This window comes from Hibiscus syriacus, unplaced genomic scaffold (assembly GCF_006381635.1).
Source record: "Hibiscus syriacus cultivar Baekdansim isolate YM2019G1 unplaced genomic scaffold, ASM638163v2 tig00111064_pilon, whole genome shotgun sequence".
In the NCBI taxonomy this organism is placed as follows: Eukaryota; Viridiplantae; Streptophyta; class Magnoliopsida; order Malvales; family Malvaceae; genus Hibiscus; species Hibiscus syriacus.
In genome coordinates this window covers 119,851-191,939 of record NW_024062968.1, presented here as the reverse complement: position 1 = coordinate 191,939, position 72,089 = coordinate 119,851, and the positions used below count along the sequence as shown (strand labels likewise).

Genomic DNA, 72,089 nt, shown 5'->3' with positions numbered 1-72,089 from the left:
TTATCATACTCGTCATCAATTTGGAGATGTTCACTCTTCACTCTTCTATTGCCAATATATATTATTTTAAACATAAATTTCTAAAAAATTAAAGTTACAAAATATAATTACAAAAGTTTTAGACATATTATTTATATTTAATAAAGCACAAATATTAACGTTCAAGATTCAGTGACGGAACAAAATGTTGAAAAATTTTGATAATTTTATTGAGAAATTGATTCAAACGTTATTGAGGAAAATGTGGAATTAATTGTTGGTTCGTAAATATGCAGACGTGCACGATGTGGGTAACGTGAATGTCTAAACCGACCTAACTATTTGTGGGTTTACGAATATTTTAACGCAAATGTGAGATATTTTCTCAAATAGAGAATATATTTTCAAAATTTGTTTTGGAATTAAAAGGATAAATATTAAAATGTTCATTTAACCAAAATTGTAAATTTGGAAATTGCTTAATTGTTTGATTCTCATTAATGCTTCATTAGGTCAAAAATTTACAATTGTTCACAATGTGAACTCCCTATAAATACCGTGTTAACCTATTAGGTTAAAAACAACTCAAAAACCAATTCAAATGAATTATTTTATCTAGTTTTTGGTGATAGGCGAAGACAATAAATAGTTAATGATCTCGACAGTTGTGCTACTGTGCGCTGGTCATCTTGTTGTTGTATCCTGGGAGACATACGACCAAAGATCTCTAACACCAAGGAGTAGCAAAAAATTTGTCTTAAGGAAACTGCGTAATTGCAAGTCTCAACTTATTTCTATTCATATATTTATGGGTTTCTATTCATATTATTTAATCGAATATTTTATATGTTATTTGTGTTTTTTATTCTTGATTTACGTACATGAATTTTACAGCGAGATCCTGTCGAGGAATTGAATGTTGTTTGTCGCGACTTGTATGAATCACCATAGAAGTAAATTGTGGATCTATAAAATATTTGATTTTTTTTTAATTTTTTTTCTTGAATTGTTATACATCTAACACAAAAATCTCACCGAATTCAAAAATTATATTTTATATTCTAATATAATATAATATAATATTCATAATTTTATTTTAATTCAATTAATTATAAGCTATATATATATATATATATATATATATATATATATATATATATATATATATATATATATATATATATATATATAAATTAAGGGTAAACTACTTATTTAGCGAGACAACTATTATTTTGGTTTTATTAGTCATTTGATTATTTTTTAAAATCATCATTGACGTTATATTTTAATTTTATTTTAGTCATATACTATTAAAAAACTAATAAAATTACTGACATGGTATTTTTATTATTTTTTCAATTATGACATGTAATTATCATATGATGACATGTCAACATCATCGTTAATTTTTTAATGATAGGTGATCAAAATGAAACTAAAACGTAATATCAATGATGGGTTTATAGAAAAATAATTGGATTACCGAAATAAAATCAAAATTATAGTTAGATTACACATAATTTACCCTGAAAGTAATGATTTCTGTCCAAATGTCAAAAGATTGGAAGCAACAAAATCAGTTGCATGGTACTAGGAATAGGAAAGAGATTTTTCAGCTAAATCATCCTCTATATAATGGACAAAATAAAGCCACCCAAAAGCACCATAAACATCATATATCATTCAAGGAGAAACAAAAATGGTACTGCTAGAGAAGCTGTGGGATGACGTAGTGGCCGGCCCTCAACCGGAGCGTGGCCTTGGCCGGCTTAGGAAGATCACCACCACCACTCAGCCCTCGTCGACCAAAGGTTAAAACGAAAACCTAAACAATTTTGGTTTTCATCGTTTGATGATATTAAGTCTAAGTTTTGTCACTCTTGGAATATTTATGAATCAATTTTCGTCAGATGAAGCTTCGAATCCTGGGACTCCGACGACACCGACGACGCCGGTGTCGGTGCGTAGGGAGAACGTGTGGAGGAGCGTGTTCAACCCGGGTAGCAACCTTGCTACCAAAGGTATCGGTGCTGAAGTCTTCGACAAGCCTCAACCAAACTCTCCTACTGTTTATGATTGGTCTGTAAAGATTCTTTATTTTTTCCATTTTTCCCAGCCATGTATAGGTAATTTCCGTGGCAGATCCATGCATTCAGTAATGATTTTAAAAATATTTTAAAATAAATATATATATTAATTACACAAAATTTATATATGAAGTGAACATAAATACAATTTTAATGTAAACATAATCAATAAAATAAATTATTAATTAAAAAATTAAATTTCAGGGTAGTTATCGTCACGTGTCATTCCCTTTTGATAACATAATTAAAATCTCATAAACGTTACGTTTTGATTTCATTTTGATTATTCGTGTTAAAAATTAACAAAATTATTACCGTGATAATTTTTTTTATTTTTTAAACGATAACATGAAATTATCTCTTGATGTAATGTCAATATTATCGTTAATTTTTTAACAACGACTGATAAAAATAAAACTAAAACGTAATATTAATGATGATTTTAAAAATATAAATGATTAAAATAAAATGATATTTGAATGACTAAATACATAGTAAAAACTAGTTGGATGAAAGTTCGATTTTGATGGGATCCTTTGTGATTGACAGGCTTTACAGTGGGGAGACCCGGAGCAAGCACCACCGCTGAAGGCGGCGGGAGAACCTCTAGAAGAAGGTTGCATTTCACTGAACCGAGTTTAGCAGTAAGATCCCGGCCGTGGACGGCGGCTGTTATATTAAATAAATGAATAAATGGAAGGGGTATTTTGAGTTGTTTTTAATTTAATGGAATTAATTAATTTTTATTTTGTGGTTAAGGATTGAATTATTGAGTTTTCATTTTTCAAATATCAGAAAATATCATAGCTGACTAGTAGTAAGTCCTTTTCTTTTATTTTTTTAGCTTTTTAAAATTAAACAAATTAATATTAGAATCGATTTCCGTTAATTTTTAAAGCTAGTAATAAAAAGGATAAAATATATAAATAGTCACTAAAGTTTAAGTAAGTTTTCGTTTTCTCCACTGAACTTTAAAAAGTTACAAATTTATCACTAATATTATCGATTTGTAACAAAATGGTCACTCCGCCATTTATCTCGTTAAAACCGATGACGTGATAACGTTAACAAAAACGTTAACAAATTACATTCTGTATTCGGATCATTCGGTTCGACAAAGTGTTTTCATGGCTTGTTTTCGTTCAATGTTTCTTATCTTGGTTACAGCTGTTTGTTCATTTTAAGCCAAAGGCCACCTCTCCCCTGGTTATTACTCACCCACCTGCCCACAAGCTTTATATATTGTTGAGGTTGGAGTCGCCGCTGCTATAAAGAACGAAACGCTCGTCGGAGCTTCGTTGGTGAGATTACATTTTCACGACTGTTTCGTTAATGTGAGTGCTCTTTGTTTTCTTTCTTTCTAGAAATACTCTTGAACAGTAATGTCAAATGCGTTTTTGGACACAAGTCTGAGTAACATAGTGTTCGATATTTTCGTTTATTTAAGTGTATGTGGATCCTCGTGGTGAATAGGGTAAGGGAGGATTACAATGGTAGTGGTGGGTATTTATAAAAGAACTGGAAATTTAAAATTATCGGGATAAATTAGATATAAATCATTATTTAAGGACTTATTTGATATTTTAGCAACAGTTTAGGGATAAAACTAAATATCAACCTTTTTATTAATATTGCCACATCATCAGTTTTAACGAGATTAATGGTGGAGTGATCATTTTGTTACAAATTGATAACGTTAGTGATCAATTTGTAACTTTTGAAAGTTTACTTATGTATGCGAAGAAGTCGTATAACTTTGAGTTAAATATGACATGACTGAGTATTTATCAAGTGGTGCCAATAGTTACTGAGAATATTATTTTTAAAGGTCTTGAATTCGAAAAGTTATATATATGTAGAATGCGTATATGTTGTCAATTAATTAAAAAAAATTCTGAACATATACTATCTTATAATCATCCTAAATTATTTTTAAAAAACGACATGTTCGTTAGTTAAAGAGTCGTTATTACATTTAATCAATTTAGAGTTTACAACAACGCTACAAAAGATTTTTATAAAATTATTAATTAAAATAAAAATACCAAAAATAAAAGTGATCTCCAATATAATTTATCCTACATAATTTTTCAGATTATTTTTTTTTTCATATTTCGAGTAACTCTCAGTGAAATTTTATTTCGTACAGTACTCTGCATACATATAAAATAAAATTGGGTAAACAATGCATTTAATTATCTATCTATTTTTGCGGTTTTATTTTGATTATTCAATTATTTTTTAAATTATTTTTAACATTATATTTTAATTTCGTTTGTCATACGATATTAAAAAATAAACATAATTACTAACGTTTCACTTTTTTTATAATTTTTTCAATGGTAATATAATATTATCTTATGACGACACATCAAGATCACCATTAATTTTTTTTAACCACGGTAACCGAAATAGAACAGTATGTATAATTTTGAAGAAAAAAATAGTTTAGTGACCAAAACAAAACCACAAAATAGGTGGGTGATTAAATACATAGTTTACCCAATAAAACTTTTTATTGCCTTTTTCTTCTTCTTAATTTCCTAATTAAGCCAATAGAATCCTATATTAAATTTCAACATACATATAAAATAAAATATATAAATGTTATTTAACAGGAAAATATTTTTTTATTAAATATCATTCAAATTTATCAAAATTTTTTATTTATACATATCGCTTCCAAAAATGCTTGCTAATACTTGCTCTACTACTCCTAAACTAAACTCCTTGTGTAACAGTTGAGACCAAATATATTTTTCAGATTCAATATATTTCTCCTATACGGTATGTCCATACTTGCATATGTGAAACATCTTGTGTTCTACTCTAACAAAGCTGGCACTAAACTTGACATTCTCCATCTGTATTCTCCCGTTTCTTCTGATATGCAAGAATCTGAAAAAGTTAACACGGATCAAATGTGTAAAATTCTGTAACCGATGTAGGGCGGCTTATGTATGCGCATGTGTTTGCGTACTTTTGCATGCAAACACAGTATCGACACTTACTCTGAGAGGAGGAGCTTACCAAATGACCATGACTGGTATTTTGTAGTCCGAGTCCCGCCAAAGTTTCTTCTTCTTTCAAAACTTGCAGCTTATCTCTGACTGATTCCGTAAAACCGGGCTTTGTGATAGTAAGGGTTGACATGTTGACAATTGAATATAACTCTTTTACAATGTAGATTTCGATCTCGCTGGCTTGCAAAGAAGTTTGCATAGCTACGTACTAGGTAAGAGGTCAATTAAGTATTAGTTTCCCGTTCGTCCGGTGTTTTGAAGTTTACGGACTGCTAGTAAATGAGCAATGAGGTTTTTGATGGATGAATAGTTACCTGGCAAAGATGTCTAACCAGCAAAGTAGGCCTGCAGCAGAGGTAAGGCCGTTGTAAATGGGGTATTCTTTGTTCATCAACCGATACAAGCATTAGGTGGATATCGAGCTGAAAGAAAGTAGAGAAAATCAGTAATCCAAAAATTTCAGCAAGTTCAAAATAACAATTTAAACCCAGTGATAATCCAGGATAACATTTGCACGGTGGTTAAATTGATATTTTGGACTTGATAAGTTGCGCAATTTGATTAATTGAACCAAAAAATGAAGTTGCTGATTCTTTACCATGACAGACTACCATATACGATCGCCACCGAAAATTCAACTTTACCTTATCATCTTTTTCCTCTAGGCTACGAAGACAATCCGCCAACTTAGAGAGGCGGCTGTTTCGAGTGTTCTTTCCATTTCCACTGCTCAAACCGCCATGTCTTGTGTGACTACGCATGCCGCCTGCTCCCCAATGAAGTCTTTCTGAGATGCCACTAAAGGAAGCATACAAGCCCAGTGGTTCTTTATAAACTTCAGAATCATTTTCATCACCACTCACACCGCCAGGTTCTGTGTAACTGCGGATGCTGCCTGCTCCCAACTGAACCCTTTCCGAGGCACCAAGTGCAGTAGATACACCCAAGGATTCTCTGTTCCCTTCAGAATCATTTTCGTCACCAACCCCATCTGCACTAGTAGCTGAAGAAGGTTGAGTAAACCGACCCTCCCATCTCTTCAATCTCTTTGGTATGACCTCAGTAAGATCCTCATCGGCCAAAGATGAACCTGTGCTTCCATTTTCGTTTGCATCCTCATTATTATCAGTAGACACTTGATGTTCAGAAGTTTGATATTTTCTCCTCCCTTGATAGCGACCGTTTGATCTCCTTATAGTTGCAGATGAAATGACTTTAACTGTCCGTTTCCTACCCATAACTTCTGATTGCCGGTGCAAAGTCTGGGCAATGGAAGCTTGGATCTGATGCAGATTATCTCAGTTTATTAATGTAACTAATTGATTTTATTTATTTTTAAGAAATGGAGTACAGGATAAATGAATGCATTTTGACTGCAAACAATACTTTAAATTAGCATATGGTTAAATGGACAAAGAAAACTAGGAATCTGGGCCTCACCTGCTTATTCCGAGCTTTCTCCTCCTCATGCAAAATGAATTCCTAAATCACAAAGTGATGAATTGTTGAGCTTCAATATTAGCAGAGAAAATCAGATTTCAATGCAGACTTAGAGATCAACCTAATTATACCTCTTCCTCGTGTTTGTCGATATCTGGATATAAGGCTGCAATGAGGGCATCATAGTTAGGATCATCTCTCAGAGACCGACGACTAGCACAATGAGTGCGGCAAGCAGGGCATTCATTGTTCCTGCCATTAGACTCGAGACACATTATCAAGAAGAAAAAGCATTTCAGATCACAAGTCACTCTTAAAATCCTAAACCAAACCAGGTCAGGAAAATCTATATCTGATCCACATTTCGGTGAACTAGTGAAGAGAATGGAATGGTTTGAACGTACCCCATCCGCATTGATTTGTCAATGCATTCTCTACAGAAGCGGTGTAAGCATTCCATTACGGTTCTTGTTTTGCGAATGATACCTTAGTTAAGAAAAAGAAATTGTTTTTTCTCAGCAAAAGTTGATGTTTATGTGCTATGCAGCACTATTATTTAAACAACAAAAAATGCAAAATTGAAGCATACTCCCTATTCTAATTGATTTCTTAGTATAAATTCATTCCATTTTTTCAGAAATGTTGTGCAATCTCATATCATGAACACCTTATGATATACATGCAAAGTGTTAAAAACAAAGTACAACCATGAGATGGTTATCTTACAAGATGAACTATAAGAGTTCAAAAAAGGGTTTCTAATAAGTCCATTACGACAAAAAAATGTAGCAAGCACCGCAAAATCAAACAAAAAAACCTCAAAGAACATACCCAGGCAGATTGGGCATTGTACTTCTTTGCGTATGTCGGATAATTTTATTACAACATAACTGCGATGAAACACAAGGGTAAAACAGTTAGCATACTGATATATAGGCCACCACACTATTTTGCCTTTCGTATTCAGTTATAACTGTAAAAACATTTTGCCAGGTATGGAACTTTAAATACACTGGACATTGGACAAATCGTAAAACAGGCTTCTCTTCAGAATTAACCCTTAAAAGTTAAATCAATAATTGTCCTTTAAACTAATTAAGTCATCCTTAAACCTGTTTAAGGTTTAACTTGAATTCTACTTCAGAGGCTATGTATTTAGAAAGTACTTAGACACGAGTCATAAACCACATGATTACTGCACCAGTACTACTGCTTGGCAAATTCAAATGATTATCAATGCAACCGGTTTAACTTGAATTCTACTTGAGAGGGAAATTTATGCATGCAATAATTAAACACGAGTCATAAACCACATGTTTACTGCACTATTGCAAGGCAAATTCAAATGATCATCAATGATCTTGTCAAAACTTCAAGCAATAAGGTACTGCAGAATCAAGGAGAACTATGGGGAAAAAGGGAGAAGAGTAGCATATAGAAAATAAAGGAAAACTATGGGGAAAAGGTGAGAACAGCATATAGAAAAATAATCCTTTCTCAAGTGAATCGTTACTTTTGAATAGAAACAGCTGCCTACTACAAAAATAAGCTAGAGGGAAGTCAATAATGTTATTCGAGCTCTTCATTTACTTTGGGGTACGTGGTACCTGTGTCTAACACATAGATATAGGGATAGGACTTCCAACTATCCTCTAAATACATGGAAAACATCGAAAATCTAACCATACCCGTATTGGGTATATATCTATATTCCACACTCACACCCAAATCCAAGTAACATCGGTATAGCTTTGTCAAAATCATCATCCAAGGATTAGGTTCTTACATCCAGTCTAACCAATTAAGGGTATTCCAGAATGAGGAGCTTTCAACAAGCACAATAAATTAAATAAAATTCGTCGACATTTGAAATTCAAAGACAGGCACTATCAAGAAGGTTAGTTTTTACCACTGTTATTCAAAAAGGATGCAAATATGAAAAGCTTATCAATGGGATAACTTGGACTTGGACAAGTGGATATCTTATGGTAAATCTGAGAAACTTCACCAACAATGACCTATACATGAGAACTTCCAACTATTTTAAGAAACAAATTGAATTCAACACTAAAGCATATTGGCTGGTGGCTATAGTTTAGAAATAATCGAGAGTATTCAATATATTGAACAATGACAGCATTTTGCCAAGATGACCAACAAAGAACCATCCTTGTAACATATTTGCAAATGTAAAGTCCTCTCCAGTGTATAGTATTATCATGCACTGATCATATAGACCAAGAGAAACGTGGGAGCCAAGCAGGGACAGATTGACCAAGAGTAAACAGACAACTAATTTAAAGCTGGTAAAGCCTACCTTTTCCTAACTAAATTAGAGCCTCCAAAGAGCCAAGCAGGGACAGATTGACCAAGAGTAAACAGACAACTAATTTAAAGCTGGTAAAGCCTACCTTTTCCTAACTAAATTAGAGCCTCCAAAGTCCTAAAGTTGGTCAACAACCCTTAAAATGCCTGATAATTACTAACGGAGAAGAAGTTCAAAGTCATGGAGAAACCAAAAACCCAGTCCTCATACATAGATAAATACACGAATGTAATTGCGCGGAGGAGCAAATCTAAGTCAGTTAGAGCTTAAGAATAACCATGTCGAGGAAGTATGAATGTCAGCAGCAAGTAAACCCAGAAAGGACTATGTCTGTGTTTCCTTCTAAAGAACAAAACCCGCCATTAACGCATTAAAGTTTAAACAGTTAAAAAAATAAAAGAATTAACGAACAAACCATAGCACATCCAAACAGTAGATAAAAAAGAAACTTACTCATCTTTATCTTCCTTACTAGGAGAAGGACTGCGATCAGATTCTGTTAGAAAAAAAAAACAAATCAATTCTACTTGAAAAAAAAAAAACTGGGTCGTACTCGTTATCGAAATTCGAAAACCACAAGAGTTGGTCAGGTGTACGTACCATCAGCAACAGCAGCATCCTCGGATTCCATGGGATCTGGTTCATGGCCGTCCACACTCTGATCCATAACCAAAAGATCGCCGTCCTCCGGCGTTGAAACGGCTTCGGGAGAACGCTTCTGAGCCGGCATTCCTTCCTTCTTCTTCTTTCAATTGGAAACGAGAGAAACGACAAGGGAAAGAACAATTCAAAGAGAAAAAAGGGACTGGAAACGGAATTGTTGGAGTAAAGAAGAAAAGGTTGAATAAAAACGGTGAAGAAACGATGAATCTGTGCTTGATTATTCTTCCCTTTGGCCTTTTGCTTTGGGATTTTTTTTTTTGGTTGTGTAATGTTTGACGAGCAGCGAACGGATGGGAAGAGAGAAAGAAAGGTTTATATGCTTGTAACTGATTTTATTACTATTTTATACTTTATTTATTAATTTTATAAATACGTACTTGCTTTGTATAATCATTGTATTCATACATGTATTTTATATTTGGAAAAACTATTTCAGATACTACTAAATTTTGCCAGTTAAGTCCTTAATACTACTTAACTTTTAATTTTATCAATAATGACATTAAATTCTTCTTTTACATTCAATTATGCCACCATGTCTTTAAGTCACTAACGAGACAATGATATGACTAACAGTTGTTGACGTATGATGCAACACCAAAACATTGTCGTTATGGTGCGGCTTTTCTGATGCTTAAAACGACATTGTTTTAGACACTAAACTTCTGGAATATATCAATTTTGCCATTGAACATTTGAACAAATTACTTTTTTAGCATTACACTTTCCAGTCGCTGCCAACAACCAATCATCACCTGTCGCCGGTCGTCTTTCGTTGCAAAATCAGTATCAAAATGTTCACATTTTACTCCTCATTATTCTCATATGATTAGGTTCCCATGAAATTCACTCAAAATCAACGAAATTAAACAAAAAATAACCATTTTTTAGATGTTTGAAGACTTAATTAGATTTATGAGATTTGAGGTGTTTTGTTCGAAAATCTAAATGGTGAAAAATATTATTTTCAGAAGACGAACAATATACCTCAAAACTAGTCTTATCGGACGATCATTAAAAGAGGTCAGGGTATTGATGCATTAAACTTTAAAATAGATTTTTGTCAATTTGATTAAGTTTATGGAAAATCATTCCTAGGTGAAGAGAGGAGTGAAATATGAACTATTTTGATACTGATCTTACTGCGAAATGTGATTGATAATGGGCAGTGTTTGGTTGTTGGCGGCGTTTGGAAAATGCAATGCTAAAAAGAAAATTGTTTAAAAGTTTATTCGCAAAAGCGAAACATTCATAAAGTTGAGTGTCTAAAACAACTTCGTTTTAAGCATTAGAACAATCACATTAAAACGATATCGTTTTAGTGTGGTAGGTCATGTTAGCAACTGTTGGTAATGTCATCATCCTATTACTGATTTAAAGACGGAATGATATAATTGAATGTAAAACTAAAATTCATTACTATAATTGATAAAATTGAAAATTTAATTATATAAATAAATCAATGAACAAAGTTCAACAATATAAGTTTCCCTTTATATTTAAATGATAAATATCTTATTTAATTTAATTACTAGGGTTTATCATTTGAATATCTCTAGCATATTTATTAGATAAGGAATAAATAAGATGTTTACTATTAGATTTTAATTAAATTAATCGGTTGAATTAAAATTTAATTTAATTAATAGTTAATTTTTTAAATATTGATTTATCGTTAATTCAATTTAAAAATAAATAAATAATTAAAAATATTTAATATATATATATTAATTCCATACATGTTGAAAATCAAGATCCAACTAATATTTAACCATATATTAAACCCATTAAATTTTTTAAGACCCAGTCAAATTGTAAGTCCAAAGAAAATATACCTCTATTAAATTTAAATTAATCCAATTAAAAAAAATCGTAACAAATTTCAGTTAGTTCAAAAATTGACCAAATTAATCAAAATTTATTCGATTCGATTAATAATTTTAAAAAAATCAATATGATTAAAGATTGAAAATTTTATGTTAATTCAATTTTGACCGATTTGATTCAACCACAAATTGAATTAATCAATTTAAAATTCATATGAATAATAAATTTTCATTTAATTGTACATAGTGCATCATACCATTATTTCAAAAAATATTTTTAAAAAGAATAATATATTTAAATTCATAAATAGAATAATTATGCAATATCATAAATTTATATCTCATACTGTTTACAGCATAATCAATAATATATATATATATATATATATATTGTGCTCCTTTTAAAAGTAGATAAACATAATTTTGTTAAACACCCTCATACTTAAATCCTTTTAAAAGTAGACAAACACATTTTTGTTAAACGCCCTCGTACTTTTAAGTATTGCATATTAAGGACATAACCTTTTCATAATTCACAACTTCCACTTACATAATGTTAAATAAACTAGAACTTAAAAAAGTAAGATATTCATAATCATAATCTTCTTTGAAGTTCTATTCTTTATTTCAGTTATGTCATTTTACTATGAAAAATATTGGAAAATTCGTATATTATATTATATTATATTATATTTCTCATACTTTTATGAAAATTAGAGTGTGTATTATCGTTTGTGTCTAATTTAATTCATTTTATTCTTTTATCAAGTTGATTTTTTACTTCTTTGTTATAAAAAATAAATATTTTTTTAATTTCATCTTTTTGATCTTAGGAAATAAACTTTTATGCATCCATAATAATCAGATAAAACAATAGCGTTTTCCTCTCATACTTTCTATGTTTCTAAAGTTTGTGTAACACCCAAATTTGATTAAGCCATAAATCATACTAAAGGTGCTTTAATTTATTAAAATTAGGACCAAATTGATAGAAAATATAAGTAATGGTGACTAAATATGTAATTATACCAAATATTTTAACTGCCACATCAACTCCTTCGTTTAATATTAACGGCAAGTGACTTAATTGAATGCATTTAAATAGTTGAGTGATATGATTGATAAAATTTAAAAAATAATGGTCAAAATGAAAAGGGACAATAGTTAAGTGATCACCGTTATAGCTTACTCTTTATTTTAAATAATTTACTTTTAATTTTTAATTAATTTATAGTCGTACGTTGAGACCTTTAAAATTTTAAATTTTATAAATTAAATTAATGATATTCATTATTAACGGTGTTGATAAGTCTTTACCGAAAGGAAAATAACTAACAAGGCCAGGAAAAAATCCAAAACTTAGTTTGTATTAAACTCAATTCAATAGCAAATGGAATGTTAAGTCTCTAACCCATTAATCACGGTAACAAATATGTGAAGACAAATCAAATATCAACCATTGCACTTTCATTTAATGGTTAATTTTCTCCAGAAAATTAATTTAAAGGGGAAATTAGACAACATTCTTTATGATATTATTCTACGTTCGACGAGTAGCGATGAACACCACTAACGAAGAATACTATTAATTTTAATTTATAAAAAAATAAATTCTAAAAGACTCAATATATAATTATAAATTAGTTAAAAATTTAAAGATAAATTATTTAAAATAAAGGGTAAACTATAATAGTGACCACTTAACTATTGCCCCTTTTCATTTTGACCAATATTTTTGAAATTTTGTCAATAAAGTCACTCAACTATTTAAATGCATTAAATTAAGTCACTTTCCGTTAATATTTAACGGAGAAGCTGATGTGGCAGTTAAAATAATTGGTATAATTACACATTTGGACATTGTTACTTATATTTTCTATCAATTTGGTCCTAATTTTAATAAATTAAAATAAGCTTAACCCTCAAATCAAATGGTGCCATGTATAATGACCCAAAATTCAACAATTTATTTTTAATCTATTTTAATTTTAAAAGTTACGACATATTCTATATTTACAACAAAACGTTTTTCTAAAAAATTGAATAACTCAAGCAATAGTTTATGATATTAAATTTAAAGCAAACTAAATTTATCACCCTTTTGATATAGGTCAATCTCTTAGTGCATAATTTTCCATGTTAAGTCAGCGTAGAATCTTATCAGTATAATCTTTTATTAAAAATTGATATAAATTTTATGATAGGAGATGATTTTTTAAAATTTTAAAGAAAAACTGTGTCAAACGTGAATGAAATATATGTAACATATTTCTATTAGAAATTTACTGGATAAATATTTCTTAGTTTTACAAGTTAGGCTATATCATCTTTTTTCTAGTAGAATAATTTACAAATAGTAATAGAATAAAAATTTTGTCCGGCGAATTTTATATGCATGGGCTAATCAACTACACTTTCCTTAAAACCAAAAGATGTTATAATACCATTGACGAGATGCTTTTGAGAACTATAAATGGAATTTATAGTAAAAAAATATTTTGTTATAAATATAGAATATGTCGTAACTTTTAAAATCTTTTAAAATTAAAGATTTGATGGTTAAGTTTATTTTAATTTATTAGAATTAGTACCAAATTGATAGAATATATAAGTAACAATGACCAAATGTACAATTATACCAAATATTTTAACTGCCACATCAGCTTCTCCGTTAAATATTAACGAAAAGTGACTTAATTTAATGCATTTAAATAGCTGAGTGACTTTATTGACAAAATTTCAAAAATATTGGTCAAAATGAAAAGGGGTAATAGTTAAGTGGTCACTAGTATAGTTTACCATTTATTTTAAATAATTTATTTTTAAAATTTTAACTAATTTATAATTAATTATATATTGAGTGTTTTAAAATTTAAATTTTTATAAATTAAATTAATAATATTCGTCGTTAATGGTATTGATTGTTGCTGGTGTAATACCGTAGAATTTTCCTATTCTTTATTTGCTTGTCGGACTATTGCCTATCGTCTTTATGGTGACGGGTTTTGTAATCCCGATCCCAGGACAAAACCTATTATAAATATTGAAATTTAAGTATAAACTTATTAGATAAAATTTGATGTATTAACTAAATTAAATTTCAGAAACTTAATGTTCTTTAGCTGTCTATGAACCTTTTTATTTTGTAAAGTAAAAGACAGTATTATTTTGAGTTAATATCATTGCTAAGAAAGCTCTCACAAGTATATTCAACATTAACCAAAAGAATTGTTATTATTTCTTGAGGTCATGAGTTTGAGCATCTTGAATGCTAAAGATATGAGCGATCAATTTCAAATGACGGGTAATAAAAACGGAACAAAAATGAAAATTAAATATGATTTTGAAAAAAAATAGTCTGGTGACTAAAACTAAACCGCGGGAATAGTTGAGTGATTGAATATGTAGTTTACCCTAAATAATTTAAGTTTTATGCCTAAATTTATCATCCTTTGCACAGAAATTGTTTCAACTTGTTTACCCAGTAGTTAATTATCCTGTGTTTTTCCCCGGGAAAACATGTTTTAAGTTAATTATATGGTTTTAACTTAATCATCTACTGTTTTTTTTATGTATAATTGTTGCTAATCCAATTCATCTTTCAAACTCAAAACCTGCCATTTTCATTATCCTTTGATTGCCAACACTTTCTCCCTCAAATCTCTCCTGGATTTTTTGAATCTATAATTTCTTTCTCCACTTGATGTTCCTATATTGTATATATTAAATCCCACCTTAATCTCTTGCCTGCATAGATATTTTCTTTTTAAGACCAATCTCTAATGGTGGAAGATGATTCAAGCATCGTTTCGGACACTAAATTGACTGTTTCGGCATCGGAAACCTCTGATTCCGGCAACGGCAACTACAAGTATTGCCGCAGCAAACGTGCCAGACATGATCACGGCGCGTTGTTGGCAAGGTTCAAAGTTGTTGTCCCGCAGCAAAACGGCCATTGGGGTGCACAGATATACGCCAATCATCACCGGATATTGCTCGGTACGTTCAAGTCCGAGAGAGAAGCCGCGATGGCTTACGATAGCACTGCCATCAAGCTACGCAGCGGCGGTGGCGACATGCATAGGAATCTCCCGTGGACCTATCTCAACGTCCGAGAACCGGACTTTCAACGCCTTTATTCGACCGAGGATGTATTGAACATGATCAGGGATGGTTCGTATCAAGCCAAACTGGAACATTTCGTCAAGACCATGTCTAGAAAAGATGGGGATTTGATCACTAACGTTAACAAAAAACTTGTGCATGGTGATACACATTTCTCATGTATGCAACTTTTTCAAAAGGAATTAACACCGAGCGATGTTGGAAAGCTTAACAGGCTCGTGATCCCTAAAAAATATGCCGTCAAACACTTCCCTCCGGTAGGCGGTGTGGTCGAAGACATTGAGCTTGTCTTCTACGACAAGTTAATGGTGCGATGGAAATTTCGTTACTGGTATTGGAGGAGTAGCCAAAGCTTTGTTTTCACTAGGGGATGGAGACGTTTCGTGAAGGAGAAGAAACTTGGTGAGAAAGATACCGTGACATTTTACACCTGTGAGTGCCCTGATGGGAATCAAAATGGCAGAAATTTCTTCCTCATCGATGTGAATTACAGAGGTGAAAGCTGTTGCATTGATGAGGGCGATAAGAAAGGGGCTAATATGTCGGAATCATCGGCCGGTGATGGTCGTGGAGCGGATGATTTGGAGGTGGAGTTGGAACTGAGTTTGAGGGGGAAGAATTACTCTAAGACTAGTAGTGAGTTGAATGAAGATAATGAAGTAGATGGATTCGAATCAGGTCGTAATGTAAAGCAGAAAAGTGCCACACTTTTCGGAGTACAGATCAACTGATGAATATCTATATATACAAGTCTAACAAGTGAGTTTCAGGCTGCTTTTTTGCTTCAAGTTGCTTTTTAGAATCTCTGTTTTTCTTAGAGATGCAAAGTTTAGAATTTTGGGTTCTGCTAAGGTGAAAAGACGGAGTCTCTAATTAGTTATTTTCAGTTTAATTTGTATTTTAGAGGTTTTTTTCATATTTTTACTGGTTTAGCTAATTGGGTATTCTTTATTAATGTGAAATAAGTTAGTTATGCCGATGGTTGAGTGAAATTTTCAGTTTTCTTGATTAGTATGTCTACAATAGGACAGCCAGATAAGACACAATGTGCGCAATTATGCATGCCATGTATGCGTTTGCTATATGCAACTCATTCTTTTTTCCAGATTCTGCTGTCAAATATCACATGCTGACAGTGGAGTTCTCCTTGTAGGCTTTGAACATATTCGAAACCAGCTTGTGACCGGGAAAGTTCGATGAATCACGCTTGTAAGAGCCGGTTGTATGTTATAATAGTGTTGGATACTTAAATGAATTAGTAATGCCTTTTTTTCCTGATAGAAGCTGATGTTTCAGATTGACAGATGGCTCTGTAATGGATATAACCAAAGTATATCCCCTAGATGCAGTCTTGACAGCCCTCCAGAAAGAACTATCTGCAGGTGACTTGGATGAACTATTAAGATTTCAATTCTTATATATGAATACTGAGTAAAAGACGCTAACAAAACAGACGAGGTGCGGAACATTGCTGCCTTCTTGGCATCACCATCGGCTTGTCATATATGTCGATAACTGCATTCGACACTCCCGACCTCAACATTCCTAGTGACAAACACTGGTATTGGCATCACCATCGGCTTGTCATATATGTCGAGACCGAATTCAAAGCTGAGTGTTTAGTGTTGATGACTTCTCAGTGGTACTTCTTCTAGGATGTTTAATCTCCATTCTCTTTTCCCATTAGAATGCACCTACATATAATTCCAAGTGACAAACACCTATATATACATATATATTGAACTTGTTATAACGAAGAAAAGGGACTAAATTTCAAAGTTCAAAGAGTATAGGGACTGGAGTGAATTAGACCTTCTTAGTTTTAAAAAGTTGCCCAACTGCTATCATAAAAAATTTTCCTTTCTTCATTCGTTCCTTTACTCTCCATTTTCTAGATTCAATCATTTTTGTGTGTGTTTTCTTTTGATTCCATCTCTCTTTAATTTAAGCCCAATCCGACAATGCCAAACTACACGACGGAGTCTTCCACAGTCGAAACCCCTGACGGAGTCAACCTAAGGACAAAGATTTTCAGGCCAAAACAAGTGACGAAAGATAAGACAATCGTCCTCGTCCATCCATACTCGATCATATTTACTTGTGATTTCTTGTTTTGCTTAGTAGAGTTGTTCTAGATTTATGATCAATACTTTATGAGTTTGGATAAACACACATCTACCATATCTATAGAACTGTTGTGCTGAAAATATATAGGTTTTGTTTTCTTTTGCGTTGAATTGTCTTGATGATGAGAGGTAAATGGGTGGTTCTTTTGTTTACAGGGGCACCTATTGCAGGTTCTGCAGTAGATCAACTCGAGCAAGTTGCCGGATACGTGAGCCTGGGGTACCCTTTCGGCATGATGGCCTCGTTCCTTTTCGGATGACACCACAATGCGATCCTGCAATCCCCGAAACCGAAACTCTTTGTCATGGGAACTCAGGATGGATTTACGAGTGTGAATCAGCTCGATAACAAGCTGAAATCCGCAGCAGGACGCGCCGAGAAGCTGATAGAAAAGTAGAGGATAAAACATGATACAAAAGCTTCTGCAACTGCTACTGGATATGTAAAGCTGGCTAAGATCCCATGTTTATGCCATAAGACGTTTCAACCAGTCTCATCGATATGAGATTTTCTCCATGCCCTTGGTTGATCCATTAATTGTAAAGCTGGCTAAGCTGACCGAATTTTTTATTTATTTTTTAACTATAAGTAAAATCTACTAACATTAAATAGAACTTAATATAAACGTAAACTAATAAATTTAATCAAAAAAATATCAAAAGAGTGTACAAAATACCAAAATAATAATCCATAAATATATTAAAATAATAATTAGGGTGATTTTTAGGTGTAGTAGAATAATAATTCTTAATTAATAATTTAACATTTTAATTATTTATTAGAGAATTAATAGATTAATAATTTATCATCTTTTTTATTATCTATTAGTAAATTAGTAAGTTTTTAAATGAAATATTTTTCTAAGATAACTAATAAAATGTTATTAAAAATTTAACGAGTTTCTCACGAACTTATCGAGTCGAGTTGAGCTTTGTTTGACTCAACTCGTTTAGGTCTCGAGTCGAGCATGAGTTCGAGTTAAATTAACCCAAGTAAAGTTTTTACCAAATTTTGATCGAATCGAGTTCGAATTACTGAACTCATTGATCACCATACCTGTAACATCAGTGATCACCTATTTTTTGCCAAAATTAAAAGACGTGAATCAGCACACAACCATAATCCCATTATCCCAGTATAATACAGATGAACACTCGGGGGTCTAAAAAGCCCATCATTTTCATGGCGTCGCCACAAGTCTCCTCCATGTTACCATCACAACACACTAACACACCACTTGACATTAACTAAAGGAATAAATGATCTCACTCAATCACGCCCGTTTTGGGGGTTGACAATGAGACTTGAAAAAATTTATTACTAAAACACATTCGAATATGTTAAAAGAACAATAAAACCTAAATATGTCTCAATCAAAATGGTTCTTAAACCCACCAACTACATTACCTTGTAGTGTGATGAGAACTAAAATCTATTACCTTTTTTCTCTCGAATCTTGTGTTGCATGCCCCTGACCAAATCTTTGTTTTTGAAACCATTGGGAAGAGGACAAGTAGCCAAAATACTAGGGGATGACATAAGCAATTGAGGCATTAATCATTATGATTTTTTTTAAATTAATTTGGTGTATTTATCTCTAATAAAATATCTTATATGTGCGAATAAGAAGAAAGTGGGTGTGATCGAGATTAGCCTATGTTCTTTTTCCTTTTTAACCGTGAAGATATGCCGAAAAGTCTTATGTAGATACGATTGTAAATGAGATGAAATAAATTATAAGTTATTCGATATTTATTTAGTTAAAATTTGATAAATATTCGATTTGAATAGATTTGATTCGAGTTTGAGCTCGATTTGAATTCTTAAAGAGTCAAAATGAACTACTTGATACTTGATTCGAAAAGTTCGTGAGCAGCTCGAAAATATAATATATTAAATTTTAAAAAATAAATTATTATTAAATAGTAACATTTTTGTGTTGATTTTTTTAAAAAAAATACATTATAAGGTTTTTAATGTATTTAAGGTTCAAGTTTGAGTTTGAATTTGAGGCTTCAATTGAGTTAAGTTTAAGATTTTTTTTTCGAGCTCTTACGAGTTTCGGTTCATGATTTCGAGTTCGAGTCGAGTTTAAAAATTTTAGGGTTGCGAGTTTTCAAGTCATGTCCATTTAAGAGTTTTCGAGTTGAGTCAAGCTCAACAATACTCAACTCGATTCGTTTACAGCCCTAGACATGGCACACTGTTTGATTGAAATTTAGAGGGTGATTATGTTATATGATAATCTAATATAGGAATAAAAATGGTAATTTTGGTGTGCAATTAAGAAAAAAAAAATAACATTTTAAATTAATGTATATTATATTTTTAATTACCTTTAAAATTACTATTTTTTATAACTTCAAATTAGATTACCCACTCTATGGGTGTTTTACCCCCCCCCCCCCAAAAGAGCAGAAGACCTGGCAATTTTATATTAAGAACGCCAAATAAATAATTATTTAAAATATAGGATCTTTTAGAAATTATTCGAAAGAATAATCCTTAAATCGTGTACACTATATGACCTCGTAGCCTATAAATTACGTGTTAAATCTTCATATCCTCTAACACGTAAGATACATTCGACGTGGGCGCACTTTTTAGGTAAACCAATAAAATAATTAGATAAAATGATCTCGCGTATTGTGAAGTGCGAGGTAACCTTTATAATCTATAATATCGTGAGATTTATGGCGGACCTCGCGGCCTGCAAAGCACGAGATTCTTTCGAATTCCGAATTTAAAACGTAGAAATTAAATGAATATAATAAATGAATATAATAATACTTAAAAATAATAATTATTAAATATAATAAATAATCAAAATATAGTAATTAAAATAGATATTTATAAAAAATAATTGTACTAAAAATAAATATAATAATAATTAATAATAATAATTATTAAATATAATAAATAAATAATATATAAATATAATAATTAAAATAGATATTTTATAAAAAAATAATTATATTCTTGAATATAGTAAATAAATACAATAATAATATTAATTAATAATATTAATTATTAAATATAATAAATAATTAAAATATAATAATATATAATCATAGTAATTAAAATAGATATTTTATAAAAATAATTATAATATATTTTGTAAATTTTGGAATAATGAAAAATTATATGCGTAAAATATACAATATAATAAATAATTAATAATATTATAATTATAATATTTTTGAAATTTAAAAGATAAAGTAATCTCGCGTCTTACAAACTGTGATGCTCTGAGAACAGTAACTCGCGTCTTGCAAGACATGAGTTGCTTTTAAAATCGCACTTCTCTGGGTGCGAGAAGAATTATAAATAGAGCCCTCCGCTCTTATTCATCACCACACTTATATATTTCATATATTCAAAGATTTCATATTATTGCGGCGAGTCTATTAAGATATAATCGAAGTTACGTATTCGATTATTGGAGGTGAAATGATGAGGTAAATTAATTAATATTATTTTATTTTTATTATTTATTTATTTATTTTATTTGTTTTGGTATTTAATTAATTTTTTAATATTTATATTTCATAGGGATATGAACATGTATATAGAGTGTTATATATATCATGTAACACCGCCCGATGCAGATATTATTGGTTATTTACATTTAGCGGGTTTCAGATATATCAGTAGTATAACTGGTGACAGTGTGAAATTGCATATTCTACTTATAAATGTATTAGTGGAAAGATGGAAACTGAAGACACACGTTTCATTTACCGTGTGGGGAGGCAACTATTACCCTGCAAAATGTTGTTTTTCATCTAGGACTGCCTATTGATGGAGTAGTTATTATTGGTGTTGTCGACACCCCTAGAAACGTATGTGAGGTATTGCTCGGAATTGATCCGCCCGATGATGCACTCGATGGTGGAAAAATAAAAATTAAATTTTTTGATGACAATTTTACGAACCTACCTAGAATGCGGAGCAAGAAGTGAATCAGATAAATATAAATGTTTTTATCTATGAATATTTATTAATATTTCAATTTATTTTTTAATTTTTGGGAAATTATGTAGCTATATTATTTTATTAATTTTTGAAGCGATTTGCTCGTGTACATATACTACGAGTTATTAAGGGGATTTTAATACTAGACAAATCCCAAAATACGGTTGGGGGTCGACACTTTTGGCATTTTTATTCCGACAACTTTGTAAAGTCGTAAATCCGACGAAAAATATCATTGTAGGATGTTTATTGTTGTTGTAGTCCTGGGCCTGGATCTGAATGTCATTTTTATGCTCGATCCTTAAAACACATGTCCATATGAATTTTCGTTACTTAAGAGGTTAACAAATATTTTTTATCTATTTTATATAATATTACTAACATATAATACAATTCTATTGTATTAATGATAGGTGGACTGTTGAAACCTCTCACGCCTACTTACCAACACATCAATGAGACTTCAGACACTTGATCGATAATTTTGGACATCAGTAATAAAATATTTTCATTCGACTTTTATCTTATAATTTTAGAATAATTTAATTTATTTGAGGTTTTTAGCTAACAAAGTTATGTAATTTTAATTTAATAGCTCATGTGGACACCTTATTGCGATGTTGTTATTGCTGACTGTATACCGTATGAGATTATGGTGATTAATGCGCTGGTGTATATCGTGTCAGTCCCATTGATCTTGTATGAGTTAGTCGAGTGGCATCCTACCGAGTGCATTATTCGACAATTTAATTGTGTTTAATCGATTCCGCCACATCCACCTTTCTTGGATGAGTTGCATCGATTGATACTAAAAGGGAAGACGAAAATTAATTGGGCGGACCATAATGCAGTGTGACATACTCTCGAGTCTGAAGATTCGAGAGGACGCCCATGATTTAACCCATCTTCGACCACAGCGTGACATACGATTGTATGTGGTGGTACCAAGAATATGAGATGCCATATATATATTGAACGATGAGGAGCGAGCGCAAGAATTATATGTTCCTCCACATAGTCACCCACAGACGGGGAGGCAACGTGGGGGAGTCAAGGCAGAGAAGAAAAAGACAACAAGGTGTATCATCCTCATCGATAACAACACAAAGACCTCCTCATACACCACTAACACACCCTGACCTTATCTTCACCCACTCGACTCAATCAATATTTCAGCAAATGGGGCAATTCTTAGAAGGTTTCCTCACCGACGTCTTTGACCAGTTGAATTCTCCACCGACATAGTTGGCAGCTAACTTTGGATCCGATATTGTTGAGTAGACGCCACCGTGGAGAATATTCTACACCGCTCCCGGTTTCAATGCCAGTGGTGGATCGATTCCATCTATAGTTGCCGGTCCTGATGATGATGATATTGCTGAAGAGGAATCGTACTTACGTCCGCACCAGACTCGTCGTCCACCATAATGTGGAACTGGCGGATAGGCATTATTAGTTGTTATTTATTTCGTTCTTCAAAACTAAAATATTTGTACTAAACTACTTTATTTTGAGTTAATCAAAATATTTTATGTTATGCAAACTAATTTTATTATTTTGTACTAAATTATTTTATTTTGAGTTAATTGAGCAATTGTAGTTTATCAAAGAATTTTTAGTTTTGTAAATTATTTTCCATTAACTGATTCATCTTGGGAGTTATTTTTTAATAAATTAATAAAAATAGGTTTCAGTGAAAATCACACATTGCACAACGCGATATGTATAGTACGTTAGCAGAAACACACATCTTGCAAAACGCGAGATACGAGGATCTCGCACCCTGCAACACGCGTTATTTGAAATTTTGTCTTGCAACCCGCGAGGTTCTTGAACAATAAAAAACCGTAATTCAATATTATCGGACAACCACTCAGCTAAAATGTCGAGGAGAGAAAACTTTACTGCTTTGGTATATTACGATGGCAAAATGATCGGTGTTGCATCTCTCGGTGTTGTGTTTCAGTCTGCACACACTGTGATAATAACACTACCAACGAAGTTAACGTTTAACAAGTTGATGAAGGAAGTGAAGAAAAATTTTCTACGTGCTCGCGGTACAAAATTGTTACCCTTGAAGTATCGACTACCGACGTCATTAGAACCATTAACTTACACGATATACACCATTGAGAACAATGATGATGTGCATATGATGGTCGACGCTCACTTGCAATATTCATTTGGAGGGCCAATGGAGTTGTATACATTATTTTCTGATGCTGATGATGGTACCGGTCTATCAAGTTGGAGATGGGCGAACTTCGACTTTGATCCATCTGTTGATAGTCTGATGGTAAATTTGATAAACGACTTCAATTTACTAAGCACACACGGTACACAAAACAATTTAGGTGCATCATCATCTTTGATGCCAAGGCATTCTTGCATTGCTAGATTCGAGTTTGACTTGAACATACCACCAGCACAACAATCCACATTTAACGCGTTCGATCATTTCCATAAGGACGATATTCAACGTATATCCCTTATGCAGATAACGTCTCAACACATATAGGGAGACATTCTTTTACTAGTGTGCGTGATGTTGAAATTGGGGAACCGATTCGTGAGCAGTTTCATGATCGATAAACACCTACAACATCGACTAACTTTGATTTAAACGAGACTGAACTATTTCGCTTTGAGGGAGATCATTCTAACGAAAAACCAATAAGGGAGCCTGGTCCCGATGGTGATGAGTTAGGTCCTTCTATGAAGAACCATAAGACCTTAACATGCCACTAGAAGCATAAGATAACGAAGAATACGACGCGACTATAACAGTTCCACATGCTGCAACGCCTATTTCTTATTACCAAGCACCATCGCATTTTACAACAATTAATATGTAAGCATTCAACGCTCTGAAATTTTCCCAATCCCCACACATTGAGCAATACAATCAACGTAGTGATGGTGATCTCTATGTTGGAATGGTTTTCAGGTTAATATAATGTTTTAATTTTCCATTATTTATTTTGATTTGTTTATTGGAAAATTGTTAATTTTATTTACTTTTTTTACAAATAAGTTTTAAGACAAAAGAACAAGTTGTGGCTGCAATCAAGAACTACAGCACACGTCGCTCCGTCACACCAACTGTAAAAAAACTTATGCAAATAAGTACACCGTTGAATGTCTCTACAAAAAGCAGGGATATAATTAGAGGGTTCATGTATCACGATTGAAGACGATGAACAACATTTGGAAACTCACAAAATATGTCCAACCACATACATGCATCGCCAACATCCTGAATTAAGATCATCGTAACTTGGATGTGTTTGTGCTTTCTGAAACCTTCATTCTACTGCTTAAATCAAATTCATCTGTTACGATTGCAATATGTATTTCTTTAATTACATCGCTATACGGGTACACAATTGACTACCACAAAGCATGGTATGCAAGGTTTCAGGCCCAACAAAAATTGTTCGACCAATGAGAGGAATCATATAATGAATTATGGCATGACTTAAACTAATACAAAAACACATTTCGGGAATAGTTGTGAAATTGGAAACAGTCCCGGCGTACAAAAATGATTGTGTTGTACAAGGTGTCTACCAATTCTATCGGTTTTTTGGACTTTTTCGCAATGCATTAATGTATTCTGTAACTGCAAGCCAATTGTTCAAATTGACGGCACTTGGTCATATAGTCGATACACTCAAATAATGTTATTGTCGGTTTCACAAGACAATAACAGAAAAACTATTCCCATCACCTTTACAATTGTCGAAAAGAAAGATATCGACTCTTGGGAATTATTCCTTACAAACTTACAAACATATGTTCTATCACATGTTATGTAGGATAGAGATGATGTGATTTGTCTTATTTCTAACAGAGGCGTTGGTATCAAATACGCACTCCAACGTATAGGCTCGTCTTACCAACCCCCTAATATTTATCACCGATATTGTTTATGACATATTGCCGCAAACTATTTACAAAAGTTCAAGAGTCAATATGAGCGTCTAATGGTGCTTTGAATGGGTGTGTCTTTCACCCTTTTCGATTTACCATATCTTTACAAAAATTGTTTCAAATTAATTGTTCCAATTTTTATTAATAGGTTACACACAGTCCCTACGTGAGTTTGAGGACCTGATGTAGAAACTTCGACACATGAATTCTGAGGGCTACAACTACCTTGCTAGAATCCCAAAGGAAAAATGGATTTGATCATTTGATGGAGGTAGACGGTATTGTCATATGACAACAAACTTGGTTGAGGCAATAAATTCATCATTAAAGGAAGTGCATCATTTGCTTATCACGTCTGTTGTCAAAGTGACATATTATTGACTGGCAACCCTTTTCGCAACCTTGGGAAGACAAGCAGCTAACTGGATGACGGTGGCCACCAAATCTACCCAGACCTCCTCAGAAAATTGCAAACATTCCAGCAGCATTCCAACGCGATGGGTGCCATATGTTTCTCTAGCGAACGTCAATATTTTGTGTATCAAAATTTGTGAGGCCATTGGAAGACATACAATACAATGCATACATGGTTAATTTATGAGAAAAAAACAAACGAGTGCATATTCTTCCAAACTTTCAAATACATGTATGCGCACATCATTGTTGCTACTTCTTCTATTTGGATGCCTACATGAGATTCATTGATCGGATTTACTTACTTGAAACTATATTCAAATTTTATGAATATGAGTTCCCTCCCATTAGAAATGAATGAGATCCAGATAAATATGATGATGAACCTACAATACGGCTAGATTATGCACTACAATGAAAAAAATCGATCGTCCACGGTCAACCCATATTTTTTGTAACGAGGATTTGGTCGAACATCAAGAAAGAAACGAACAACCAAAATTATGCTCTATATGTAGGAATCCCGGACACACGAAGAACAAATGTCTCAATCGCTTAGGCCCACTTATCAATTAAATTGGCTTTTTGCATTATTTCTTTTTTAATTATCTACACATATTACATAGTTTTCAATTTCGCTTGATTTCTTCATGCACCAAATAATGCATTTCAACCTTTTCTAACACAATTTTTACCCCATTAAAATATCTCGTATGTGGCCAAATTAGCCTTAACATACATATAAGTTGCAATACTATACCTCTAAGCATATAAATTTTGAAATCACTTATATTTACAAGCTAGAAATACTACTCCAATATGTCTATCAAACCATTTTTTCCTTCTTCCTTCATAAAACCATGATTTCTAACCATTTTCAACTTCATTTTTACCCCGCTTAAATTGTCTTATATATGATGATATATAGTCACCTTAAAGATAATTTGCAACACTACGCATTTATAATTGAAATTTTAAAAAAACAGTTTTCCACCTGAAAATAGTATCCAAACAAGGCTATGCCAGTAAAGGGGGAGGGAATTCGAAAGAACCTCGTACTTTGTAGGTTGCGAGGTCCCCCATAAATAACGCTATATTTTGGATCATAAAGACTACCTCGCGTTTCACAATGCTCGAGGTTATTCTATCCAATTATTTTATTGGCTTACTTGGAAAGTGCGCACACGTCAGATGTATCTCACGTGTTTGGAGGGTGCGAGGATTTAACATACGGTTTGTAGGCCGTGAGGTCGTCCGATGTGGACGATTAGGGGTTATTCTTTTAAATAATTTCTAGAGGGCTCTATTTATTTAAATAATTATTTATTTGAGATTTTTAATATAAAATTGCCAGAAGACCTCAACAATATCACATTTTGCTATTAAAGCTAAACACATTATTGTTCTTCTATGGATTATTTGTCACCAACAAAACCCCTTACAAAAATTGGGCGTTTTTACCCAAAGATCACCCAACCATTTAACTATTACATGTCAGGCACCAATTGTATTAATTTTACCGATCTAATACCCTTTGTGATAGCGTGGTAAAAAGATGTGTATTCTTGGGGTTCGTTTGAGCTAGCGCCACGTAGGGGTAAAGCGCGAATCATCATCCGCGTCTTCTATTATTTCCATGAATTATTGGGTACTCCATCATTACCCGAACCATGCGAATCACTCACCCCTCCCCTATAAATAACATCGTTAATAAACATAAAACCACACCAAAATTTAATTTCAAATTCTTCATTTTATAATTTTCCTCTATCAAGCTAAGTAGATTTTGTTATAGTTTATATTATTTCCATTTTAAATTTAATTATTGGATTAAATTTTTTGTACCAATGATTTTGTTTTATTTTGTGTGTGTATAAAATGGAAGGCGAGATCAAATCTTGAGACATTTTCCCGAGACAGTAACAATGTTAAATTGTGATATTAAATTTACTGTGAAATTTTTTAAATGTTTTAGCATTAGTTTATTTTTAAGTTCATATATTAGTTATTTAATTAGACGTATTTAATCTATTATTTTTACAGATATAAGACTTTTAATCTTTTAAACTTTCAAACTCTAAAATGAGGCATATTTCAGCTATTGTTTACTATGATGAAGAAATTAGGGAAGATGAAACAGGCATTGTCTTCGCATCAAATCATTACTTCAGAATATCCTTCCAGAGAAACATCACTCTTGATGAGCTGATCACTAAAATTTCAAGGAAGATTCATGTTGGAAGTACTAGAAGACTATTCTCACTTCAGTATAGATTTCCAACAGCAGTATTTATGTTAACTTATACAACGTTTGAACTCTCCAACGATGATGATGTTGCTATGATGGTTGATTCTCAGAATCAAAATTCAGACACTGATACATAGATGTATACGACATTTGTTGAAGTGTCTGTGGTTTGTAGTATGTCATTATGCTTCCACTATGGGCTGGCTCAACATGCTGATCAAGTTGACATCCCAACTACAGTAATGTGTAATGATTTTAACGCCATAATGGGAAATCCACATCATGGTACCATTCCATAAAGCTCAATGAGGAGACATTCATCAACAACTTGTTACGATGTCTATCCAGGTGGCTCCACGAACAATCCGTATGGTGACATCGCTTCCAGTTCAAGGGAAATACATTCATCTGCCAATTTCTTTGATTTGAATATGGGGATGCATCGACACAACAATCTGTTCAGTACCCATTTGAAACGATACCTTCAAGTTCCAGGGGGAGGCATTCAATTACGAGTTTTTTCAACCTCAATATCTAGATGCCTGTAACACATCACTCATTCCAAAACCCGTATGACACGATGCCTTCAAGTTCAAGGGGAAGTCATTCAACTACCAACTTGTTCGACCTAAATATCGGTATCGCAGAGACACCCTCATCTCCACCAGAATAACCTCTTCATGAGCCAGGTGCAGATGGTGGTATAGATGAATAATCATTGCAGTTCAACATGAACTCCAAATGATGATGATATAGATGAAGTTCCCATAACTACAGTACACGCCGAACCTCCAGCACACATGTATGAAGCTGACTATAATGCAATGTACAGGCCAAAATTTACGGATATTCCTAATGTTGGTGACTATGGATTTAACTCATCAGTTAATGATGGTGAGTTATATATTGCAATGGAGTTTCCATCGAAATAAGAAGCGATGATTGCTATTAAGAATTACAACATTTGTAATTTTGTTCACTCTAGAGTCAGCTGATCCACCACCGAAAAGTATGTCTCCTACTGTGTCCAACGTGATAACTGATATAACTAGATGGTTTGTGTATCGAAGAGGAAGAGGAAAAATAACATATGGGAACTAACTGTATACAAAGGTCCTCATATATGTTGTGCTAGAGGGATCAACCAGGACCATCCCAACTTGGATACGATATTATCTGCCAAGACATCATGCACATGGTCAAAGCAAGCTCCTATATAGCTATTGTTGTACTGATTTCAGCTATACAATATCAATATGGGTACACCGTCTCCTACAGGAAAACATGAAGTCAAAGCACAATGCCATTAAAAATGCACGGTGAGTGGGATTCATCCTACAACGAACTACCAAGTTGGTTTAGGGTAGTGCGCAGACTGAATCCTAGGACAATAGTGAACTTCGAAACTTATCATACATACAAAAATGATCGAGTACTTCGTGATCGATGCCAATTCTATTGGCTGTTTTGGATTTACCCACAGTACATTAATGTTATGAAATACTGCAAGCCCGTGGTCCAGATTAATGGGACATTCTTGTATGGAAAATACAAGCAAGTTCTACTATTGGCAGTTGTTTAAGATGGTAATCACAATATTCTTTCAGTTTCTTTTGCCCTTATTGAAGGAGAAGATACAGATTCTTGGGTTTTTTTCCTAAAAAACTTACACTTATATATTGTCACGAAGGAAAAAATATGTCATTTTAGTCCAATATCGGTACTATGCCTGACATATTATCATGGATTATAATGAAAAGTTTAAGAAGAATGATGAACGCCATTTACTTGTGCGCATAAGTATGTCACAATTCTTAATTTTATTTATGTAGAATTTCTTTTTTATGGGAACTTAACAGTAAGTACTACATAAATATCTCAGGTTACGAACTACTACCTCAGGCGTTTGAGTTCATGCTTTAAAAATCACGAGGAAAAAACGAGCAATGATACAATTATATCAGCCTCATCAAAAAATAAATGTGGACAAACACATATGATAGTGGATATCAATATGAACACATGACAACTAACTTGGTTGATGCTATCGATTCGACCTTAAAGGGGGAGCTCCATTTACCAGTTACAACTTTGGTTAAAACGACGTATTTTCGTTTGGGAGCACTTTTTGCCAAGCTTGGTTGAAAAGCTCAAACTTGGATGTAAAACGATAATGTTATCACCCAAGATTAGTTGCAGATCTACAAAAAAGAATTGCTGCTTCAAATGGAATGTCTGTAACTGGCTTCTCTCAAACCCATGAATTATTTCGTGTCATAGAAATACCACAACCTCTTCAAGGGATTGAAGTTATCTCGTTCATAGTTAATCTACAAGACAAGTGGTGTGACTTTGGGTTTCTTCAAGCTCTGAAGTATCCGTGCTTCCATGTCATAGCAACTTGCTCTTATACCCATAAAGACTTTAACCGTTTTGTGGATCCCGTATACCAATTTTCAGAAGTATTTAAAGTATGTGAATTTGAGTTCTCCCCCCACATGTAATGAGAAATACCCATATGAGGTTTAGAATTAGCTTCCAATTGTACCAGATCCGTCCTTATTATAGGAAGTAAGTCATCCAAAATCCACTCGAATTCACTGTGATATGGATATTCGAGAGACGTCTAAAGAAAAAAAGATTTGGGCATTGTAGAAATCTAGGCCATAATAGGAAAAAATGTCCATCTCTTTTGTCATCATGTAACAATTGATGTTATGCCGATGAAATTATTTTTTCTGAAATATCAGTTTGTGTTATTTCATTTTCATTTACGTTCAAGTAATGGGCTACTCAAGTGAAGATTAAGTATAAAATTTGGACAAACTAAATAATAAAAACAATTCAACAAATTAATTAATAGACACAAAATAAATAAATAAGCCGTTATTATATAAAAAAATATTACATTTGCTGTTAAATAAAGAAAACTAAATAAAAACATTACAATCTAAATAAGTCTATCGATGTCTGCGTCTCGAATGTGTTCTACAAGGCAGTGGTTGTCTATTTCGATGAGGGTTTCTTCGTATAAGTTGTTATTCCTCCTCACTCTCATCATCATCATCAACAACATATAAATTTTGTTGATCAAGGACGGATGACGATGTACCATCTCCATAGAATAAGGACCTTGGAGCTGTATGACTAACCATTCTACCGCTCATAGAAAATTGTGAAAACATAGACATCGGTGAATGTGAAAACTGGGTCGGAGGTGTTTAAGTATATGGTAATACATCACCTGCCAAATAAGCAACATATGAAGTAGGGATGAAAAACGGGTACAATTTTGTGGATTCCGCACCATACCCGCTCCAATTGGGGCGGGGATGGGTATAACTTTAGTGGGTAGTGGACGAGTGTGGATTTAAAAAGTGCTACCCGTTGCGGGTAGTGGGCGGGTGATGGGTTTTAGACCTTACCCACCCCGTATCCGCCCGTCTCACATCCTTCCGCCACTAAATATCCATTAAATTTTGGACCATTATGAATTTAGGTATAATTTTAGAGACTAATTTATAAATCTTAATATCGTATAAGATATAACTTATAATTTAACCAAATATTAGGGATAAGTTTATGAATCAATTTTTTTCTTTCAAACATCTCGTGCTTTGCTTGTTGGTTACTGCACCGATATTCTGGTAGTTCTTCTTCTCTAAATTTCAAACTCTAGTCTCTAGCTCATTCATGTACGTCTTCTTTCTCTTTTTTACTCTGGTCTCCTCTGAGGGTAGTAGAGTTGTATGTGACCTTATACACAGATCCAAAACCACCTTCCCTAATCTTATTTGCTGTATCAAAGTTGTTTGTGGCCGCTTTAATTTGTCGTAAGGTGAATACTCTGATTTTCAGATCTAATCCTCTTAGTTCTATTCAAGATACAAGGCCAATAGTTAATACTCCGTTATTTTGATTTTGATATTCTGCTGAATCTAAGATCATTTTTACATTGATTTTTGATTTTTAAGAAACACGTTATATGTGTGTATATTGAATTATCGATTCTGATATTCTTCTGAATTTAAATGCATTCACACATTCTCCTAATTTTGAAAATTATGAATAATTTATGCATTATAATTTGTATAATCATGCATTGACAAAAAAAAAACATCTTAAAAAAAGCCCAAAACCAATACAACTTAGATTTGATCTTCTTTTTCTGGATTGGGATAATGCAAAAGTAAAGATCCAAACACCGGGCTATATTTTACGCATCCTAGATCATTTGCTTAGATTTGTATAAGCTTTTTTGGTTTTTGGTGTGGGGAAAGAGATGAAACCATGTTTTAATTTTGGGTAGGTGAAACTTTATTATAATTAGAAATAGGTGCATCAACAAACAAAGAGTCACTGATTAAATAACTCAGAAAAAGTTGTGTCCATAATATTTTTACAACTCAAAGAATGGATTTATTTAGGTGTCTATTCAACATTTGTAATTTTTTTTACCTTAAACTCCTTTTTTTAAGATAAGAATGATTCAATAGAGTCTTTTAACTGTCGTTAAACTCATTTTCCCTTGTAAATTTGTAACCCTAATTTAGGGTTGTACGAACTGGTAAGGCGTGCCTACGTCTTAACTATAGACTTCTTCTGCGATAGCTCAAGATGAATAAGTCGTGCCCACACCTTATGCGAAAACCTCATCTGGTCTTCGAATATAGCCCAATTTTTTTTGGGTTTTCGGATAATCCGAACATGTTTTTTATCAATCTATATCCGATCCTATAATCCGGAAAAAAATTTGGATACCTGTTTCGAACTATCCAAAAATTGAAAAACGGATCGGATATCCGAATTTTTGGACCGGATCAACGGATCGAATCGGTCGGATCGGATTTTTTTGCACACCCCTAGCTGTCAGGCGGGTTTAGCTGAGTACGTCTCCAATTGGGCAGTGAGTGTGGGGATGAATTTGAGAATGTACCAGCGTGGGCTGGTGTGGATTTAAATTTTTTTACCCATCATGGGTGGTGGACGGGTGATAGATTGGAAAATATTAGGTAGGTATGGGGATGGGGAGGGGGTAACGATGTCTATACATCTATACATCTAGTGGGCCACTCATATTAGAGGGACTATATGCCTCATTTCGTTAGTAGCATAAGAAGTCCATTGAAACTACAATAAATATATATAATTCTTTTCAAAATAATATTTTAATTATATAACAATAATTAAATTTAAATGCATACTCGCGTACCAACTTTTTGATCAAACAGTAGTTGAATTTCTTCTAATTCTTCCGATATACACATGACCACTTATTCAGTGTAAAAAATATTCATTATATACTAAAAAATTATTTATATACGAACTTAGTATTGAAATTACCTCAGTAATAACAGGAAGACTAACAAGTTCTTCACTACCAGACATAAAAAGGGCATGCGATACCACACCCATGATTGCAGAAGCATGAGACATTGTCGATGTCATTTTTTTATAATCAGTTGCTCAACACATTTCTCTATACAGAGATGCCAAAACTGAATACCCAATAACTCGAAAATCGGCGAGGTGACGCAACCACATACAATGACTTAGTTGCGAGATTTAGTGGGCATCAAGATCCATCATATCAATCATAATATGCAATCTCGGGCAACTCTTTTATCCTGTTCCTCGGAACATTCTTCACTCAAATGTTCAACATATGTTGCCAACCATGATAACGGTATTCGACCACCATTGAAATTAGGCGGGATACCTCCAAGATACTCCTCGCACAACAATTCCAGTGACCATCCACCACACCCGAAATGAAATCCCCATCTATTGGTAACCCCATATGTAAGGAAACATGCTCCAGTGTAATCGTTCACTCCCCACATGGAAGATGTAATGTGTGTGTCTCCGGTCTCCACCTCTCGACCAGTGCAAAAATAAGATTGCTTTCAAGGTTACAATGCCCTTCATATCTAGGTATGTAACCGAATCCAACCTTCACTAAATACGACCAGACAGGACTTGATATCTCTAACTTAGCATTACGAATAAATGGGTTTAATATACATCATTCCCCTAATTAAATAAATATTATACAAATTAAAATATAAGCTAATACTAAAAATAAATAAATAAAATATTCACAATAATTAACATAATACAATAATAAAACTAATACAAATTAAATAAATTGTTACTGTATCGACAAAATGACTCGCGATATGATTCCTATTTAAACGCAACAATCTGTATTCCATTTTATAACTATAAAACATATAAACTTTTAGGCAGTAAAATATAATAAAATAATTAACTATTTGATGATTATAATATAATAACAATAATGTTACCTTCTGAGAATAATGACATAACCTACTTGAGCTTTGTTAGAATGAGTGATAAGAAAATATTATTTTTGTTTTGTTGTGATTTGAGGGTTGTATGAGGGAGTATATATAGGAGATGGGGACGGGGTAATTAAGGCGGATGGTTTGGGGTAATTTGGAAGATCCGTGCCTTTGTCGCGTGTCAGAACCCCAGGAAGGCGCCGATGGTTATCCGTGCTTTACCCCTACGTGGTGTCAGCTCAGACGAACCCTAGGAAGACACGGATGGTGATTCACGCTTTACCCTTACGTGGATAGTGATCCATACCTTTTTGCCACGCTGTCACAAAAGGTGTTAGATCGATAAAATTAAGATGGTAAATACCTGACATGTAATTATTTAATTGTTGGTGATTTTTGGGTAAAGACACCCAAAAATTGGCTTTTGATATTTAATAACTAAATTAACAAAATTGAGAGAGGAAATTATTTTGCCCATAGATTTAGACACAATGACACTTAAACCTTTAGCGCTCGAAAAGTTATATGATAAATAATTTTTATTAACCTGATGTAAATACGAGGTAGTATATGTCTAAAGATAACTTTTAATTATTTAGCATTAAACGCTCACACCTCTGATATTCTAAATATTTGAATATTAGACCTAAAAGAACAACAATAATTTATTTACACTGAGATCACATAATTCATGTAATTGTTTGAGTAACATTTATAGATATTTACTATATTTAAGTTGAGAAAATCTCCATATAATAAAATTTTAAATTATTTAAATTGAATTAATCTATTAATAAATTGAATAAAAGTAATTATATTAAGATATTTTAATTGAATTTGACTTTCCATTAATGAGTTAAAGAAGCCACCGTTATTCAATAAATTCCAATTAAAATTAAGGCTTAAATATAAAAAAGTTGTTCAATGTATGCCTTTCCAGTTTGGTACCTAACGTTTTTCGTTCTAGTTTGGTTCCTAATATTTCATTACATAACTCAGTTTGGGTCAGGTAGTGACAGACCGTTAAGTTTGGTCGTTAAATGACCCGTGTCAAAACTGGTAATTATAAAAAATTGATTTTAAAATTTAAAAATAAAATAATATATATATATATATATATATATATATATATATATATATATATATATATAAAGAAAACACAAATTTTGAAATAAACCTAAAACTTTGAAAACTTCCATTTCATCCCCTAAACCCAAGCCGGCCACTGTCTTTTACCGTTGACGAAGCTTCACTCGACCTCCCCTCCCCTCGGTGACCAAAACCCCAATGAAATCGTGACCGATCAACGGCCGGTCGATAACAAATCAACGTTTTATACCCCGTGAACCATAGGATGAAAATCGTGATCCCAAGCGATTCGGACGATCGATCGGTCACGATTTCATAGGGGTTTTGGTCGTCGAGGGAAGGGGAGGTCGGATAGAGCTTCGTCAATGGAAAAAGGTGGTGGTCGGCGTAGGTTTAAGGGTTGAAATGAAGGTTTTCAAAGTTTTTGGTTTTATTTCAAAATTTGTGTTTTCTTTATATATATATATATATAATTTTAATTTTTTAAATTTAAATAAATTTTTTGAACTTACAAGGTTATGGCACGTGTCTCTTAACGACTAAACTTAACGGTCCGTCATGACCTGACCCAAACTGAGTTACGAAATAAAATATTAAACACTAAACTGGAACTAAAGTCATACGTTGGACATCTTTTTTATATTAATGATTTTTCTTTTTTAAAAAAATCCAATAAAAGATTAATGAATTCATAAATAAAACCTTTATAACTTCACCAATAATTGTTTATTAAATAATTTTTTTATAAAAATATATTTCGTATAAAATGTTTTTATTTATTCATATTATAAATATGTCAATATTTAATAAATATGTAAAATATGTATTATATATGCCTTTCACCAAATCCAATATGATACGATGATGATCTGAAATTTGACAAATTGAACCCACCAAATAAGTTGTTTTTTTGGCATTTTAGGTGATGAAGCAAAATAATCATGCAGGTAAATATTGCCATGATTATACACAGAAATAAACATCTCAAGCTCTTTTATTTAAAGATTTTTTTATTAAATTAAAGTGATTATAAAATTGTAAATATTTTTAATTATTTTATTATAATAAACGTTCAATTATTCTTATTAAAATTGTTGATATTCGAACCTATAATCTCTAGAAATATTAACAATTCTTTTAACCATTCAAATAAATCTATTAAACTCAAATTTCAGTTCAAGAAAAAATAGTGATAAATCAAAAAATATCTTTTAGTATGTAGGCGTGTATATTAATAATATGATTTTTATATGATTTAAACCGTAAATAAAAGTGACGCGAACCAAACCCATTGCCGACAGTCAATCACTGAGTCACCCCATGTTCGAGTTTACATAAGACATCAAATTGAACCAGCTTAAAACTGATGACTATGGTATTTGCAACAGAAGCTGAATAGACGATGAATTTCTGCAATATTGGATCTATATTAATATGAGAGGTTCAATGGCTTCTTTTTATTCAAAATGAGGTTTCCATTTCTACAGACATTGTTTCTTTTTTAAGGGAGAGAAAGAAACACTATGGATGACCATAACCTGGAAGATCAGAGTCAAGCCATTGACTTGGATTCAAAGAAGAACCATCTGTGTTCTTGCTGGTGTTAATGTTGTTGATCCTCCATAAAGCTGCCGCTGCTTCTGAGATTATAGGATTAGTATTGTCGATGAAACTTTGATACCATGAATTGTCGTTTTGATGATCCACTGAGTACATGTTTAGAGCATTTTGATCTCCATCAGCACCCATTTGTAAGAACTGTGTCTGCTGAATCTGCAAAAGACCCAAATTTGAAGACCCACCACCGATACTTTGATTAAAAGGTTGCTCTTGGTTCATTGATTGAATTGCCGTTGAAGATGATAAGAACCCATCACCATGATACAATGATCCCACTGAAGAAATACGAGATGATGGAGCCGCCGGAGCTTGTTGTGGTGGAGGTGGTGGTATCTGCGGCTGAGACGACCTTGGATTTTCACCGGAGGAAGAACCCTTCGAGCGTTTCCCTTTCCTGCAACCACCGCCGACGGGCACGTTCCGCAGGGTTCCACCTTGAGTCCAGTACCTCCTGCAACTCTTGCAGAAATAACGGGGCTGGGAGAGACTGTAATTGTTGTAGTAACAAAACTTTGTGTTAACCGAGTCACAACGAGGACACTTTTGAGGTTGCTGTTGATTGTTATCTCCGGCCGCAGTCAACGGCTTCAGCCTCCGATGATCTTGTGGCGGCTGCTGCTGCTGCATATCTTTATTATGATATATCGTTATCTTGTTTGCATGTCTAAAAAGAAAACGATGGCTTTCGCTTAAAAGAACACATCCAAATTATGAAAATATCCCATTAAAAACTTGACAAAATCTTCACAAAGAGGAGAGAAAATCACATACTAAATGCGTATATGAATGTACGAGTATTTAGATTTGGCTGAATGAGTGGCTTTTAAGATAGGGTAAAAGAGAAAAGAGGTGTACGAGTGTCGGGCGTGGGCAAAATCCACTAAGGAGAGGTCTCCATCAGGTGAAAAAAAGGTGAAAATTGCTGGTTCAGTGAAAGTACACAGTGAATTAATGATCATAGAGAAATGCAAATACTTCGAATCCAAGAAGAAAAAACAAAAGAGAAAGCACCAGTTGCTTCACCTGATTCATTATCACACCCCTCACGGTGGTGCAATACTAAAACAAGTGGCGCGCCGGTCGGTGATGGGTGGTGGAATGTTGAGGCTTCGGTTAACTATATATATATTGATATTGATAATATTTTAACAATGTACATTTTACAGATAAGTTGCTAAAGTTGAAAATTTTGAAGGGAATGATATTTTATTTTGTCATTTAATGATACATTTAAATTTAAATTTAAGTCGTATTTTAATGGGATCATAAATAAAATACTTTACCAACAATTGATTAATTTAGTATGATGAGACATTAAATCTTTTAAGTAAAATTAGAAATTTGAATCGTGATATTTACGAATGGAACAAATTTAATGTTGTGTTAGTAAAAAAAATTAGCTGACCCTATTCCCATATGTAATAGGATAAAGGGGAGGTAGGATAGTAAGCTGCCCCCAACGCCAGGTTGAGAGCAGCTTCCGTGGAAGACCTCCGGCAGAATTATGAATTGCTCCCCATGGGACTCGATCCCACGACCACAAGGTTAAGAGCCTTGCGCTCTACCAACTGAGCTGGACGGGCAATAACTTAATCATAAAATAACCAAATTTTAGACTCCTTTATTTTATAACCAAAGGCATAAATGAACAGAAGAATAATCTTAAATCATAATTAAAAGAGCTGAAGAAATAAGAATGGAGTTCTGTATAAATCTCAGTTTTTGCAAATGAATCATTGATAATTAATACATGAAATATGAAGTTTTCGCTTCGGCTCCGACACCAAATGGTGCTCATGCTTCTGCTTCCTCAAGTGCGTGAAGAGCAAACATAAGGAGAAGGAAGCGTAGAGGAGCTAATGATCGGAGTGTCTCCGATGTGATTTGCCTTGTGTTCGATGACATATTCACTTGTAAAACTATCCAAATGTTAAGAAAAAAAAGGCAATTAGTTCATCCAGTTAAACTGATTCTTGTTGATTATCTTGTACAATCTTTCGCTATCAAGTCCATCTCTTGCATTTGATGTTCGAAAGAAACTAAACCGGTCTGTTCAAGGAATCTACATAAGTAATCCAATCAGTAAAATTCAGGGTTGTATGCAGAGTAACAGATTCCAACTAGAAAAAAAAGATTAAGAGATTAAATTTCGCTGCTCCGAATCATCATCCCCATGCATATATAATTACACACTTGCATAAAGATCATCATAAGAAAAAAACACTCATTTCAGGCTGCATCCCTCCACTTCATTGTTCTAAAACTGAGAAAAAGAACTAAGCAAGCATGCAAGAATCGACATCTTCAAAACTAAATTCCAAGCCCCCTACTTAAACTTGTTATCTAAACCATGTCATGTTAGGTCCAACCCTAATTGAAATTGACATAGTTAATATAGAAAAATATACCCTGTTTCTCCAAGTATGCTCTCAGATCTAATATAGAAAGTTTGTCTAATGACCCATACATAGTTCCCTGGTTTTGTTTCGAGCTATGTTGTTCATCATCCGTGTCCGACACATGAATATGAGACACCATTACTAAGGATAATTCAAATACATGAAAAATCTTTAAAAAAATTTAACCATAGACATGAATCTGACACTCCCATTACAATTAGCACTAGAATCTGAAAAATCTTTAAAAAAGTTAACCATACTCATGAATCTAACACTCACACTCGAATCTGAATCTGAGTAAAATAACATTCAATTAATGATCAAAGCATGAATAAAACATGATGCAACTCCAAAATTCATGAAAAGCTAGAAAATTTAATATTGACTTGACTGGGTAAAAATCTAGCAAAGAATTAAGAAATAGTACCAGTTAAGAAGCAAGAAGAGGGCAACGACAATTAGAACGAGGAAAACAACATGAAGAATCAAAGAAGAGTCATTAAAAGAGAAAGCTAAACCCAGCATAACAGCAAGTCAAAGACCCAACATCAGAAACGTCGATTTTGTTGAAAAGTCAAAGATAGGTGGTGCATAAATACACCAAAAGTAGCTGGAAACTTGGCACCGAAAAGTAGCGGGAAAATGTTGAATTTTATGGTAAGTGATAATTGCAATTTAGTTCTAGCACTTTAGGGTATTTGCAAGATTAGTCCTTAAGTTTTAACTATAAATACCCTAACCCATTTGAGAAAATAAAAATGAAGATAAAGAAGACACAAATTTTATGCAGAAAACCCTAAATAATATAGGGTAAAAACCACGGGCAAAGGTAGAAGAATTTCACTATGAGAAAATAGGAATTACAACTTTTGTCGATCTAACAAGGAGAAAACAATGACAATTCTCTCTTGATAAAAAGGAGAAAACAACTCTCAAGAAACTCTCTAATTTCTCTAGTATTGGGAGAAAGTTAGAATGATTTGGGATGATTTTGAAGCTAAATGGGTTAGGGTATTTATAGTTGAAGCTTAAAGATTAATCTTATAAATACCGTAAAGTCCAGGGACTAAATTTGAGATTTTATCATTGCCAATTTTCAACAATTTACAGCTTCAATTTTCGGTGCCAACTTAATTTGACTTTCAACAATCTCCCACTTGAAGATTTGATTGGAACAATCATATCTTCACACCATTCTTTCTACCTTGTACCTCTTTGCTGTATTCCAATGCTCTTTGCCTGGATTCTCCATGTATCGACTAACTACTCCCACTGCTTGTGTAATGTTTGGTCTTGTGTATATCATAGAGAACATTAAACTTCCCACTGCCGATGCATACGACACTCGAGACATCTCAATCCTCCCTTCTTCACTACTAGGACTCATACTGGAGGATAATTTGAAGTTAATAGGAAGAGGGGTAGAAATTGGCTTACAATCTTGCATGTTGAATCGTGATAAGATCTTATTCAAGTAATTATTTTGTGAAAGCCAAATCTTCCTACTACTTCTGTCTCAGTGAATTTGCATCGCTAGAATCTTGTTTGCTGATCCCAAGTCCTTCATTTCAAATTCCCTAGCCAATTGTGCCTTCAATTCTTCAATATGATCTTTGTTGGGTCCTGCAACCAACATGTCATCCATATACAACAGCAATATAACAAAATCGTTATCACCAGACCTCTTGAAATAAGCACAAGGGTCTGCATTAAGTATGTTGTATCCAAGGCACATAATTAAAGGAATCAAATCTCTTATACCAACACCTCGAAGCTTGATTTAGACCGTACAAAGATTTATTCAACCTGCAAACCAAGTTCTTCTTTTCTTTTTCTTTAAAACCTTCAGGCTGGAGCATATAAATCTATTCTTCAAGATCTCCATGAAGAAAAGCTGTTTTAACATCCCTGTTGATGATCACTTTGCGGGCAGTGGGATCCCATAAGCGATACCCCTTTACTCCATCAGCATACCCCAAGAATTTGCATTTCCTGGATTTTTTTGATCCCATATCTCCTTAGCTGTCTTCTTCTCCTCATTGCTTGACAATACTTCATCTCCTCAGGATGGCCTTCATCTTTAATTTCCACAATGAGAAATTTCTCCTATTGAACTTTTCAATATCAAATTTTGTTGACATAACTTCTATTACGGATAGCTCCCACTATTTCACTATCGTGAATAGTTATTTGGAACCTTCAAAGAATGGGTAATACCTTCTTACTTTCTTATGTTGGAGGATTCACCTTTTGGTGGCAACCACAAAGACAATAAGTAGATATTACACACTCAGATCTGGCTCTGATATCAATTATTATGGAATACGGCTATCAGATAGAACAAAATCGCAACTGATAATTTGAGAAAATAAAAATGAAGATAAAGAAAACATAAATTTTATGTGGAAAACCCCTAAATAATATAGGGTAAAAACCACGGACAAAGGTAGAAGAATTTCACTATGAGAAAATAAGAATTACAACTTCCCTCGATCTAACAAGGAGAAAACATTGGCAATTCTCTCTTGATAAAAAAAATAAAACAACTCTCAAGAAAACTCTCTAATTTCTCTAGTATTGGGAGAAAGCTATAATGATTTGGGATGGTTTTGAAGCTATAATGATTTGGGATGGTTTTGAAGCTAAATGAATTAGAGTATTTATAGTTGAAGCTTAAGGACTAATCTTATAAATATCCTACAGACCAGGGACTAAATTTGAGATTTTACCATTGACAATTTTCAACAATTTACAACTTCAATTTTCGGTGCCAAACTTTCTGTGCCAACTTAATTTGACTTTCAACAGATTTTAGTGTATTCCATGTTGGAGCCTGAAACCCAAACAACAAAAAGATTCAAACTAGATACAAGTGGATGCAAATATCATGTATAATAGATCATCGAAAAGGGAATTGAACCGACATTGACACCAGGAGCTAAAGCTCCGAGTAAAACTGCTTAGGCTGAAGATATATCGCCTCCAATTGACTGTTCCTTTTCCATTTGAGTTTCGCCTTGGATCTTTAGATCTTGAATTTGAGACTCAGCCCTCTGGAAGAAAAGGCAGAGACCACTCGAGAGGGATGGAGCCAAAATCCCTAAAACTCTTGTTTTGAGAATTAAGCAAAGGAAATAAATTCATTGGGTTAGCAGGTTTAGGTAGTTCAAAATAAACCAAACCGGTTGGATCGGATTATATTGTTTTGGGTAAATAACGAGTTTAGTACTTTAACTATCAGTTTTGGTCCATTTAAATACCTGAACTTTTAATTCTTTTAAAAAACATACTTAAAGTTTAGTTTTTATTTCATTTTAGTACTCCTCCATTAAAAACTTTAGTTTTTGTTTTATTTTAGTGTCCGTTCAAAATTTAAAATTAAATTTTGGAAAAAAAATAGAACTTTAGGTATTAAAACAATAGGATACTAAAATGAAATGAAAATTAAATGTTAGGTATGATTTTGAAAAAAATGAAAGTTTAGGTACTAAAACAGATCAAAATTGATAGTTTATGTACTAAATACCTAGTTTACCCTAATTTTTTTCTTTGGATTTGGAGAGGTAGGTGTGAATATTCAATTGACTCGACTCTATAAAAAAATTTTGAGTTATTAGAGTTGGCGAATCCTATTTTATCATTCAAACTTGATTTTAAAAAAAATTCAAGTCGAATCGAGTTGTTTAAGTTTTTTTTTGTACATTAGTTTAGGTTAGGGGTGGTTCCCCAAGTTCAAGATCATGGCATACCCAAGACCCAATTGAGATTTACATAAGAATTTACAGATTGTCCACCAAGAGTGACAGTGATAAGATTCAAATTTGGCCTTACAAGATCAAATTCCTAAATCATAACCACTATTGCCAACACTCATTGACTTGTTCGAGTTTATGTTTAAATTTAATTGTAAATATTTATAATATTATGATATCATTTGATTCCACTTTAAACGAATTTCTATCAAATCTAATAATTACAAAAAAAAATTAAGTTATTTAATTTCTATTTTAAAACTCAATTCGAATTTAATATTTTTGAGTTGAATTTATGAAACTACAACTTGAAGTAAATTTGAGTATAATTCATGAAATTAAAACTCGAAATCAATTCAAGTCAAATTTATAAAATTAAAACTCAAGGTCAATTTAAATCGAATGAGTTTTATTCACCTCTACGGAAAAGACAAGATTTTTATTAAAATTTGCGAATTCAAGTTGAATGGAAATTATTTTTTCTCAGCTAAAGTTAATAAATTGATCTTCAAAACTCACTCAAATATCGATACATGAAAATCTACCTAATATCTGTAATAACTGTGGACAAGACCCTATTTTCAGACATCTTGCAGACTAAAACCTTACGTACATATTTTCAACTTCTTAACATGTATGTATGCATACATGCAGTATGTCCAAAGGTGACTATGAATCTTTCTAATTCCCCATGAATGTAGGATTTCTCAGGGTTGGATCCTTGTGGAGTAGCCATTCTCTCTCTTTTAGATACTGCAAGAGTGGCCTTGGCTCGGGTTTAGGTTCGGTCGTGGCACCGCAGCCGTAGGGGTTTGGCCTTTGATAGCCGTGGAACGGCTTGTCCCTTCTCGGTTCCTCCATGTCAAAACCACAGGGAAATCCTTGTTGCAATATCGGATTGTGTGTAAACTGTTGGGCTTGGTACAGAAGGGACTCCGTATTGATCGAAAAGACCGAAGCGGGAAGCATTGGTGGCGGGAACAGGGCTCCCGGGAGTGTAATAGTTGATAGGCCGTGCATGGTTGTTGGCACAATCAAGATTGCGACTTTCTCTGTATCTCCGAAGCCATTCCGAAGAAGTCATCCCGCTAAACGGAGGGTACTTATCCATGAAACCCGGGATATCGGAACCATAGTTAACTTGGCCATCAAGATACCAGTTCGGGTAGCCACTCATCCTTGATGCATTGTAGAAATTCTCGGGCTTATTAGTAGATTCTGAGCACCTCACCTCGGAAATACTAGATGTAGTAGCATTAAACCAAGCAGCATCTTCAGGCAATAATGGGGCAGAACGAACTGGAGCAGAATATGGAGGAGGTGAGTAATGGTAATTGGTTGAATCTTCCGATATCGAATAAGGGACAGAATCCTCGGTTTGACGGATCGAGAGATCACTCAGGGATGAAGTAGCTACTTCTGCAATACAGCTCAAGCTCGACCAATTAGCATCACTTCTTCCCTTTTCGGTACTGCTTAAACTTCCTTGGTTCAGAACCCAAGAACTTAGGGATGGTGGTCCGGCCGGGATGGGGGCTTCGGGAAACGAGAATGCTGTAGTATCTTTCACAAAAGGGTCCTGCTTCTTGGAAGGCTTGCTAAGCCTAAAATTCGAGATGTCAGAATGAAGCTCTGAAGCATCATCATTGGTCTGGTTTTGTGCTATTAATAGGGATGTAGCACGGCACAAACAATCATCGGAAGGAACAGTTTCCTCTACCGCATTCGGAGATGCTGCGTCTTGTTCATTACGAGTTTTCCCATAGAGTGGTGCTGAATTATATCTCGTAAGAGGCTTTAAAAGAATAACTTCTTCATCTTCAGTGGCAACGGATTTCTCATCTGCAATCTGTGTCTTGCACTCTTTTCCAGCTTCATGTATACACTGATGCAGCCCTTTGAGGTTTACATCCGAATTGTCAGACTCGACTTTTTCTGATTCTCGTCTCTCGGGCATTATGTGTGCAACTTTTGAATATAACTTCTTTCCCAAACTATCATCCATGATCCATTTATAGGAACCATTCGACCTGCTTCCAATCTTCATCACAGCATTGATTATACGTTTCATGCGGCATTGAATCCCACTCTCGAAACTGTCTACCTGATCCCTGTTCGTTGTGAAATCTAAAGGGAGATGTATTTCAGCTAATGGTGCAAAGCCCCTCAACTCATAGTCTTCCCACAGTGCAGTTCTTACATCAGACAGATTTTTGACCCTAACATCGAACCGCTTCAAGAGGTCGATAAAAGCAGCGAAAAAATAAGATATCGAGCTTTTAGTTTTCTCATCCACTCCACGAACTTCAACTTCATCAAGCATGCTGGCTAGCCACTCGACAAAAACAAGTACGGAGGGTAGAAGGGGACATGAGCCCGAAGTATTTGCCTTCAAACACCTATATACAACACGTCCCATGAAAACGAATGTAGCAGCCAACGCATATCGTACCAACTCGAGATGTTGCTTATTCTTTCCGTCCTTTGACGCCTGCATTTCGGGGTTATTATTTAGATTATGGAAGACAAAGATGAAAACAGAAACAGCTTGAAGAGCTCGGAAAGGTCCTGTTCTAGCCGAATCCATAAGCTGATAGGACTCCAAATTTGCTCTTAGCTTTATATCATCTAAGCCCATCGTTGCATCGAACGCTCCCATGGTAGACGCAAAAGCACAAGGGAAGTCCTCCAAACTGCCTCGCATCAGCCAAGAACATAACAACTTAGTTTAAAGAGGAAAATAAACACCAAAATAGCAAGTTGATATGCCATGCACATAAAGTCGAGTAACTCAAAAGATGCTTCATATACTCTCATATGCTTATGCATCTAAAATGAACTAACTCTATTCATTTGTAGTTACAAGTATTACCTGGATTCTAAGAAGAAAAAACTTAGTGTTCGGATAAGAAGCTGCCACAAATTCATGCCCGCTGTGTGATCATTTTCATCCTTCGACAGACCGTCCTCTGAAATCTTTTCACTCGATTGTGATTGGACGTGGGAATCACTTCTTTCAAATGGTTTTAAGAAATCGAAGTGTGCCTCGCTCGAAAGAGAATGCAAATGAGATGATCTGTTCTGCAAAATCACAAGGAGCAGTTGCATACATCAGAAGTCAGTTTGATGTATCGAGAGGTTAAAAGTCCATTTTCATGGCATGTGCAAACAGTACAAGTCTTACCCTTTCAAATAGTAAAATCAGATTGTTCCAGGCATCCGGGAAAGGTTCTTTTACAGATAAACTTCTTACACAATGGTATAGAGCAAGAAACTCATCACCCACATATGTTGCCAATACTGCCAGCTACAAGTGAACATGATAGGTTAGAAGAAATCGGGAAATCGAATGTCACAAACGCAAGCGAGTTCTATATACTTGATACGAGTAGCACATTCATCGAGAGATATCGATAGAGAGAATAAGAAACCAATTAAAATACCTGATTTTGGGGGTTTCCACTGTCCGGCCATGCCCTTGCAGCTTCCAAGTAGTAGGTGGCTGCAACTGACCAATTATGCTGGACGAAACTAGATTTTTCAACTTGTTCTGTATATCTAGCAAGATCCCCGAGACATACTAAAAAGCGATGACATAAAAAGTGACATTTCCGCAATTTCGTTGGTTCGACAGAAGCATCGATGTCACCCCTTTTAAAGGACGAAGATTCATTGGGAAGTCCATAACGACTTCGGATTTTCTCGATCAACTTTTTGTAAAATTCAGTAGCTTTTAGAAGAAACGACTTAAACCCTTCTCTACATTCGTTATCAGAACCACTGGAGTCCGTTGCATATGTTGCACTTTCTGAATTAGCTGAGCTTTTCGTTCTTTTTCGGAACTCGTCAATGTGCTTATAGTGTAGCTTCCACAATGAGTATTCAACGTCTTGAAGTTCCGTCAGTTCATGGTCGTCCAAAAGCAAACTCTCATAGCTTGAACTGACTTTGAGGTATAAGTCCCAAACATCGGAATGCAATAAACCTTTGGCGAGGATTGCCGTCCACAGCTGCTTCTCGGTGTTAGCAATCTGATTAAACCAACACGATTTCAAGAGTCAAAAACTAAGTGAAGGTAGTTTAAGTATACAAATAGATTGTGCTCCAAAGTCTAAATACATGCCTCAAGAAGGAAATTTGCTTTTGCCTTCTGATCTTTCGAGGGAACAGCAGGAGTGTTCATGATTATAGCACAGATTGTTCTTCGATATGTTTGTATCTCATCAGCTGGCGAAGAAAACAACAACGTGATCAGTTCTAAACTCGAAAATAGGTTGAGGCATCAGCAAAACGGATAGGCGGAAAACAAGTTCCATAACACTAAGAAGAATGCAGGCTTTGATATCTGAGTCACAAGTCCTTCCAAAATGAGTCATTTGGATAATGCTTCCTACACAGGGAACCTGTCTAGTTATAAAATATTGAATTCATTCGACCAAGAGGCCGTCCCAGATTCGGAGTTACCGGGACTTTACGAGCATATCATTCCTTCCTAACAAGGAAGTAAACATATCAGAAAGTAAATTGAAGTTCAAAGAAATCCTTTGCATCTTTTTCCCCTCATATGTTTCAAATTTCAAGTGTTCAACTACAGTCTACAGGCTTAAGGATTTCATCTGCGAAAAGCATCTAAATGCCTTGAAAATAGATGAGAGCAAAAGTTTCGAAATATTTTGAGTGAAATTGACACCATAAGAAGAAAATTAAGGAATTTGGTCCCATAAAAAAAAACTCAAATCCAGAAGCTCTAAAATTCAAGAAATTTCCAGTCACTTTCATCAGTGCGGGAAAAAAGAGAGAAAAGGATAAGGCAAAACCCAAAATTTTCAAGCAGATAATGCATCCAGAATATGACCATCATCACCACCACCATGAAAAAAGTAATAAAGTTCTTAGGTGAAAGAACATACCCCCAAAGTTTTCAACTTTACATGGCAATTATTGAATTAAGCATACAACTTCTTGCTTAAGAAAAACCCACAACAATTTTTTTTTGAAATCTGCGAATTCTAATATGCAGTTTAACCTTTATCAACAGTAAAAGGAACAAGATCAAACAAAGCAAACAAGAGATAATCAAAGCAAAAAGAAAAAGAAAGCTGAGATTTTGTTTCGAGGACTAGAACTAAGAACATCAAACCTGGAAATGAGAAAAGAGAAGAGAAGCTTGAATTAAGAAAACACCATGAGAAAGACAGAAACTTGCGCACAGAAGCAAGCCAGTGAAAGAGAGAGAGAGAGAGAGAGAGAAGGGTGGTGATTGGCAACTGAAAGAAGCGTTTAGCCACCTGTCGTTCGCAGTTGTGAAACAGACAAAGTAAAAGGTGGACGATGATGATGAGTCTCATGGAAAGTCCATCTAACCTCAAATAGATATTTAGTTTTTTTTTCTTCCCTTTTTTTCCAAAATAAAAAATAAAAAAAATTGTTGCTTTTCCCATATTCCATTTGCTTACTGGTGCTGTTGCTAGTCACTACTCATTAAAGATGGGAATATATAAAAGCGATTCACTCATGAAAATAGAAGTATATATATAATTAAAAGAAGATGATGATCAAGTCTATATAATTAAAAAAAATTAAGAACATAATTCGTATCATAATCATCATCAGCTGTTTGTTGACTAAATGAAAAAGCCTTGCAATCCAAGCCAAACCCCCCATATCTTCCATTTAGTCATTTGATTTGATAAGCACAAATTGCAGCATCATCATAATTTCCAGTAGCATGATCTTTATTATTATTAAAAGGGGTTTATCCAATTATTACATAGATTAGATTAGATTAAACCTTGATTAGATTAAACCTTGGATTAGCTCTTGTACAGGGTAGGAATAGACTAAGTGGTACAACCATTTAGTCAGTGAATGTGATGTGCATTGGGGACAAATGTGAATGAATCCTTAAATGAAAGAACCAAATTTTCAACTCATCCTACGCCAACTTCACGTACGGAAAACCAAACTATGACTAATAATTATTTTATTTATAATATTTATGAATTACGTATTCATATTTTTATATATACACAAATAAATAAATAGTTCAAAAAGTACATTAAGTTAAAAAATATATTTTCCACACTAATTGAATCAAAAAGTGAGTCTGTAAACTATAATGGATGTACGTGTTATTTATGGTGGGTATACGTTGATTTTAAAATTTGAAATTTTTTATGTTAATTATTTATTTTAATGAAGATTCTTATCTTGAAATTTTATTTGTATATGTATTATATAAAAAAATATTATTAATTTATATGTGTCCATCTTAAAAGATATTTCTCGATCCGTTATTATTTATAAATATATTTATATTAATGTATATTAATATTTTAATTTGTATCTAAATAAAATTGTTAATTAAAAATAATATATATTATTTGAGACTCAAATATAAGATTTTTATTTTTGAAATACTTTTTTTTTGAATTGGAATGATGAACTTAAAGGACTAGGCTAAGAAGCACTAGTTTTATAGTAGGGAGGACCCTCAACGTCTCTATGGAGGAGGACTCTTACAGAATTCAGGGGAGAGTCATGAACAACCAAATCAAATTGCAGATTAAGGAGAGCATGTTTGGCCGTAAGATCGGCAGCATGATTAGCTTCCCGTCGAATCCAAACAAGGTCGACCACCCAGGCGCGTTTCATGAGAGCGGAAATGGAGCGAACAAGAGCCATCGGACTGTCAGAAGCATCAGCGGCGTTGATTATTGAAGTTGCACGAAGGCAATCAGATTGAACCTGCACAAATTCAAAACCTTGGTGCCAAGCCAGCTTAGGACCATCATAAATAGCCCATAGCTCAGCTTGGAGAGCATCCGAGGTTCCAATGTAACGATCAAAACAGCATATCCATGAGCCTGAGATGTCCCGGAAAACACCACCAATAGCTGCCCTACACCTGTTAGAACACACTGCCCCATCCACATTAAGACAAATCCATCGAGGAGGCAGGGGAGACCATTTGGTATAAGCGGGAGGATCGTTGGTAGTAGTTAACGAAGGCTGAGCAACTGGGGAGGAATCGTAGTGTCTTGCCCATACGATACCATGTTGGACGACGAACTCATGATATTGAGGAGTACCGGTGAACACAAGGCTGTTTCGAGACTTCCAGATGTACGAAGAGGAGGTTCCACGGGGTGTTAGAAGCGTTGGAGCCAGCCGATATGGAGGTGTTCTTTAGAATCCAAGCTTTGAGATTCATGTTGTAGAAAGAAGGCTGCAAAGAGCTCGACAGAACATATTCTCAGACTCGTCGAGCGGTGCGACAGTCTCGAAGGACATGTATAACCGATTCCTGGTCAGCTTTGCAGGAAGGGCAAGAGTGATTGTTAGAAAGGGACCTTATCTGCCGTTCAACATTCGTTAACAGTCTTTCTTCAGAAGCGAGTCATATACAGAGTCGAACTCTCTGAGGAACACTAAAACTCCAGATGTGGTTCCATGAGGGGGAATGTGGATTCCACCTAGACTGCATAAGACAAGAGTAAGCTTCACTAACAGAAAAATCATCGCCCCATCTCCAACGGAAAGAATCAGGCTTATCATTTGGGCAAGGGCAGCGAACGCTAATAATACTCAAAATAATGTCGCAAGGGAACAAGGTAATGAGCAGTGGACAGTGGAGTATTCCACGATCCATCGGCTGTCATTAGATCAGAAAAATGAGGGTAGAGAGCCGGAGAAGAAGGGTCAAGGGCATGAGAACGAAGAGGACCTACTTTGGGAATCCAAATGTCATCCCAAACATCAATTAGAGAGCCATCGCCTAAGGACCAAGCCATGTTTGGGATAAATTCATCCCACATATTCGCCAGCGATCTCCAAAGAGAGAAACAAGAGGTTCTGCGAATAGAGGAAGGAAGGGGATCCTGAATTCTGTATTTTTGTCAAAGTAGCTTAATCCAAAAAGCTTCAGTTTTGGTGGTAAGAGCAACGCCAATTTTCATGAGAAAAGCTTTGTTGTATTATGAGACCGACGAAGACCAAAACCACCACAATCAGTCGGCTGGCAGACCTTGTCCTAGTGGATAAGAGATATTTTAGGGGTCGTGGGGGTAGAACCCCAAATAAAATTCCTTGTGATCTTCTCAATTTCGTCGCTTACTTTTTTAGAAAGAATGGCGGTTTGCATGAAGTAAGCGGGAATGGCCTCCAAGATCGATTTAGCAAGAGTGATACGCCCTAGAAGGGATAAAGTTTGAACAACCCATCCCGAGAGACGCGTGCGCATTTCATCCAAAATGAAATCAAAATCCAAGCACTGGACTCGTTGATGAATGACCGGAACCCCCAAATACTTGTCAATGCTGTTGACAATTTTGTAACCCATCAAAGAATTGATACTATTTTGAAGATCCAACGGAGTGTTCGAGGAGAAATAAAGGTGAGTCATTCGCTTACTGACACGATGACCAGAGTAGAGGCCAAATTCGATCAGTACAGAGTTGATCGTAGCCGTATTATCCAAGTTTGCATGAGCATACAAGATAAGGTCATCAACGAAAAATAAATGGGACAGAGGGGTACCTTGTCTAGCAAAACGAAAGGGTGTCCAAGCTCCAGAATCGACAGCGTACATAATGCTATGACCCAATCTTTTCATAGAGAGCAAAAAAAGATATGGGGAAAGGGGATCTCCCTATCAGATGCCCCGCTCAGGACAAAAGGATCAGAAAGTTTACCATTCCATTGCACCCGAACAGTGGAAGAGGAAATACAGTTCATAATGATGCAAATAATCCCAGGAGGGATGGAGGTGGAGGATAGTGTCGCATGAATAAATTCCCAACGGATACGGTCAAAAGCCTTCTCAAGGTCTACTTTGATAGCCATCCAACCCAGCTTTGATTTGGACATACGCATCAAGTGTTAAAAGTTTCAAAATTTGGCAACCAACTTTGAAAAATATTTTTTCAAAGTTTGATAAATGTTTCTTTAAAAAATATATTTTAAAATTTGGTAAAATTTTGGTAGATGTTTGTTGAAAATAAGAATGGGTAAATTCACTTTAGTCATTGCACTTTAGGGTATTTTCAAAGATTAGTCTCTAAGTTTCTACTATAAATACCCTTACCCATTTAGCTTCAAAATCATCCCAAAAATCATTTCTTTCTCCCAATACTAGAGAGTTTTCTTGTGAGTAGTGAGTGTTTTGTAAACACCTGTAAATTTTCTCTCTTAGTAAAAGATCTGCAGCAGTCCGGAGACGTAAGCACAATTGGCTGAACTCCGTTATCAATTTCGGATATTATTTTTCCGCTTTTATTTTGCATTCTCACTAATCTGGTTATAGGGAAATTACTTGTACTGGATTTATTTTCCTAACAACTGGTAATTAGAGCTTTTGGGTTGTGAATTTTGTCAATTTTTTGCGAGGTTACTATTCGGGTTACTATTCACGTGAATAGTGAATTTCGTGAATAGTAAAATTCGGTCGGCGATACGAGTTTGTCGACGGAGGTGTTCTAATACACGGCGGTTCGCAAAAATTGTCAGAAACGATCCAAACGAAGCCAGATTCGAGTGGGAGCGATGGCTGCAGACGAAGGGAATGTGAAAATTAAAAAGTTCGATGGTGCGGACTTTGGATTTTGGAAGATGCAAATTGAAGATTTTCTATACTAGAAAAATCTATATCAACCCCTCCCAGGAAAACAACCAGAGGGCATGAAGAATGAAGACTGGGCTCTTCTCGACAGACAAGCCCTCGGAGTTATCCGACTGACGTTATCCCGCAATGTTGCTTTAAACGTAGCAAAGGAAAAGACCACGGCGGGTCTTATGACGGCTCTCTCCAGTATGTATGAGAAGCCATCGGCCTCAAACAAAGTTCATTTGATGAGGCGATTATTCAATTTGCAGATGACAGAAGGGGCATCGGTGGCACAACACCTAAATGAACTCAACACAATCACAACCCAGTTGAGTTCAGTGAAAATTGAATTTGATGATGAAGTTCGAGCTTTAATTCTCTTATCATCTTTACCAGACAGTTGGAATGCTACTGTTACAGCAGTCAGCAGTTCGTCGGGAAACAACAAATTAAAATTCGACGATGTTCGGGATCTGGTACTGAGCGAAGAAATTCGACAGAGAGAATCGGGTGAAGCATCAACCTCCTCAGCCTTGCACACGGAGTCCTGAGGGAGAACTTCAGAAAGAAATTCAAATCGTGGCAGATCGAAATCCAGAAGGGGAAAATCAAGAACAGGAAATAAAGATTTTACCTGTTATAATTGCGGCAAGAAGGGCCACTTCAAAAGAGATTGTCGAGCACCGAAGAAAAATACCGGCGCACAGGAATCTGCCAACATGACGGAGGAGACAGGTGATGCCATGATTTTAAGCGTCAACAGTCCGATTGAATCATGGATCTTGGATTCAGGGGCATCTTTCCACTCCACCCCATGCCGAGAAATCATGGAGAACTATGTCAGTGGTGATTTTGGGAAGGTTCATCTAGCTGATGATGAAACCTTGAAGATCGTCGGAAAAGGAGACATCCGACTAAAGCTGCCAAACCAGACCACCTGGAAGCTGACAGGAGTGAGACATATTCCTGGCCTCAAAAGAAATCTGATTTCTGTTGGACAGCTTGATGGAGAAGGTTATAGTACAACTTTTTCAGGCTGTGAATGGAAGATTACCAAAGGAGCACTCGTCATTGCTCGTGGTAAGAAGACCGGTACTCTCTATGTAACCTCAAATTTAGAGAATATCATTGCAGTAGCAGATGTTGATGGAAAATCAAACCTATGGCACCAAAGGCTCGGCCATATGAGCGAGAAAGGAATGAAAATACTTCTGTCAAAAGGGAAGCTGCCAGATCTAAAGAATGTAGATGTCGGACTATGCGAGGATTGCATCTTTGGAAAACAAAAGAAAGTCAGTTTTACAAAGATTGGCAAGACTCCCAAGGCAGAAAGGTTAGAATTGGTTCATACTGATGTATGGGGACCATCCCCTGTTCCATCTCTTGCAGGCTCACTATATTATGTCACCTTCATCGATGATTCAACAAGGAAGGTGTAGGTTTATTTTCTGAAGAAGAAATCAGAAGTCTTTGATACCTTCAGAAAATGGAAGGCCATGGTGGAAAATGAGACTGGTTTGAAAGTCAAGCGGTTGAGGTCTGACAATGGAGGAGAGTACAGAGACAGTAGTTTCAGAGATTTCTACGCAAACAATGGGATCAAGATGGAGACAACAGTTCCCATAACACCGCAGCAGAATGGCGTAGCAGAGCGCATGAACAGAACTCTGAATGAACGTGCCAGAAGCATGAGGATACATGCCGGATTGCCCAAATTTCTATGGGCTGAAGCTATCAACACTGCAGCTTACCTGATCAACCGTGGGCCCTCAGTTCCTTTGGATGGCGGAATACCAGAGGAAGCTTGGAGCAAGAAAGAAATAAACCTTTCACACTTAAGAGTGTTTGGTTGTATTTCTTATGTACACATAAACTCTGCTGAAAGAAGTAAACTTGATGCCAAGTCCAACAAATGCGTTTTTGTTGGTTACGGTGGTGATGAGCTCGGTTACCGGTTTTGGGACTACGAAAATCGAAAGATCATCAGAAGCAGAGACGTCATTTTCAATGAAAATGTGATGTACAAAGATAGGTTAACCGCAGAATCAAGTAATACCGAAGCTGAAACAAAAGAATTTGCTGAGTTCGAGGAGATTTCTGGAAATGATGTTCAGATCAATCTTGAAGCAGTTCAAGAAGAACCACACACACCAGAACTGAGACACTCCTCCAGAATTCCTAAACCAACCCAACGGTATTCGCCTTCTTTGCACTATTTGTTGCTGACTGACAATGGTGAACCAGAGTGCTATGATGAAGCAATGCAGGTGGAGGATTCAGTCAAGTGGGAGTCTTCCATGAAAGATGAGATGGACTCGCTTATGTCAAATCAGACGTGGGAATTAGCTGAATTACCACCAGGCAAGAAAGCGCTCCATAACAAGTGGATTTACAGGATCAAAGAAGAACATGATGGGAGAAAACGCTACAAAGCAAGATTGGTTGTCAAAGGTTTTCAGCAAAAAGAAGGTATTGACTACAATGAAATTTTCTCTCCAGTCGTAAAACTGTCTACAATCAGACTAGTGTTGAAAATTGTAGCTGCGGAGAATTTACATCTTGAGCAATTAGATGTAAAGACAACTTTCCTTCATGGTGATTTGGAGGAAGAGATCTATATGAGGCAGCCAAAAGGCTTCATAGAGGCAAGCAAGAAAAACCTGGTATGCAGGTTGAAGAAGAGCTTGTATGGTTTAAAACAAGCTCCTAGACAGTGGTACAAGAAGTTCGATAGTTTCATGAGTAGCAGTGGTTTTACCATATGCCAAGCAGATCATTGTTGCTACATCAAGAGGTTCGACAATAGTTTCATTATTTTATTGTTGTACGTTGATGACATGCTCGTTGCAGGCTCAAACATGCAATAGATCATAAACTTGAAGCAAAAATTGTCGAAGCAGTTTGCTATGAAGGATCTGGGCACTGCAAAGCAGATTCTTGGGATGAGGATCAAGAGAGACACAAAGTCGGGGACTTTGATGTTATCACAGGCTGAGTACATCAACAAAGTACTCTCCAGGTTCAACATGCAAGATGCTAAACCAGTAAGTACACCTTTAGGTGTTCATTTCAGACTCTCCAAAGACCAATCACCAAAGACGGAGGAAGAACGTGCACACATGGTGAAGGTGCCGTATGCCTCAGCAATTGGAAGTCTGATGTATGCCATGGTTTGTACCAGACCAGATATTGCTCATGCAGTGGGAGCTGTTAGCAGGTACATGAATAATCCGGGCAAGGTACACTGGGAAGAAGTCAAATGGATCCTCAGATATCTTCGGGGTACCACAAACAAAGCACTTTGTTTCAAAGGTGGAGATATGATACTGACAGGCTATGTAGATCCTGACTTAGCCAGAAATGTCGACATCAGAAGGAGCACTACAGGGTATGTCTATACTCTAGGAGGAACTGCAGTGAGTTGTGTTTCTCAACTACAGAAGATAGTTGCTCTCTCCACAACTGAAGCAGAATATGTCGCTGTTACGGAAGCCAGCAAGGAGATGGTTTGGCTCCAAAGTTTCTTGGAAGAGTTAGGCAAGAAACAAGAAAACAATATCTTGTATTGCGACAGTCAAAGTGTTATCCATCTAGAGAAGAATCCGTCTTTTCATTCCAGGACAAAGCACATACAATTGAGATATCATTTTATCCGGTCTCTTCTGGAAGATGGGATTTTGAAACTTGAAAAAATTAGTGGAGCTCAAAATCCGGCAGACATGTTGACAAAGACGGTGACTACGGACAAACTGAAGCTGTGTTCAGCTTCAGTTGGCATGCTAGAATAACAAGACCAGACATGCTGCTGCATTGATCGAGGTGTGAAGACATATTAAAATCATTCTTCAAGTGGGAGATTGTTAAAAGTTTCAAAGTTTGGCAACCAACTTTGGAAAATGTTTTTTCAAAGTTTGGTAAATGTTTCTTTGAAAAATGTTTTTCAAAGTTTAGTAAAATTTTGGTAGATGTTTGTTGAAAATAGGAATGGGTAAATTCACTTTAGTCATTGCATTTTAGGGTATTTTCAAAGATTAGTCCCTAAGTTTCTACTATAAATACCCTTACCCATTTAGCTTCAAAATCATCCCAAAAATCATTTCTTTCTCCCAATACTAGAGAGTTTTCTTGTGAGTAGTGAGTGTTTTGTAAACACCTGTAAATTTTCTCTCTTAGTAAAAGATCTGCAGCAGTCCGGAGACGTAAGCACAATTGGCTGAACTCCGTTATCAATTTCGGGTATTATTTTTCCGCTTTTATTTTGCATTCTCACTAATCTGGTTATAGGGAAATTACTTGTACTGGGTTTATTTTCCTAACATCAAGTGGACGACTTCTAGATTAATAATAATATTGTCTGTTATGTTCTTCCCCGAGATAAAGCTAGTTTGGATGAGAGCAACTAGCAATGGCATGATAGACTGAAGACGTCGTACAATAATCTTCGTAAGCAGTTTGTAGATGACCGAGCAAAGGCTAATAGGGAGGAAGTCAGAAAAATACTTCAGAGCGACGATTTCAAGAACAAGCACAAGAACAGTTCTATTCAAAGCAGGGTCAAGGTTTTCTCCAGAAAAGACTCTCTAGATGGCACGACAAAGAGATTCGTCCACAATATCCCAGTGTTTTTGAAAGAATTCTGCGTGTAACCCATCGATATCAGGGGCCTTCAGGGGGCCATATCCATCAAAGCAGAGCGAATTTCCCAACTGAGAGGAATGGCATCGATACCAGATAGCATGGGAGTAGGAATGCTAGGAAAAGCTCCGTGAATAGGGAAAGCGTCGCTTGGGGAAGAATCCGAGGAGAATAGTCGCTGAAAGAAGCTACCAGCTTATTCTTTCAGAATAATGTCATCAGAACACCAATCGCCATTTGGAAGTTTGAGAGAATTAATCTTGTTGCATTGCTTACGGAGAACTATTTTCCTATGAAAATAGGTAGTGTTGCGATCACCAAGATGGACCCATTCCGAACATATTTTTGACGCCATAGTAATTCTTCTTGGTCAAAAGTGTTTTCGAGGTCAGTGAGTAATTCTTCTTCTAGGTTCTTGAGGAAAAGAGAGTGACGGATACCCAATGCTCTTTGAACACCTCGAAGACGAGCCATAATACTACGCTTTTTAGCGCCAATGAAACCGAAAACATTTTTATTCCCATCAGTTGCTGCCAGCGAGAATGAATTGATAGTTTCAGTGATGTTATCTGTGAAAACCAGCTATCCGAAACCAACCGACGAAAGTTATCATGCATCAGCCAACCAGAAAAGTTAACAGAAAGGAGGGGAAGAGTTGCTGCCACTAAGATGCTGGACTCTAGATTCAGGATAAGCTTCATCCCAATAAGCATTGCAAATAAAGCGGTCGAGACGAGCGTAAGCATACCCCGAGACCAAGTATAATTTGGACCAAAGAATCCCATATCACGGAGACCAAAATCAAACATGAGATCACGAAAGGCATTGCTAGGTTTAGAGGAAGCCGCGCAGCCCATCCTATCTTCAGAACTAAGAGTAGCGTTGAAGTCCCCAAAAATCAATCAAGGGGCTTTAACAGACGGAGCAATCAAACGAATGTTATGCCATAAAGCTTTTCTCTTGGTAGCATTAGGACTGGCGTAAACAAGAGTGCACAAAGAAAAGTCGTTATTCACAAGGCAGCGAATAAGAAAATGAACAAATTAGAAATGTTTGATCAAGATCTCCACAGCAAAAGAGTCGTACCAACAAAGCCAGATACCTCCCGAAAAACCCGCTGCTTCGATACGATGAGAGTGAAGAAAACCCAAAGATGCAATAAAAGAGTCAGCATTATAGCCACTTACACGGGGCTCAACTAAACCAATGATATCCAGTTTATAATCCCGTAGATACTGCTTTAAGGGAGAGTGAAATTTAGGATGATCACATCCCTACACGTTCCAGCTAAATAATTTTAAAATCATTAAAAAAGATTGATGAGAGAGAACAAGCACTGGCCTTATAGAGCGCCAGGATTCGCATTATACACTGTCGCAGTGAACATCGCTACATCAGCGGTCTGTTTATGCTTGGCCACGACGCCTATAGCTCGTGAAGGAGGGCGATCAGAATGGTCTGGAGGGTCATTTGGAGGTAATTGTCTTGGACCATCATGCAGCATGGGCTCAACAACCATATTCTGGTCATCATTTTCGGATATGGTGACCACCGAGTGCTGGGTTCTGTCCAGAATAGCACAGGGTTGAGGCTGATGTAGGGTGGTACGGGGACTGCTGGTAGAGGGAGCCAGGTGAAGCTTAAGGCTGTTTTGAACTGCCACTAAAGGTTTGCGGGATTGTACTACCGGTTTATGCTTCATTGCTTAATTAATGTGAGGGACTGAATAATGTTTTATAATATTTTAATATAACAAATTAAGGCAAAATGTTTTTTGACTTGATTGAATTTGTTCAAAGTTTTCAAAAATAATTCAAAATTTATTAAACAAGAATTTGAGCACAAAAATGTTTTTCTGGACAAGTAGTATCGATATTGTTTTTATAGTATCGATACTATATGAACAGTACCAATATTGTTCATGTGGTACCGATATCAAAGGTAAGAGAAGTATCGATACTCTAAATATAGTATCAATATTATTAGTTGTTTTCCAACGGCTCATATTCCAGAATGCAAAATAGGTACCGATACCCAAAGGATACCGATACTACTTTACACAGTAGTATTGATACCATAAGCACAATATCAATACCGTCAAGCCCAACGATCTTTGACAGCTAGTTTTATTTAAAAATAACAAAGGAAGTACCGATACTCATTAAAGGAGTACCGATACTCCTTGTCCTGGGTAATTTTATTTTGCAGAGTAAACATCCCCAAATGGATTCAAATCAACCCCAACTACTAGAAACAGTCACAAACATATTCCAACTTATAAATACAAGTTCAAGACACTTGAATAAGGTTACCAACACCTATCCAAGTATTGGTCATCAAGAGAAAAGTTCTTTCACTCTTATTTTCCTTTCTCTTGTAAACAATGTGTTTTTTTGTTTGTAAACACCTTTTTTAGAGGTTTTCTTGTTTACATTTATTTTCCTTGTAAAGGGGTTTTGGATCTAGCTAAGCCATTGAAAAAAATATAGAGTTGTAAAGGTTATCTCTTGATCATGTAAAAAGGAAGAACAAATTAGTAAATTTGTTCGAAAATCCTAAGTGGGGAGCTTAGGTAATGGATGTAGACTTTGGTTTATAAAGTCGAACTACTATAAATCTTTGTGCATCAATTTTATATCACTTTAAATCTCCTTACTCCCTAAAATTCCCAAAAAACCAATTCACCCCCTCTTGGCAATATTTTCGGTTGTCAATCGATCTTCTTTTAATCCCAACAATTTATATTAGAGCTTAACTCATTAGAAGGTTTAACAACCTTGAGACGATCCTTGAAGAAGTTCTACCAATTGTCGAAGAAACCGAGAAGATGACTTCCACCTTCGGCTCGTTCCACATGGAAGACTCTCAACCGATCAACAAGCCTCCATATTTCAATGGAGCCAACTACCGTCATTGGAAGAAATTAATGAAGTTATACATCCAATCCAATGATCTTGATATATGTGAGATGATCGAGAACGACTACTATTCTCCAAAGAAGAAGAAGAAGGAGTGGAGTGCCTAAGAACGAAAGAAATCTAAACAAAATGCCAAGGCCATCCACATGTTGTTTTTTGCATTTGGTCCCGATATCTATGAAGGAGTTTCTTCTTGTTTGAATGCCAATGAGCTTTGAAATAAGCTCGATGAACTTCATGGAGACAAGAAAGAAACAAAGGTGGTGTACTTAATGACTCTTGAAGAGCCCAAGGTATCTTCTAACTCAAGTGAATCAAATTCTTATTCTTTTAATGAGTTACAAGATGCATACAATGAATTATTTTTGGTGTTTGAGACCATGAACTCCAAATATAAGAAATTAATTTCTAAATTTAAAGTTGAAAATGATTTTCTTTTGAAAACTAAAATGGATTTTGAAAACCAAAATGAAATTTTGAAAAAGGATTTAGAGCTTTCAAAAATGAAAATTTAAAGTATTGAAAAAGAAAATTTTGATGTAAAATTAATCTTGAATGCTTAGCAAAAGAAAAAAATCATTTTAAACAATTTATCTAGTTTAATAATGACAAAATGCTCACATTGTCATTATCATGGTCATAGGGAGATCACATTGTCATTATCATGGTCACAGGGAACATGTCCTTTAAATAAATGAAAACGTTTTAAAATTAAACAAGTATGTATTCCTAAAGGAACAAGAGGCATTGAAACTAATGTTCAAGGATCTAAAGCAATTTGGATATCAAAATCTACTTAAATGTCTCTTGTAGGTGTGTGTGAGCAATGATGATGAAAGCGAAGACACTCAAATGCTCTAGCCACACTTGAAAAAGAATGAGTACCCTCTAAGCTTAATGTTTTTGTTTTGATTAATTGGTTATCTATTTGTTTTAAGCATGCATGAGTTTTGATCTTAAATGATTATGCATTATTTTTTTTCATCTTATGTATGTTAAAAATATGTTATGATGAATATTCTCTAAAGTTTTAATGATTTTCATAATTTTTAGTTCATCATAATGAATTTTGGTCAAAATTGGTTTTAAATGTAAATGATATCTCTCTAACAATTGTCATCAAATTTTCAAATGCTTTGTTTTTACAAATTTTTAATTTTTGACCTTAATTTAAAATGATTATGCATGTGGTTCATTACAAATGATATATCTCTAACAATTAATATCAATTTTTCAAATGCATAACATTTTTGGATAACTTTATGCACATGCACTTAATTTTCAACAATTGGTATTGCATAAAGTTTATTAGACTTGGATATATTGAATTTCATGCGCTACTAACATTTTTGTTCATGTTTGTTGAAATTCAATTTTTTTATTGTCAAGCATTTAAAGTCAAAATTTTTGTTTGGAATACATTTATTGAGGGAACTCTTGATTTTCCAAATGATTTTATGATAAAATTTACTACTTACTCTCCATTATTATTTTTGAACTTTAAAGTTGAATTATTTTTAATGTAACAAAAAGGGTGAGAAGTTAGGTTTGAAAAATTCAATTTCTCAATGAAAGAGGGTGAACTTTAATATTTTCCAAATATTTTTCTTTTTCATTAAATGTTTTATTAAGGGGGTTTTGCCAAAACAAATTTTTTTCAAATGTTTTGTTATATCAAAAAGAGGAGATTGTTGAACCATACTTTATAATATTTTTTATATAACAAATTAAGACAAAATGTTTTTGGACTTGATTGAATTTGTTCAAAGTTTTAAAAAATAATTCAAAGTCCATTAAACAAGAATTTGAGCACAAAAACGATTTTTTGGACAAGTAGTATCGATAACGTTCTTATAGTATCGATACTATATAAACAATACCGATATTATTCATATGATACCGATACCAAATGTAAGAGAAATATCGATACTCTAAAGGTAGTATCAATACTACCAGTTGTTTTCCAACGACTTAAATTCCAAAATGCAAAATAGATATCGATACCCAAAGGGGTACCGATACTACTTTACACAGTAGTATCAATATCGATACCATAAGCACAATATTGATACCGTCAAGCCCAACAGGATTTAACGACTACTTTTAACAAAGAAAGTATCAATACTCATTAAAAGAATACCGATACTCCATGTCCTGTGCAGTTTTATTTTGTAGAGTAAACATCCCCAAACTGCTCCAAATCATCCCCAATGGCTAGAAACGGACACAAACACATTTCAACCTATAAATACAAGTTTAAGATACTTGAAGAAGGATACCAACACCTATCCAAGTATTGATCATCAAGAGAAAAGTTATTTCATTTTTATTTTCCTTTCCCTTGCAAATAGTGTGTTTTTTGTGAGCTTCAAATTTGTAAACACCTTCATTTTTAGAGGTTTTTTTCTTACATTTCTTTTCCTTATAAAGAGGTTTTGGTTCTAGCTAAGCCATTGAAAAGATAGGAAGTTGTAAATTTTAACTCTTGATCCTGTAAAAAAAGAACAAATTAGTGAATTTTTTGGAAAATCCTAAGTGAGGAGCTTAGGTAGTGGATGTAGACTTTGGTTGAGAAAGTCGAACCACTATAAATTATTGTGTATCAATTTTCTATCCCTTTAAATCTCCTTACTCCCTAAAATTCCCAAAAAGCCAATTCACCCCCTCTTGCCAATTATTTTTTGTTGTCAATCGAGCTTCTTCAAATCCCAGCAACTAGTTCTTTGCCTTTGGAAACTGCTCGAGTAGCCGAGATAGGAGAATGATCAGTATGGATCGAGCTATCAGTACCAGCTTCATTATTTGCATGGTCATCCATGTCTTCTTCAAAAATGGGATTGAACCTTGAAGCAACAATAGAAGGACTAGGATTATTGACATTAGAATCGACCTGCTTGGAAGATGATCTTCTTTGACGTCGCTCAACAACCATCCACGGCCCGAATGGTGAAGATTCAGCCATATAAGATTTCTTTGTCGATTGCTGGTTAACATTTGGTTCGGCCTCTGCATTAGACTTTAAATCGGGGCAATTATTCTGCACATGACCATATTTACCACAAGAGAATCATATCGTGGGAAGTGATTCATACTCCATAATTTGGATATTACCATTGATGAGCAATTTCGAGATCAAGGGTTTGTGAAGATCAATTGAATTAGTCATAAGAGCAAACATTCCTCGTCGACCAATTTCTTGATTAATACTTCGTTTGTATAGTGTAATCGGTAATCCAGGGAGACGGATCCAAGCAACTACTTTGCGTGGATATGGTTGGGAGGTCGAGAAATCAGTCGACCATGGTTCAATGGTGAGGTAGTTCTCATAGATCAACCATGACCCTTCAGATATAACCTTCAAGCAATATTAATCAGACCTTATTGATATTGCATTAATACGACTTCATAATTAAATAATAATAATAAAAGTAATTGAATTTAACTTGATTGATATTATAAATTAATTAATAAAGGAGAAAGTTGGGACCATGCCTATTCTCGTGCAATGTGCATGATATTCAGCTTACGTATATTTAGTGGCTGATGCAACATGTTCTTAGGGTGGGTTTGTGTAAGCTTTAAAATTTATTTATTTTTATTAATTAAATATTTTATTCATTGTGTTTATTTTAAAATTTTATTTGTATTCAGCTATATAAAATTTTTATATTATTAATATGCATATAATCACTTTAAAACTTATGGGGTTGGTTTAAGTGGTAAGAAACTTAATATTATTTAATGTATTAAGTTTAATTCATTGTGTATGTAAAAAAAAAACCACACTAAAAGTCTTACCTACCAAAACTAGATGTACGAATCAAGTCGATTCAGATTAATCATTACAAAACCTTAAAATTAAAAAAAATCTCCTTAAAAATATATTTTTACATCAATAACTATTTATATCCTACATAATTGATGTCATATCAACTAACTAAATTATGGACGTTTTAAATCCATACCGTTAACTACTGAAAAATACTAATTAGATTACGAACGCTGAAATCAAATAATGGGTGGAAAACAAAGCTCTCTTTTCCACTCATTGTCACGGGCTAGAAACTTGGGTCCGAGACATTGGTGTAAGCGGCCGACCAAGAGGTTCAATACTGAGAATCGGGCTTACCGTGACCACCAGACTTAGCCAATTCTTGGAGAATGATTAACAAGTCCGTGAAGGATCTATTCCGAGGTGTCCGAGAGGAGCGACGAGGGCGATGGGGGCAGTGTTGTCAAGGCTCGTGGATTCGAACCGAGACATGTGAACAGATATCTATAAGAGAATTATACAGACTATTGGACTTGCCCAGAACCATCAGATCTGACCCATTCCTTGGAGGATTCTAGAAGGATAAGGTTAGGTGGGATTTCCTTGATTTAAGGGATTAGGTTAGGTGGGAATCAATCCTAGCCCTTCATGTAAAACGATCTTAGCCATCGATTGAGAGGGAGATCCCCTATAAATAGAGAGCTCTCCTCCTCATTTGTAATCACCCAATTCTATTCTTCTCTTTGAGAGAGAGTAATAAAGCTCTGAGGTATTTGCTCTATTCTTTCTGAGTTCTTAGTTTCTTTGTTCTTGTTGCCTAGCTTGGTGGCCAGGAGTAGACACCTTCGTGTTAGCACTTCCACACGATAGTCCGACCTTGTCGGCATTCTAAAGCTTCCGCAATCCGAAGCCTTGAAGGCTTGGTTCCAACCTTTGTGAGTTTGCACACTCACTTAGCTTGGGTAAGGCTTACTTAGTCGCCGAGGAGACCGAGGAGCGTCTAAAGCGTCTAAGGCCGCACGACCCGTCAGACCTTGACTCTGATATTCCGACGGTGTGAGGCGTCAAAGTTCTGGGGGCGTGACAAGTGGTATCAGAGCGAGTCGTTGTGGGTAAGCAACGATCGTTTCAACCGTGTTTGGTGGAAGGTGCAAAACTGGGTAAGTTTGTTTTACTTACTTTTAATCAATTTACTTGATAATTGAAATGGGGCACAAGAAAAGAGGAGTTTCCGCACGCAAAGGCAAGGAGTGCCATGGTGGGAAATGGAAAGAGAGTCCGTTGGGCTCAAGAGCATCGTCGGTTTCCAAGCATGAGGATGTCGTGACGAGTTCGCAAAGAATGCTCGAGGCAACTATAGCACACCAAAGGGAGCCGGTTCTCGAGGTAGAAAGGCTCAAGGGTGACGCTGAAGGCATGTCCGAGCGAGACACATTCACTCATGAAGACGAGGAGAGTCTTCATGAGGAACAAGAAGAACTGACGATTGACGAGAAATGGGCCTATTTGATGGAAGGTTTGGCTTTCCACACGAAAAGGTTTATAAAGTTGGAGGAGATCTCAAATTCGTGGGAACAAAGGGTCGGGAGACTTGAACAAGCCGAGGATGAGGCCAAGCAGACCCAGGGTGTTGTGGAGTCCCGCCTTGATCGATTAGAGTCCATGGAGGGCAGATTCAAGGTCGAGACGCAACGAGTTCTAAACGAGTTGGAGATGGTTCGAGGGAGGAATGCCCAAGAAGCCGAGGTAGCGGCTTTGAGAAGCGAGGTGGATGAGCTCAAGAGGGAGCTACTCATATGCAAGGGAGCAATGAGTGAATGGGGTGCGCTCAAGACCTTCTTGGAAGGACTTAGACCAGGGGCGATGCTCGGGGGAGAGCAAGGTGATGCCCAGAGACTTTCGGGAGCCATAGCTGTAGCCGGAACGCTAACTGAGCTTGCTGATGTCAAGCCAAGTAGCAATGTGTCGTCCAGGCCCATGCCCAGGGATAGTGGCAACAATGGGGGAGACCGGGAAAAGGTGCAGCGGGGAGATGGTAGAGAAAGCTCTTCGAGTGGCCAAGTTGAGCCATCGACTGTTCGCGGCCAAGGAAAGCTATCGGGAAAGAATGGCAAGGCCAAGTTCGGGGAAAAGAAGAAGGGGAGCAAGGAAAAACTGAAATGCTACTTCTGTGATGGTCCTCACTTGATTAGAGGATGTCCCAAGAAGCGTCGCCTTACAACCATCATGAGGATGATGGGAGAAGGAGAGGTAGCAAGAGTTGGCGGAGACACGAGTAAAGCTGCCAAGTCAAGGGAAAGACTTGGTCCGATTGATGGGATCAATGCGGCCAAGCAACGAACACAACGAGGTAAGGCTGTCGATGATGAGGTGGCCGAACCCAGAGTAAAGCTCGATGCGATTACGGGTGTTCAAGCAATCAAGTCAGGAGCAAGACTTGATGAGGCTACATGTTCCAAAGTAGCCGAGTCAAGGGGCAAGCGTGGAGCGACTACAAGCTGTCAAGTAGCTCGCCCAGGATCGAGACGTGACGAGACTGCGAGTGTCAAAGCAGTCGAGCACAAGAAGGGACCCAGTACGATAGCGAATGATAAAGCCGTCAAGCCGAGGGTGCAAAGTGAGGAAGTTCGCTCACAGAATGCCAAGATGGAGGCGTGGTCCAAGTTGAGGCGCCTCAGGCATAAGGGGACACTGAAGGAGTATGTGAGCCGATTCAGAAGACTCATACTCAAAGTCCCAAGTTTGACTGAAGAAGAGGGATTCTTCACCTTCATGTTTGGATTGAAGCCGTGGGCAAAGAGGGCGTTAGAGCGAAGGGAAGTCAAGGAGCTGTCTGAAGCCTTGACAAATGCCGAGTCCATCAAAGAGTTTGGAGTCAAGAAGAAAAAGACTTCCAAAACAAAGCCAAAAGCTGAGGGTAGCGGCAAGAGATTCTGTAATGAAGGCAAGTCGAAGGATGAGGAATGTTGTTCCTCGAGTGGCAGAATAAGTCCACTCAATGATGAACCAGATGGGGAATCTGGGGAAGATGTCTGCACTGGTTCAAGTGACACAGACATTAAGCCAAGGGTAAGAGCTGAGCAAACAAAGGGGCGCAAACTTGGGGTGCCAACAATGTTGCGAGATTACCCAAGGGGAGCCGAGTCATCCAAGGTAACGGATGAGCCCAGGATCGAGTTGTCCAGAGAAGAGGACGAACCAAGGATCCAGGGGGCGTTAAGACTTGGCGCAATACGATATGTTTCTGCCAAGGCGAGTAGAAGCCAAGTGCAGGAGACACCACCCATTTTCGAGGTGGAAAGCGAGCTCCAATCTTTGTGTTAGAAGGGAGGAGGGGCATCGGACTTTGCCGTGAGAAAGTGTCGATGCATGATGGCGCAAAGAACTCCAATGATAAGGGTTCAATGCGGGGAGTGTCAGACTTCATGGAGTAAGAAGGGCTGACGCAAAAATTTAAGCAAATGCCAACTAAATCAGAGGGGAAGGTATATCTCAGCACAATTCTCGTGTTCTTTTGAGTTTAATTTTCCATTTTAAGCAAGTGTAGGTCGAGCAAGACCTAACTCTTAACGCGGGAGAATCAAAAAGTTTGGATGGGATCCAAGACTTTTCCGCAAGGGCCAGGAGGGTCCAAACCGAGGCAAATCAAGACTTGTAGGATGGAGTTCCTACGGAAGAGATGCACTTGTGGGCGTGTTAGCCCATTTCATCACTTGGCGGCAAGAGCCGAAGCAAGCACAACCATTATGGGAGGCTGAGTCCTTATGGGGGGACGTGAGCAAGTGGAGGCGTCGAAAGGCAACCAAGTTGATGTGAACTATGGCGTGAAAGATCGGGAAAGTTACATGAGGCAAAAGCCAAGGCAAGCAGTTCGTATGGGAGAACCGCGACAAGCCAAGGCACTGAAGAGTTTCCAAGATGGTGTTGCCCATGATCATCGAGTGTAGCGACGAGGGCGTCGCTAGGTTCGGTGGGGGAGAATGTCACGGGCTAGAAACTTGGGTCCGAGACATTGGTGTAAGCGGCCGACCAAGAGGTTCAATACTGAGAATCGGGCCTACCGTGACCACTAGACTTAGCCAATTCTTGGAGAATGATTAACAAGTCCGTGAAGGATCTATTCTGAGGCGTCCGAGAGGAGCGACGAGGGCGATGGGGACAGTGTTGTCAAGGCTCGTGGATTCGAACCGAGACATGTGAGCAGATATCTGTAAGAGAATTATACAGACTATTGGGCTTGCCCAGAACCATCAGATCTGACCCATTCCTTGGAGGATTCTAGAAGGATAAGGTTAGGTGGGATTTCCTTGATTTAAGGGATTGAGTTAGGTGGGAATCAATCCTAGCCTTTCATGTAAAACGATCTTAGCCATCGATTGAGAGGGAGCTCCCCTATAAATAGAGGGTTCTCCTCCTCATTTATAATCACCCAATTCTATTCTTCTCTTTGTGAGAGAGTAATAAAGCTCTGAGGCATTTGCTCTATTCTTTCTGAGTTCTTAGTTTCTCTGTTCTTGTTGCCTAGCTTGGTGGCCAGGAGTAGCCACCTTCGTGTTAGCACTTCCACACGATAGTCCGACCTTGTCGGCATTCTAAAGCATCCGCAATCCGAAGCCTTGAAGGCTTGGTTCCAACCTTTGTGAGTTTGCACACTCACTTAGCTTGGGTAAGGCTTACTTAGTCACCGAGGAGACCGAGGAGCGTCTAAAGCGTCTAAGGCCGCACGACCCGTCAGACCTTGACTATGATATTCCGATGGTGTGAGGCGTCGAAGTTCTGGGGGCGTGACATCATATATTACCTACTTATACTCTGTCACGAATCTTATTTATCTTTATATTTATTCTAAAAATTATTTGTATTAAAAATAAATGTTAACTAACTACTTTAAATACCACTAATCTTTAAACGATTCGTATATACCACCAACATTTTGTGCTGACGTTGATATTACAATGTCATTTTGCTTGAAAAAATATATTGAAATATTGAGATCGAGGATATTTGAACCCCCTAGACCCATGGAAATAGATCTAAAAAATGTCTCAAATGAGGAAATCAAAGAAGCTTTCTTCACCCAAGGGAATGACAAAGCCCCTGGCCCTAATAGGTACTCTCCTTTATTCTTCAAAAAGTCCTGGCCTATTATTGCTGAAGACACTACTGCTGCCATAAAACAGTTCTTCCAGGATTCCTTCTTGCTTCCTGCTTTTAATGCCACTGCTATAGCATTGGTTCCAAAAATTCCAAATCCAAGTAAAGTCAAAGACTTCATACCCATTTCATGCTGTTTTTTGGTTTACAAAGCAATTTCTAAGATCCTGGTCAGCAGACTTTCCAGACTTATTCCTGACTTTATCACTCTCAACCAAACTGCTTTTATCAAAGGCAGAAATATTGTTCACAATACCCTTTTGGCTTAGGAACTTGCCAAAGGCTACAGCAGGAATTGTATCTCACCTAGATGCTCTTTGAAAATAGATCTTCATAAAGCATTTGACTCTCTAAATTGGGGTTTTATCATTGCTATTTTAAAAGCTCTAGGTCTCCCTCATGTCTTCATTAACTGGATTCAAATTTGTTTTTCAACTACAAGCTACTCTATCTCTTTTAATGGGAGTTTAATGTGTCATTTCAAAAGTGCAAGAGGAGTTAGGCAAGGAGACCCCCTATTTCCTTTTTTATTTGTTCTCTCTATGAATATTCTTTCAAGACTTCTCAACCTAACTGTTGCTAACGGAGCTTTTGGATACCATCCAAAATGCAAAAGAATTGTTCTTACCATCTCTCTTTTGCCGATGACCTCTTAATATTTTGCAAAGGGTCTGTGGATTCTGTTATTAGATTTACTACTGTCCTTGATCTTTTTTATGAAATGTCTGGGTTAAGCCTTAATGCTTCTAAATCTGATCTGTTTTCTGCTGGAATTCCCTCCACTGATCTTGAGAAAATTAAACAGATTACTGGCTTTAAGCTTAGCAGACTCCCTGTTTGTTACTTAGGTATTCCCTTGGTCACTATGAAGATTTCTGAAAAAGACTGTTATTCTCTCATTGATAATATTAAAGCTAGATTAAAATTCTGGTCTGGTAGAACACTCAGTTATGCTGGCATATTGGAATTAATCCGAGCAGTGTTATTTAGCATTGCAAACTATTGGTGCATACAATTAATCCTTCATACCTCTGTTATTAAAAAGATTGAACAGCTCTGTTCAAGGTTCTTCTGGAAAGGGGCTGACAAATCAGCTGCTGGTGGAATGGTGAATTGGCAGAAAATACGTCTTTCAAAATCTGAAGGGGGTCTTGGCCTTAAAGACTTAAAAACATGGAACAAGGCATGTTTGATGCTTCTTATAAAACACATACTGGCAGGTGAAGGTTCTTTATGGGTGGCATGGCTTAGAAACTACATTTTCAATGTCTATGACTTCTGGAATATTGGGATTAAGTCTTCCATGAGCTGGAACTTAAAACAAATATTGAAAATGAGACCAGAAGCTTTTTTTGTTTTGCTGTCTTCTACGAAAAAAGTCAAAGAAATATGGAATGTTATCAGAGTTAAGACTCCCAAAGTCCCTTGGCATAAACTGTTATGGTTCCCTCTTCACATCCCAAACACAACTTAATTACTTGGATGGTTTTCCTCGACAGACTTCATACAAAAGAAAGGTTACAATGCATGGGACTTCTTAATGACTGTCATTGTGTTTTCTGTGGTACTGACATGGAAACTAGGAATCATCTGTTCTTCGAATGTCCCACTGTTGGTTCTTTATGGGCTGCTGTCTTCTCTCTAAATGGTTTGCAAAACCATCTTTTTTCATGGAATGATCTCCTTACTTGGGCTACTGCTAAATGGAAGGGTAAATCCCTTCTCACATACATTTTTAAGCTTGCTTCCAATGCCCTTATTTACACTCTATGGGAAGAAAGGAACAAAAGGATTTTTCAAGAACGTTCAAGGACCATTGAAGATCTTATTCAAGCCATTAAAGAAACGATTGGTTTTCAATTAAGGGGTAAAAACCTCAATAGATTAGATACTGTTAATATTACTCTTTGCAACAATTGGGGTTGTAGACACTAATTTCTTTCCCTATAATGTATATATTATATAATATATATAATTTACATATTTTTTCCTTTTTATTTTACAGGCCCAATGATAAACCCAAATCCAGCAGGCCAAGTGTGCAACAAACCCAGCCACACGTCCAGTCGCATCTCCAAGACTCCATGTGTATCACATCGCCTCACGCTTTCCTCTCCGATTATTCCGACAAACGTTACTCCATCACCAACACCACGCGAAGAACGGGCCACCAAGCAACAAATAGAAGAACTTTAGTTCAAATAGGACTCAAAGTGTAATCTAAAAATAGTATATTTTAGGCTATAAATACATGTAAAATAAACATGTAAGGGATGATTTTTACAATGGGGGGACATTAGATACAATACCACAGAGAGTTTTTACACACGAAAATCGCTGAGAAATACGCAAGTTGAAATTCGAGAGAAACTTTGTAACATTCGAACGAAGAACAAAATAACTTTCAAGGTATCCTCCATTTTTACAAACGTTATTTTTTCGTTTTGCATGTTCGAAAATACCGAGTTTCATAATCAAATAAGGGTTTAGTTCTTTACCTGAGAGATATCCATTTCCCGACGAAGCTTCTTCGACCTTTCTCATGTCGTTTGGAGCTTCTTTGGTGCAAAAACGATGGTGGAGATGAGCCGCAGTGAAGAAAGCAAAAGAGGAGGAGAAAGCACAGTTGAAAGTCAAATGAATTCACGCGTGAAATAAGGGGTTTTTTTAGTTTC

General features: G+C 35.6%; 5 protein-coding genes and 1 pseudogene across 5 annotated transcripts; 3 read left to right on the top strand and 3 right to left on the bottom strand.

Annotated features, from left to right (window-relative positions):
• The first annotated feature begins 1,618 nt into the window (after positions 1-1,618).
• LOC120151640 (auxin-repressed 12.5 kDa protein-like) lies at positions 1,619-2,718 on the top strand. Its single transcript, XM_039164023.1, has 3 exons — positions 1,619-1,790; positions 1,890-2,058; positions 2,616-2,718. Exons 1-3 carry the CDS (start codon positions 1,679-1,681, stop codon positions 2,653-2,655), a joined length of 321 nt encoding a protein of 106 aa, XP_039019954.1. The 5' UTR covers positions 1,619-1,678; the 3' UTR covers positions 2,656-2,718.
• Positions 2,719-4,769: 2,051 nt separating this feature from the next.
• On the bottom strand, positions 4,770-9,816 carry LOC120151644 (putative E3 ubiquitin-protein ligase RING1a). Its single transcript, XM_039164025.1, has 10 exons — positions 9,456-9,816; positions 9,309-9,351; positions 7,361-7,419; positions 6,934-7,015; positions 6,661-6,781; positions 6,530-6,571; positions 5,734-6,372; positions 5,404-5,511; positions 5,097-5,297; positions 4,770-4,964 (listed from the first exon to the last, which is right to left on the bottom strand). Exons 1-10 carry the CDS (start codon positions 9,583-9,585, stop codon positions 4,911-4,913), a joined length of 1,479 nt encoding a protein of 492 aa, XP_039019956.1. The 5' UTR covers positions 9,586-9,816; the 3' UTR covers positions 4,770-4,910.
• A 5,299-nt stretch (positions 9,817-15,115) lies between these two features.
• LOC120151655 (AP2/ERF and B3 domain-containing transcription factor At1g50680-like) lies at positions 15,116-16,200 on the top strand. Its single transcript, XM_039164033.1, has one exon. It carries the CDS (start codon positions 15,127-15,129, stop codon positions 16,198-16,200), a length of 1,074 nt encoding a protein of 357 aa, XP_039019964.1. The 5' UTR covers positions 15,116-15,126.
• Positions 16,201-37,076: 20,876 nt separating this feature from the next.
• On the bottom strand, positions 37,077-38,015 carry LOC120151647 (dof zinc finger protein DOF5.3-like). The gene has a single exon (XM_039164028.1). It carries the CDS (start codon positions 37,805-37,807, stop codon positions 37,082-37,084), a length of 726 nt encoding a protein of 241 aa, XP_039019959.1. The 5' UTR covers positions 37,808-38,015; the 3' UTR covers positions 37,077-37,081.
• A 5,817-nt stretch (positions 38,016-43,832) lies between these two features.
• On the bottom strand, positions 43,833-48,694 carry LOC120151646 (annotated as a pseudogene).
• Positions 48,695-70,021: 21,327 nt separating this feature from the next.
• Positions 70,022-70,888, top strand: LOC120151654. The gene has a single exon (XM_039164032.1). It carries the CDS (start codon positions 70,022-70,024, stop codon positions 70,886-70,888), a length of 867 nt encoding a protein of 288 aa, XP_039019963.1.
• The last annotated feature ends 1,201 nt before the right edge of the window (positions 70,889-72,089 follow it).

Excerpts from the sequence above, each read along its gene's own strand:
- LOC120151640 (XM_039164023.1), top strand. The coding sequence starts at position 1,679 with ATGGTACTGCTAGAGAAGCTGTGGGATGACGTAGTGGCCGGCCCTCAA. Across the intron at positions 1,791-1,889 it reads TCAGCCCTCGTCGACCAAAG|ATGAAGCTTCGAATCCTGGG; the intron begins GTTAAAACGAAA and ends AATTTTCGTCAG. Across the intron at positions 2,059-2,615 it reads TCTCCTACTGTTTATGATTG|GCTTTACAGTGGGGAGACCC; the intron begins GTCTGTAAAGAT and ends TGTGATTGACAG.
- LOC120151655 (XM_039164033.1), top strand. The coding sequence starts at position 15,127 with ATGGTGGAAGATGATTCAAGCATCGTTTCGGACACTAAATTGACTGTT.
- LOC120151654 (XM_039164032.1), top strand. The coding sequence starts at position 70,022 with ATGCAAAAGAATTGTTCTTACCATCTCTCTTTTGCCGATGACCTCTTA.
- LOC120151644 (XM_039164025.1), bottom strand. The coding sequence starts at position 9,585 with ATGCCGGCTCAGAAGCGTTCTCCCGAAGCCGTTTCAACGCCGGAGGAC. Across the intron at positions 5,512-5,733 it reads TAGAGGAAAAAGATGATAAG|CTCGATATCCACCTAATGCT; the intron begins GTAAAGTTGAAT and ends ACTTTCTTTCAG. Across the intron at positions 5,298-5,403 it reads TGGTTAGACATCTTTGCCAG|TACGTAGCTATGCAAACTTC; the intron begins GTAACTATTCAT and ends CCTCTTACCTAG.
- LOC120151647 (XM_039164028.1), bottom strand. The coding sequence starts at position 37,807 with ATGCAGCAGCAGCAGCCGCCACAAGATCATCGGAGGCTGAAGCCGTTG.